At 58.6% G+C, this 67367-nt stretch overlaps 4 protein-coding genes across 6 annotated transcripts; 3 read left to right on the top strand and 1 right to left on the bottom strand.

The window, feature by feature from the left end:
- Positions 1-9710: 9710 nt before the first annotated feature.
- On the top strand, positions 9711-20634 carry GCK (glucokinase). The gene is made up of 10 exons (XM_028095407.2): positions 9711-9978; positions 12927-13089; positions 13663-13817; positions 14841-14960; positions 16156-16251; positions 16410-16509; positions 18221-18404; positions 19316-19471; positions 20009-20242; positions 20490-20634. The coding sequence occupies exons 1-10, from the start codon at positions 9931-9933 to the stop codon at positions 20632-20634; spliced, it is 1401 nt and encodes a 466-aa protein (XP_027951208.1). The 5' UTR covers positions 9711-9930.
- Positions 20635-23662: 3028 nt separating this feature from the next.
- MYL7 (myosin light chain 7) lies at positions 23663-25683 on the top strand. Of its 2 annotated transcripts, none has more exons than XM_028095402.2 (6): positions 23663-23770; positions 23964-24039; positions 24341-24445; positions 24809-24887; positions 25014-25062; positions 25582-25683. In XM_028095402.2, exons 1-6 carry the CDS (start codon positions 23735-23737, stop codon positions 25681-25683), a joined length of 447 nt encoding a protein of 148 aa, XP_027951203.2. In that variant the 5' UTR covers positions 23663-23734. The 2 variants fall into 2 exon arrangements, with proteins under 2 accessions (XP_027951203.2, XP_087874406.1); XM_088018280.1 differs by having other exon boundaries at positions 25014-25064; positions 25572-25683.
- Positions 25684-39912: 14229 nt separating this feature from the next.
- Positions 39913-47400, top strand: POLD2 (DNA polymerase delta 2, accessory subunit). Its single transcript, XM_028095420.2, has 11 exons — positions 39913-40208; positions 40967-41240; positions 43884-44005; positions 44185-44308; positions 44539-44653; positions 44827-45025; positions 45308-45388; positions 45533-45690; positions 45920-46047; positions 46478-46579; positions 46958-47400. The coding sequence occupies exons 2-11, from the start codon at positions 41021-41023 to the stop codon at positions 47116-47118; spliced, it is 1410 nt and encodes a 469-aa protein (XP_027951221.1). The 5' UTR covers positions 39913-40208; positions 40967-41020; the 3' UTR covers positions 47119-47400.
- Positions 47401-47710: 310 nt separating this feature from the next.
- Positions 47711-57850, bottom strand: AEBP1 (AE binding protein 1). Of its 2 annotated transcripts, none has more exons than XM_088018279.1 (21): positions 57574-57850; positions 55630-55959; positions 55043-55105; positions 54859-54930; positions 54114-54253; positions 53962-54037; positions 53178-53255; positions 52903-52983; positions 52740-52793; positions 51843-51952; positions 51623-51762; positions 51292-51376; positions 51051-51195; positions 50700-50785; positions 50253-50376; positions 49831-50027; positions 49540-49719; positions 48969-49320; positions 48750-48889; positions 48539-48638; positions 47711-48363 (listed from the first exon to the last, which is right to left on the bottom strand). In XM_088018279.1, exons 1-21 carry the CDS (start codon positions 57824-57826, stop codon positions 47711-47713), a joined length of 3459 nt encoding a protein of 1152 aa, XP_087874405.1. In that variant the 5' UTR covers positions 57827-57850. The 2 variants fall into 2 exon arrangements, with proteins under 2 accessions (XP_087874405.1, XP_027951220.2); XM_028095419.2 differs by having other exon boundaries at positions 53962-54039; positions 54119-54253.
- Between the last annotated feature and the right edge of the window lie 9517 nt (positions 57851-67367).

Below are 67367 nucleotides of genomic sequence, written 5' to 3'. Positions count from 1 at the left end.
CCATCAACCATCGAGATACAGAATCTTTCCATCTCCCAAAAAGTTCCCCTGGTCCTGCCTCCTTGCTGTCAATCAGCCCTCCCACTCCCCCTGCTCCCTGGAAACCATGGGTCTGTTTTCTGTCCCTTCGGTTTTCCCTCTTCTTTGTAAATGGAATAATTAAGAACTTCCTCATCTCACCTTAGAAGAAACTGCCAAGCTGCTTTCCACAATGAGCTGAGCCATTCCGTATTCCCACCAACAGTGTTTGAGGGTTCCGGTTGCTGCGTATCCTCTGCGACTCTTGGTTTTGTCCATCTTTTAAACTTCATTCATTCTGGCCAGTATGCGTGGGCATGACACTGTGGTTTGAATTTGCATCTCACTGACTGACTCATAACGTATATGTTTTTATATGCTTATTAAGTATTCTTCAGTGAGGCTTTTAAAATTGGGGTGTTGTCTTCTTGTTGAATTGTCAGAGATCTTTACATATTGTGGATACAAAGCATTTCATCAGACATGGTTTTGCCCCAAGGTGAGAGTAACTCTACCAGGGTCCTATTAGGAACGTGGAAGCACTCCCACTGCCTACACCCTGGCAAGAGCCCCTCGGCTGTCATGGCGGCATTCCTAAGCTGATGCCCCAGCTGGCCAGTCCTGCCCCCGCTCCTCCAGAGGCAGGGCAGCACAGTGAGTGGTAGGAGAGGCTCTGGTGATCAAACCTCGTGTTTGCAGGCTGTAGGAGGGGCAGCTGGCCTCTCTGGGGCCTAATGTCTGTGCTGCTCAGTGCATGCACAGCCGTGACTGTCGTGACTCCCCCCCGCCAGCCCTGTCCCTCCTGGGTGCCTTGTAACCTCCTTGCCTCTGGTCTTTGTGCTGTCACCAGCCGCACAGCCTGGCGAATACTCAGCTGTGTCCCAGCACCGGATCCCTCGCACACAGCCCCTGCCTGACAAGTTTTGTCTACTTGTCAGCTCACTAAATAGCATCTATTAAGACTTGTCATGGGGGCGCCTGGGTGGCTCAGTCATTAAGTGTCTGCCTTCAGCTCAGGTCATGATCCCAGGGTCCTGGGATTGAGCCTCACATCGGGCTCCCTGCTCCGCGGGAAGCCTGCTTCTCCCTCTCCTTCTGCTACTGGGAGCACTCTCTCTCTCTCAAAAAAAAAAAAAAAAGACTTGTCATGGGCCAGACCTTGCATCAGACATTTCCATGTCCATATATTTTTTTAAAACTAGCTGGTTCTAGTGTTCCTGTTAAGGGAAGGTTTTTGACATCTGTTAAGTTTCTTCTTCTAATCCATCTGGTCAGGCTTTTCTATGTCTTCCTGGTCAATTCTGGTAATTTATATCATTTTAAAAATCATCTCTTTTGTCCAGATTTTAAAGACGTATTGAAGCAAGTCTTATCTATAACCCATAAAACTTTTCAAGCTCCCTTTCTTATCACTAAAGTTGTTTGTTGGTGCCTTCTTTTATCCTTGATCAGATTACCACGTTTGCTATTTTACTGTGCTTTTCCAGGAAATTATGTTTGGGGTTTGTCAGTCAAGTTTGCCATTGGTTTTGTTGGTATGTATTCTGTATCACACGTTTCTGCTTTTACCATTATTGATTTTTTAAATTCTGATTTTCTTTAGGCTTACTTTGTTCTCTGAAAGTTAGGGTGTTTAGCATCCTGAGAAGCAAGCTTAGCTCGCTGATTTTGTCCTTATTTTCTCTGTATGTGCATGCAAGGGTATTAAATGTTCCTTTGAGCCCTGCTCTGGCTATTAGCCATACATTCAGTACTCGGCACACTCACTGTTACTCATTTATAAAGGGTCAGTAACCCAACCCAAACTTCCTGTTTCGCCCAAAGGCCATTTACAACAACCCCACTGCTGGGCGTGTGTTAGTTCAAGCCTCTGTAAATATCTGTGCTTCTCCAATTGCCTCTGACATTGTCCTGCTGGCCATTCTGTGGGGAATGTTCCTCTACCTGCCACCTCTCCCCCATGCACGGGGCTGTAGGAATGAGCCTTGAGAAGCCCTGTCCGGGCCCCCAGAGCCCCATCAGTGTCCTGAATGGCCCCAAAAGACACCCACCTCCACCAGCGTCAGCTTGTGCGGGTTACTCACTGGTCTCTCCTGCTAGATTGTAAGTCCTGGAGAACTAAACATGGGTCACCTCCATGATCTCGGACCGAGCACAAATCAGGTACTCAACAGTGTTAAAAACACAAGGGCTTCAAGTCCCTTTCCAATCTCTGTTTTTGGTCATTGACGCCATCATTCTGGGTGTTAATTAGGGCATGCTTAATTGCTGTAACCAATACACCCAAACAGGAAGTGGGTGTGCTCTGTAGATTTATAGTTCTTGCTCCCGTGATAGCCAAGTGCGGGTGTTGGCCAGCTGGTGGGGTCTCCCCTTCTCCTCCTTGTCTCCGTGTAGCTTATAGAAATGTGAGAAAGAACCCAGAAGAGCCATTCTCTTCTGAAAAGCCTGGACCCAGCAAGGGGATGCATCATCTCTGCTCACATTTCACAGATGCATCTCACTGCAAGAACCGCGGGCCAGCCACATGGCTGGCTTTGGGACCACGGGGATCTGGGCCCACAACTGGCCGTGTTGGCCACAGTCCAGTCCTCCAGCCACTACGTGTCCGTGCCCACCTTTCTGCCTTACACACAGAATGCACACTAATTCCTCCCCAAAGGCAATGACCCAAGATGCCTCGCCGTCCCCATGCCAGGGGCAGTTGCAGGCATCTCCACTAGGTCTGTCCCTCCTCACTCGTGGGTGAGGGCAGCGTGGGCAGCATCTAGAATGGTGCAGGGTGCCTGCTGGGGAGTGTTGCTGAATGAATGAACGCACGAGTGTGCTTCGGTGGTGATCCCATTTGGGGAAGTCAGAGACATGCTCTTACTGTACCAGTAGACCATTCAAATTCACCATTTTAACCACTTTTTAAGTGTGCAAGTCAGTGGCGTTAAATACATTCACACTATTGTGCAACTCTCACCACTTTTCCCAAAACCTTCTCATTGTCCCAGGCAGAAACTCAGTGACTCCCCATCCCTGGGATGGCCACTCCCCCTGGGAGCCACTGTTCTACTTACGGTCACCATGAATTTGTCTATCGTGATATTTTGTCTAAGCAGAATCCTATAACATCTGTCCTTTGCCTCTGGCTTAGGTCACTCTGCGTGATGCTATCATCCGTGTCTCCTGTGTCGGGATTTCATTGCTCTTCAGGACTGAATAATGTTTCACTGTAGGTGATACTGCGCTTTGTCTCCCCATTCACCTGTTAACAGAAAGTGAGGCTGCTTCCACCTGTGGTGGTCGTGGATGATGCGTTCTCGAATACTGGTGCACGGGCATCGTTCTGAGTCCCTGGTTTGGGTTCTGTGGGGAATGAACCTAGGAGTGCAGTCTCTGGGTAACATGGTCACGCCGCATCTAACGTTTTGATGATTTCCACAGCGGCCGAACCAGCTTGCATTCCCACCAGCAACGTGTGCGGGGTTCACTGTCCCCATGGTCTCACCAACACTTCTTTTTGTTTTTAACCTCGCCGCCCTCAAAGGGTTGAAGTGGTACCTGACTGTGGTTTGGTCTGCATTTCCTGAGTGACTAGTGCTGTTGAGCATTTTCTCATGTGCTTACTGTCCGCTTGTCTGTCTTCTTTGCAGAAATTCTGCTCAAGTCCTTTGCCCATTTTTAAATTGGGTTGTTTGTCGTTGAGTTGTGAGAGTTCTTATTAAACCCTGCACATCAGACCTTTATCTGATGCAAGATTTGCACCGGTTTTCTCCCACCGAGAAGGCCCCGCCAGGGTCTTCTCACCCATTTGATGGCGTGCTCTCTTGTACAAGATTTTAATTCTGCAGAAGTCTAGTTTACCTCTTTTTGGTTTGGGTGTCATGTTTAAGAAGAATCATTGCCAAACCCAAGGCCATGAATATTCACACTTACGTTTTCCTCTCAGATTTTTATAGTTTGAGCTTCTTGAATGTGTATATTCATGTACTTTGTCAAGTTTGGGAAGTTGTTTCCCCATTATTTTTTCAAATACTTTTTCTGCCCCTTTCCACCTCTCAGTGCCTGCTGGGACTCCCACAGTACTCACGGTGGTATGCTTGCTGGTATCCCTTTTTCCTTTCTGCCAGGCAGCCTGGATAGTGCAGTTGCCCTAACCTTCATGTTCATTGACTCTTCATTCCACCTGCTCAAATCTGCTGTTGACCCAGCCCCCAGCATTTTTTTTTTAAATTTCATTGCAGCTATTGTACTTTTTGGCTCCAGAATTTCTGTGTGGTACCTTTATATAATTTCTACTCTTCATTGTCTTTCTCTATCTGTTCATACATCATTCTCCCAACTCCTTTTAGATCTTTATCTGTGGTTTCCTTTAGCTCATCGAACATGTTGAATTTAATGTCTTTGACTAGTAATTCCAATGTTTGGGCTTCCTCAAGGATAATTTCTATTAAATTTTTTTCTCCTGTGAATGAGCCATATCTTCCTCCTTTTTTGTATGCTTTGTAATTTTGGGTTGTTGTTGAGAACTTGACATTTTGAGGCATATAATGTGGCAACTCCAGAAGTTAGATTCTCCCCCTCCATAAGGATTGGTTTTCTTGCTTGTTGAGGGCTGCAATTGTCCATTTGTATAGTGACTTTCCCAAACAATTTTCTACAGAGTCTGTATCTCTTTTTTTAATTTTTATTTATTTTTATTTTTTATTTTAGATATTTATTTATTTGACAGAGACCCAGAGAGAGAGGGAACACAAACGGGGAGTGGGAGAGGGAGAAGCAGGCTTCCCGCTGAGCAGGGAGCCCGATGTGGGACTCGATCCCAGGACCCTGGGACCATGACCTGAGCCGAAGGCAGACGCTTAACGACTGAGCCACCCAGGCACCCCTTTTTTTTAATTTTTAAAAATGTTCTTCAAAATGTGTATTTCTCACATGTGATCCCTGAAGAAGTTTCTGTTTTGATGTTTCTGCAGTCAGCCTGTGACCTGACAGAGATTTTCTTAAATATCTAGATTCCTCCCCCCCAAAAAGGAACATTTAACCGGCTTTGTATAGCTCAGGCTGAAACAAAGGTAAGCTCTGCACTGAGCCCCCAGGAAGCCCAGAACAACCAAAGTGCACAACCCAAGGCCCTGGCTGCCCACCCTCCCTCCAGCCAGGTGTTTTCGGGACACGGGTGCTGTCCCCACGGCCATGATAGGGATTAGCTGTGGGAGCTGGTTTGTGCATCCTGCTCACTCACAAGCCATCAGTAACCTCTTCTTTCCTCAAGCACTCCCCTAGTTGCTGTAACTGTCTGGTCAGGCTTGCCAGTTCCAAATTAATTAATTTTGATCCTTTTTTCTAAGTGACGGCTGTTTTGCTGGAGGAACTAACCCTGGAGTGTCCTCCTTCAGCGTTTTCTGTGATGTCACTCCGAATCATTCTCTTTTCAGACAATAAGCCACACTGCTTTAGGGCAAGCCTGGCATCAAAGAGACTCTGCCACCTGCCTGTGTCCTTAGGACACTCCAAAATAATCAGCAGGCACAGGGATGGGGATTTGGCTTTACACCTGCTGTAGATCTCAAGTATTGGACGGCCCGTGTTCTAAACTCTGACCGAGGGGCTAAAGCTTCCTCTGGCAGCAAAAATAGCTACAAGTTATTGAACAACTTGGATTGCCAAGAATCTTATCTGCATTAACCTGTTGGATCCTCTCAATAGCCCCGTGAGGGAGGTACATTGTTATCTCCACTTTACTGATAGGGAAACTGAACTGCAGAAAGTTAAGGGACTTGCCCAAGAAATACAGGCAGTTAATGGCAGTCAGTCTTCAGACTTTGGGCTGGTGACCTCATGCTCCTATCCCACCCCCGCAATATCATGGTCCTGGGTGATCCGTGCACTCTGCTGCCCCCTTCCCAGCCAGCGTGCAGGATGCTCCCTGTTCCCTCACTCTTCCTCTGCCCCGACACCTGGCCCCAGGCCTCCAGCGCCACCTGCTGTCAGAGGCAAACACCGGGCAATGCAGACCTTGGTGGCCATGACCACGGCCACCCCCGCCAGCCGAAGCTGAGGTCTCCGAACATTTCTAGCCCGGAGGCAGCTCCAGAGGCTCTTTCCTGACCCCTGTGCATGCTTGGCCCTGAAGGAGCCCTCCATCTAGTCAGGAAGACTAACCTGCCAGCCTACCTAAAGTCAGGCCGACCTGGGGATGAATCCCAGCCACGTCACTTACACCTGTGGGATCTCTGAAGTCCCTTCGCTGCTGTGGGCCTCGGTTTCCCCATATGAAATGACAGCCCTGAGCTCACAGGTCAGTTGCGATCCACATAAAGCGTCAGCCACAGCAGGCCATGTGTGGAGGCTGCTGGGGGCTCGTTATCATCACCCCAGTATGTTCTGCTGTCTCTAGGTTCATTTCCTCCTTGCCTCTGTGCCTGACATCATCCTACCCCCAGGCCCCTGGCCCCCCTCACACAAGGGCACAGCCAGTCTACCCTGCAGTAAGCAAACACTTGCGACACTGTGCTGACCTCTAGGCCCTGTTGCATCAGTACAGGGACGTGCCCGCACAGGTGCCCAGCTGGTGCCAAGGGCCACCAGGCCTGGGGGGGGTGGGGCTGCATGCTGGGCTCTCTGGCTCCCAGCCCCATTTTCTATCCCACTGGAATACGGGGTCTGGAAAGTTCCAATTTAACTGTGAACCTCCATCCTTCAGAGTCTGGGCCTCAGAGCTTCTGGGCAAAAATAGCAGATGAGGCCTAACTGACACTTTTGTTTTGCTAACTTTACTTAAAACTATTTCTCGGGGAGCTTGCACTCAAGCTCAGTCGGTTGAGCATCCAATCTTGGTTTTGGCTCAAGTCATGATCTCAGGGTTGTGGGATCGAGCCCCATGTCAGGCTCCATGCTCAGTGTGAAGTCTGCTTGGGAATCTTTTCTCCCTCTCCCTCTGCCCCTCCCCCTGCTCATGTGCTCCCCCCCAACAAGTTAAATAGGTTTAAAAAAATATATATTTCTCTATTACACATTCATTGCAGAAAAACATAGGAAATACAGATAAGCAAAAAGGAAAATAAAAGCGCTCCTATTTCCACCATCAAGATAATTACTCTGATCACTTTGTTCTATTTCTTCCCATGTGTGAATTATATGTAGCATACATCTATATGACAAAAATGGATCAGGCTATATTTTCCATCCATTTTCCCTCTGTATTAGTCATCTGTTGCCGTGTCAAATATTACCTCAGAACTTCGTGGCTTGAGACAAGACTTTATTATCTTACACAGTTTCTGTGGGTCAGGAGTCCAGGAGTGGTTCAGCTTGGGGGTTCTGGCTCAGGGTCTTGTGAGGTTGCAGCCAGGAAGCCAGCTGGGGCTCCATCATCTGAAGGCTCGACTGGGGCAGGTGGCTCTGTTCCCAAGATGGTTCGCTCACCTGCCTGGCAAGTGGTTGCTGAACCAGTGGCAGGAGGCCTCCGTTCTTCTCAGTAGACCTCCCCATAGGACCTGACTGTCCTCATGCTGGCTTCCCTCCACAGGAAGAATCCAAGAGAGAGCGAGGCAGAAACCACCCTGTCTTTGATGGCCCAGCTAGAAGTCACGCTCTGTCATTTCTGCAATATCTTATTCGTCACACAGGCTAGGCCTCCTCAGCATAGGTGGGGACCACATGGGGGCAAATAACAGAAGTGGGGCTCACTGGAGGCCCCAATGGAGGACAGCTGCCACGTTCTCTCTAACAGTATGTCAGGGACATCTTTCCATGCCAAGAGAGGCAGAGCGATCTTATTATTTTTAATGACTCATAAATGTAGCATAATTTATCGAACTCATTCCCTATAGCTGGATATGAGGCTTATGTGCCATTTTTTCATCCTGGAATCTCTACCACTTGAACTTGTCAGATTCTTCCCTAGAGGTAAATCAAGAAGAAAATGAAATCGTGCCTGTTGACCTAGCTTCACGCGCAGCCAAGGGATGAGAAGACTGGCTGCAACGCAGAGCAAGGTCCCTGGGATCCGCTCTCTCTCCCTGTTAAATGGGGAGCTCACTATCTACTGAAACATCCTAGCCCATTGTCAAGAAGTTCTGTGTTGTCATTGTTTTTAAGAAACCCTATGCACAAACTATGTTCCTCCATCCTCTTTAGGACTGCCCTTGAGATACCGAAGACTCTTAAGTATGTCTCTCATAAGCCATTTACTCTGAGGCCCAACCTTTCCTGGGCCCTCTTATCTGGACGGGTCAGACCCTCACCTAGAGCCCAGACTCACTGATGTCACCTCCCCATCTGAAGATGAGGCAGTGAGACAGGACAAGTGATAGGCACACAGGGCTGGTATGAGGACTGAGTCTGGCTCTGCAGGACTGCCTAGCATGGGGAAGTGGGGACCCCTTCCTGCGCTACTGTTGCCACAAAATGCATGGAGGGGGCCAGGGAAAGGGCTCTGGGGAAGGATGCTTGCTGGTCAAAGTGCAAGCCTTGCAAGGGGAAGTCCAACTAACGAGAAAGGGGGCCGTGTGCCCTAGCCCTTGTCCACCCCAGCCTCCCAGGGGAGAGGGCTGGAGGATTCTGAGCCTCTTCTCAGGGGCTGTGTGCTCACTCCAGGAGAAGGGCAGCTGCTTCTTAGGTTGGCTGGTCCAGAAGGACCCCCACCCCCACCCCCATCCAAACCCAGGATGAGCCCCATCACCGCACACACAGAAAAAAACGGCGGCTCAGAGCCAGGGGCTGGTGGGTCAGTGACCTGTTACAAGTGGGTCTGGTGAAGGTGCTTTTGCTCTGTATTAGGAAAGGGATCGATCGTGCCAAGGGCTTTCTTCGGGGTGACCCACTGGACATTGGCGGGAGAGTCTGGCATTCTGTCCGTTCACCATCCCCCCACCCCCAACAACTCGGGAGCTCCTGCTAATTTTAGCAGGGCTTGGCAGATGCCTATACTGGGTGCGACAAGTTCACTCCCCTTGGGGGCTGGGCCAGGGGGACGCTGCATGCCGTCCAGCATCCAGAGCGAGCTCCTGCCTGGACCTCTACTGCCCAAACCCAAGAATGACCCCCAACATTTAGAGGCAGGTTTTAATGATTTACAGTTTACAAGTCCTGACAAAAACAAGCATTTTTCACCTTGGAGCGGGGGGAAGGCCCTGGGCTGGGGGCAGCCATCGGGGTGGCATCGCACCCCCAACTCGAAGACCCTCCTCTTTCCTTCCCCACCCCCCCCCAGTCCCCTGGGCTCGGCTCTCATTGGCCCAAATGAGGTCTTGAGCAACCCCCCCCCCCATCAATCCTGCGGCCTCATTGGCCAAAGGGACACATGCACCACAGACAGGAGGGGCGGGGCAGAGCAGGGGAGGAGGAGTTCCCTTCACATCCTGCTGGGGGGTCGGGGCAGGGTCTCTTTCAGCCTCCCCGAAAACCCACCAGGGATTCCCAGGGCCACAGTCTGGCCTGCACGGGCCAGGCCCTCTCGGGCCCTCCCTGTGCACGGGGCTCTTCACTGCACTTTCCTGCCCCCGGCAGTGTGGCGACCCCCAGCCCTGGCACCTCCAAGGACCGGAAGGCAGATAGACTAGTTCTGCCCCCTCCCCACAGCACCTCCTGGCAGCTAATCCCCACACCGGGGTGCAGAGAGCAGGAGCACTGCCCCCTGGCCTTGTCCCCGCAGTCCTGGTCAGCCCTGACCCTGCGCGGGCCGCCTTTGCCCTCCGGCCCCGCCTGACCTGGTGGCAGTGAGCAGAGTATTTCAACACCTGCCGGCCAAGCACTCTCCGTGCAGAAGCCCTGGGCGGCCTGCCGAGGGCACCATTCCCACAAGGTGGCCCTCACCTGTACAGGTGGGCCTCAGTCTCCAGCCTGCAGCCCAGCCCTGCACCTCAGCAGGCGGGGTATCTCCACCTCCCCCCAAAACCTGCCTCTTGGCCCCTCGGAGAGATGACGATGGGTGCCACCAGGAGCCAGGCCCAGACAGCCTCGAATCTGGTAAGGACCATCCAAGAGCGAGGGACAGTGCTTCGCCCCACCGGACCGTGCATACGGGGCAGTCGGTTTGGCAGTCGACATCGATGTCGGGGTGATGCTGGCCTCCTGGAAGGAAGCATTCAGGCTGAAGGGCAGCTGTGCTGTCACTGACCCCCCCCCCCCAACGATCCCCTCTGGACACCCACGGTCCAGACTCTCCAGGAGGGGTCTGTAGGGCCCGCGTCTTCCAGGGCACTCACTCCTGGGGCCAACAAGGCCAGACTGTCCCCTGAGCTCAGGCCTCACATAGCCATCTGCCACTTGGTACCCATCTCCCCTTGGCTAACAGACATGCCAACATGCTGAGCCCAAGCCCCTGGTGTTCCCCACCCCCACCCCGTCTCAGTGAACGGAGCCTCTGCGGGTGCCCAGGCATCAGCGTGCAGACAGTCCTTAAGGCCCCAGCCTGGACAACGTCATCGGGTGTCGAGGTCGGAGAGGGAAAGTGGGAGGCGTCAAGCTGTCTGGGTGGGTTGGATGGGGGTGCATCTGGGGGGCTCAGGTGGCAGGACGTCTGCCCCCTTTATATGCTCTGGGACCTCATCCCCAGGACTCAGAGAAGAAAGCAAGATACCTGGGGGTGTCCCAGCCTGTCACATGAGGACCCTGAGGGGAAGGCCCAAAGGTGCAAACGCCGGGGGGGCCTGTGGGTTCCAGCGCCCGTCCCAGCACTCTGGAGGCCAGTGTGAGCCTGTCATGGGCCCAGCGGCAGCCTGGCTCCGGTGCTGTGAACACACAGTGGGTGACCCTGGGCCGGGTGCCCATAGGTTCCTGGGGTAAAGGATCCCCAGTCCAGGAGAACCAGGTGTCTGTAGGCCCCAGTGCACGTAAGGAGGGGGCTTGCACCCACCCCGGAGGTCACTCCTCACTGTGAGAGGCAAGGTGTGCTGGAGGCCAGTGTCAGCCCGTGGCCACCTAGAGGAATCGCCCAGCAGCACCCCTCCCCTACCCATACGCACAAGGAACAGGAAATGCACACAGTGTGGGGGCCTGGGGACATGGGTCCCCCATAGTCCTGTGGTGTGGACAGTGCTGGACCCTGCAGAGCCTCGCTTGGGCAGGGCCCAGCATGAGGGCAGGTGACTGGGTGTCTCCTGCACAGCCCCCCCTCACTGCCAGGGACAGGCTCCCCCACAACACACCCTGCCCAGGTGGGTGGCCTCCCCACGGCCCCAGCGAGAGTGCAGACCTGCTTTTGCAGAAATGCTGCCAAATCCAGATTTGTCTGTACAAGTGTCTCTATTTAAATGTTGGCAGCAAACTTAAGCTTTTGAGAATATTGTACAGGACAAAGTGAGACCCACAGCCAGAAGCAACTTGACTGACAGAATGGGATCATCTACTCCTACCGTGTGGTGTCCCAGCAGGGATGGGCCATCCCGGGGCGGATGTGGGGTCTTCCTGAGTCTGCCGTCCCAGCACCGCGTGCCCTTATGTGCTTCCGGGACCCTTTCTATAGAACGGATTCTTGGAGAGAAATGGCTAGGTTGAAATTAAATGTTGCCCGTTGACCCAGTGGTTTGACTTCCTGTGATTTCCGGGGTTCCACACAAGGGTCTCTGTAGCCTGGAAGCTGGCAGAGGGGGGTTTTTACCGTCAGTGGCAGAGACCCACAGTGGGCCTGGACACAGAGGGCGAAGCGAAGCCTTTGGCCTGATGCCCCTCATGAGTCTAGGGTCACGGCCACCGAGCGGGCAGCACAGCAATGGGGCGGGGTCTGAGGCTGGACCTTTGCAGCGTCTGCTTCACTCTTGCTAAGAGTCTGTGATATCTTACATTCGGTCCCTCTGGACAATCCTGTCTCCGGGGAGATGCCCGGCCGCCTCTCAGGGACTTCGGCTCTCGCACGTGCGGCCCTGGGTGCGGGCCACGAGGCACGCTGGCTGCACGCACCTCAAAAGAGGCTTCTGCGAGCCTGCGCTCTTCTCGAAGCCGCTGCGGGCGCCTCCTCCCAGCGAATCGCGACAGCCGGTATGCTGCGCTGGGCTCGGGGCGTGGCGTGTTGGCAGAATTCTGCAAGTGTTAATGTTTCTACTCCTTGCTGGCATATTTTACATTTGAAAGCGTGTGAGAGACAGACAGAGGGGGCCAGCCTGTGGCCGTGCGCCCCTGAGAACGGCCTGGATTGCTCCGCCAAGAAGGAGGGCGTCTCTGGGGCTGTGCTGGGCCCAGAGCTGCAGAACGGCTTGGCAAACATTGGTGTTTGGTTCTGTGTGTTTTGTCACGGACTCTGTCAGCCCCGTCCCTTTGTGACCTTCCCTGGGTTCAAACTTTAAGTGTAGGGATGTGGTCCCTAAGGAAGGACCTGTATGCCTTGGGAATGCTGTTGGCAGCCGGGAGCCAAAAACCTGGCTTAACTATAGCTTCCAGTGATTCGTGTTTGCTCCCACAAGCAGCACGTGGAGGTGGAAGGATCCAGAGCTGGCCGGCACATCGGGGCTGGGCTGCTCTGCCTCTCTTCCCACCACCCCTCCTCGCCAACAGCCTTGTCTCCCCATTGTCACAGGACAGCTGTTGCAGTGCCAGCCATCACACTCTTACACCGCTGTGTTCACAGCTATGCAGGCACTGACCTTCCCGGGAAGGGAAGGTCCTGCTAACATCAGACTTCTCTTTCCCTATCATTGGCCAGAACTGGGCCACATGCCCAGCACGAAACCAGATTACCGGCAAAACGTTTCAGGATAGCAGTGCTTGGCTTGGCCCGCTCATGGGCTGTACCCTGGGCTGGCGAGGGGCTGCTGTTCTAGCTTTTCAGCTGGTCTTAACAGGAAATTTGAACTGAGGGGTCATCTCGGACCCAGGGCCAGGGGGCCAGGGAGACCCCTGGTGTGTGCGGGATGTCCGTGAGTTGGGCCATCCAGGCCCCCACCCCACGCAGCTGCTCCCCACCCCCCACCCCTGCACAGGCAGAGCAGATCCTGGCCGACTTCCAGCTGCAGGAGGCTGACTTGAAGAAGGTGATGCGGCGGATGCAGAAGGAGATGGCGCGGGGCCTGCGGCTGGAGACCCACGAGGAGGCCAGCGTGAAGATGCTGCCCACCTACGTGCGCTCCACCCCAGAGGGCTCAGGTATGCTGTCCCGGGCGGGCAGGGAGGGGCCCCACACGGCAGCCAGAAGCTGCTCAGCTGGGGACAGCCAGCCCCAGGCCCCAGCAGGGAGAGACCCCCCAGGTCCTTGCTTACAGCTCGGACTATCCCCCGAGACCCCAGACATGCCCTCCCCATGTCGGCCCCCACACAGGCTGGTTCTCACCCCAAGCTCTGCCAGCCCAGCCCTGGGGTCTTCACCCCGGCCTCAAGAAAATGAGCCATTCGCATCTCACAATAAGAAACCTGTTCCCCAGGGTGGCAGGGGAACTCCCTCCCCCCAGCCCAAACCTGAGTCTGGGCCATTTTACTAGGTCTTCACTTGGCACCTTGGGCTCGGGATGGCTCCGGTCCAAGGCAGTGAATTCCCATGGAGTTCCCCAGCTCACCTCTGACCGTTTCCCCAGTGGACCTGGGGCCCCCCAGATGCCACCGTCAGCAGCCCCCTTGTCCAGCTTCTCTGATTTCCCCCACTCCCTCCTCTCCTTCTCTCCCCAGTCTGGGGTCCTGCCGGGCAGGGCCCCGAGGCTGATGCGCTTCTCCCTGTGTCTGCAGAAGTCGGGGACTTCCTCTCCCTGGACCTGGGCGGCACCAACTTCAGGGTGATGCTGGTGAAGGTGGGGGAGGGCGAGGAGGGGCAGTGGAGTGTGACAACCAAACACCAGATGTACTCCATCCCCGAGGATGCCATGACCGGCACTGCTGAGATGGTGAGCAGCTGGGCCGGGGGCCGGGGGCCGGGGGCTGTGGGGCCGGGATCAAGTCTGCCCAGGATCTCCGAGCTTGCTAGTCCTGGCGGGAGGGCCCACCTGTTTACCAGGGCCAGGGGCACCTGTGGGCGGGAGAGCCAGCCAGCCTCAGAGGGCCTAGGGAGGCCGGTGGGAGGCCTACCTGGATGGCCACCAGGCATGGCCCCAGCAGGTCACCTTCTGCCCAGTTTCCTAGAAGAATCACAGGTGTGACAGGGCAGCTGAGAGAACACACTGGTCCAAGCAGCACAGAGCCCATGCATTCTGTCTTCTCCCTGTGTGTCCCCCCCTCACCTGCCACCAGCAAAGACACCGAGTGGGGTCACTGTAGTCATAATGTCTGCCCAGGCGGGAATACTACCCTGCCCGTGGGGAGGGCTCAGGAGAGGGTACAGAAGTACAGGTGCCCTCAGAGGAGGCGGGTGGAGGCAGAGCCCATCCCCTGGGGGCCAGGGTTTCAAGGCAGGAGTCCTGTGGCAGCCTGGTCCTCGCCACACCCTGCATGCTGTCTGACTGGCCATGAATCAAGGCAGCAGGGATGCTGTGGATGCCTCATGCGGCCCCAGCACCCAGCAGGGAGCTTGGCTGATAAGCAGGGTATTCAGCAACAGCCAGTTCTGTGGCCAGGCCCACACGAGTAGGGTAGGGGCTAGTCCCCGGCAGGGCTGGGCGAGCAGCGGCCAGGACACCTGGAGGCAGCGAAGGACACTCTGGGTGGTAGAGGCAGAAATCCGAGTGCTGGCCATGGCTGTGCCTCTGTCCGAAGTGTGCAGCTGGACGCCACGGGGTCCAGTGGGAGGCATGGGCTGACAGCACCCAGCTGGGCAGGGGACCAGGCCCATCCTGGTGTCGCGCTGTCCCAGCGGCAGCAGCATTCGGGACAGGGAACACAGGGGAGCCAAGGGAAGGCTCAGAGGCCATGCTCTCCTGTGGCTCACGGCGGGGCGCTGCTGCCAACGGCCAGCTTGCCGTGTTGTCTTCCAGCTCTTTGACTACATCTCCGAGTGCATCTCTGACTTCCTGGAGAAGCATCAGATGAAGCACAAGAAACTGCCCTTGGGCTTCACCTTCTCCTTCCCCGTGAGGCATGAAGACATCGACAAGGTGGGGCCGGGGGGGTAGACGCATTCCCCAGAGAAAGACGCCCCGGGAACTCCCCGTGCCTTCAAACGCAGCCCCGTGTTGGGAAAGAGCCTTGGGTTCGACCCGCGGCTCTATCACTCGCTTTTTGTGAGACTTTGGGAAATGGAGATACGGCCGATTCTGTTTGCCTGAAGCCCTCAGAGCCCAGCGAGGCCGGCAGGATTATTGCCCCGTCGCAGATCAGGGGACAGGCTAGCGAGCGGGAGGAGACTGCTGGCTGGCAGCCAGATGCCAGCATAGACATGTGACGCTGGGCCACCAGCAGAGGCAGGACTGTGCGGGGGCCGAGGCTGCACCTGCCACAGTCACACACACACACACGCACAGCTTAGACACATACACACGTGCATTATCCGTGCATACAGACATACAGAAGTCAGCCATACATGCACCTATATGCACACCCAGGTCAGTCATATATGTTTCTACGCATGTCAAGTCTACACGTGTGTGTACAGGATACATGCATGCGTGTGCGCATTATACACACATGTGCACACGTCAGTTTTACACACATGTACAGGATATGTGCATATACGTGTGTGCATTATACACATGTACACACATCAATTCTATGTGTGTACAGGATGCATGCATGCGTGTGCGCATTATACACACATGTGCACATGTCAATTTTACACATGTGTACAGCACATGTGCATGTGTGTGTGCATTGTACACATGTACACACATCTATTCTACACATATACATGTGTATAAATTACACACACATCTGTACCCATCGGTTATAAATACATACAAAACACCTACAACCTCTCAGAGAAAGAGCCAGTGCAGTGCTGCTTGGTTCTCCAAGCCCGGGCCCCCGGCACACGAAGGGCAGGGACGGGCTGGCGGCTCCGGGGCCCAGGGAGACTGTCCAGGAAGCGTAAGGCCACCGTCGCTTCCAGCTGGGTGTACTGGAGGGGAGGAAGCCCAACGTGATACAGGTTGTTTTCCTCCAGACCTCATCCTTACTCTGGGTGGTGCCGCTGGGCTTTCCTTTAGAAACACTCTCACTTGGGCTGGAGGCCGGCCCTGCAGAATTAGAAGTATTCGTAGAGTCATCTCCAAGCCCTGGTCTGCGGAGTGGGGCGCCTTCACCCTGCCCCCAGTGTTCCTCAGCAGCCACAGGCCTGCCTTCCTCTTCCCTCAGGGCATCCTCCTCAATTGGACCAAGGGCTTCAAGGCCTCTGGAGCAGAAGGGAACAACATCGTGGGGCTCCTCCGTGACGCCATCAAACGGAGAGGGGTGAGGCACCCCCTGACCACCCTGGGAGCCCCCCCTCATCTCTGGCCACGAAGCCAGGGACGGCCTCCTGGGCATCCCTCCCCGGGGCTGCACGAAGCCCAGAGCGGCCCGAGCCGAGACCCCAGCCCCATCACTGTTGCCTCTATGCCTCTTGGCAGGACTTTGAAATGGACGTGGTAGCAATGGTGAACGACACAGTGGCCACAATGATCTCCTGCTACTATGAAGACCGCCGGTGTGAGGTTGGCATGATTGTGGGTAAGGATTCACGCCCTGCTCTATCCAGGGGCCTCGGCAGCACAGAGCCTCCGCCTGCCTTTGTCTCTGGCCCTGAGGCATGAGGGCCAAAAGTCCTGGGCCATGGGTGATGGCCAGAGCAGGGCCCCTGTGCCAGGCGTGGGCCCCACAGGCGACAGGGTGTGGGGCGGTCTTGGGAAGATGCAGGAGCGTCCTGAATGCAGCTAGCATATCCCAACACTCACAAAGTCCCTGCATCAGACGGCGCACCGGCTACAGGTCCGCCTGGCCCATCGGGATTTAATTACATCCCCTTATCTGGTAAATTGACCAAACCAGACAGACTTGTCCCCGTGCAAGAGGAGAAGCACAGGTGGCATCACTCTCCTGCACGGTCTTCCTGTCCCTGCACGAAGGCCAGGAAGGGAGCGGCACTGGCCCCAGCGGACCTCGGGCCTTTCTAGAAGCTCCTGAGGGTCAGGAGTATGTACTGAGCATGGCTCCTGTCTGGTCAGTCACCTCCTGGGCATGCAGGCATGCAGTGTCCGGGCTCTGGCTCCCCAGAAAGCCAGTGGCAAAGTTGTTTGCTTCACGGGGCCCCTCAGAGCCAGCCCTGAAGGGTTGTCTGCGCTCACAAACCCATCTCCAACAGCACATCCACATCCTCAGCTGCCGCCTGACCTTGCTCCATCCCTCCTCTCATTGCTCACATCTCCTCCTTCCGTGTTCAACTTTCAGATGGAAAGCCGGCTCTGAGTCCCCCGCCTAAACAGGAGGGGCAGGGTCCTGCTCTCCTGGCTGTCCCCTTCAGAGCTGCCTGGGGCAGCTAAGTCAGGGCATGGCTCCCCAAGATGCCCTGTCTTGGTGTCTGAGCTCTGCAGCCCCTGCCTCGGGCACACCCCTGATGGAGCAGAGATGGCCGAGGGTGGCCTGGTCCCACACCTGTCCTGCAAACACTCTCCTCAGTGCTTAAAAACATCTTTATGATAATGACCAAGATCCAGAAATTGAGAGGATGCGTGTCAAAGTCAGGATTTCTGGGTTTTTTTTTTCCACATACACACCAAAAAAATGGGAAGGCCCCATTCCTGCTGGGCAGGTCCACCGGCCAGCATTAGAGTTGCCGTACCCACTGGTGTTAGGAGCATGCTACCCATGCCATCACGCTCAGAAACCATTTTGAAACTTCATCATTTCTCAGCAAAGGACACCACGTTTTCACTTTGCAAGGGACTGCAAATTACAAATTCCATAGCAGTCCCAGGGATCCAGGCTGTGCCTCACTCACCTCTGGGTGCCCCCAGACCAGGGCCCAGGACAGAGACGCTCAAGCACATGTACGTAAAGCGCTAAAAGACAAGGATGGTGGATAACCAAGATAAAACCACACACATCTCTAGTTGGCAAAGCACTTCGACACGTTTCACTCCGTCCTCCCAAGTATCCGGGTAATAAGGTGTCACCAGCCCCTACTGGGGACGAGGAACAGCCCAGGGAGATGGGCTCATGGATGCGAGGTCACACAGCAAACCCAAGTCTTTTAGCCCCTGGGAAAGTCGCCTTGCCCACGTCGCCAGGCCAGGCAGTGGTGGCTGCGGCAGCAGGACGCTGGGAAGCTAGGGCCATGGGGGGCCTCCTGCAGGGAGAGGCGGGTTCCCAGGACTGCAGCCCCTGCTCCACCCCACCCCACCCCACCCCCGCCCCAGTGGGGCCTGACCCGTGGTCCCCACAGGCACAGGCTGTAATGCTTGCTACATGGAGGAGATGCAGAACGTGGAGCTCGTGGAAGGGGACGAGGGCCGCATGTGCGTCAACACTGAGTGGGGCGCCTTTGGGGACTCCGGTGAGCTGGACGAGTTCCTGCTGGAGTACGACCGCGTGGTGGACGAGAACTCCCTGAACCCCGGCCAGCAGCTGTAAGGACCTTGCCCGCTGCCGCCCCCCCGCCCCCGCCCTGCTCAGGCAGGCAGATAATGGGCTTGTTTTTAAACAACTCTGGGGAAAAGCCAACTGACAATCCTTTTGCAAGCTCCTCCCTTCTTGCGCTCACTCGCCCCCTGTGAACCCGGAACCGTGAGAGACATGAAGGTTTAGTCCCCAAAAAGAGGGTCTGTGGATACATGAGCCGGGATCACCCCCCCTCCCCGTCCCGGAAGGTGACCACTGCATAGGGAGGCTCTGAGACCCCCGAGCAACGTTCAGCGGGTTCAGCCCTGAGTTCCCCGGAGTAGACATCTGTCCACGGTCGCAGAATGAACAGTAGTGTTTCTCGCGGAACGCTGCGGTTTGGCTTGAACAGCTTGAGACCCAGCCCGCACAGAGCTCGTCCTGAGTCATGGCTATCCTAATCAACCGCCTAGCTGCCGGGCACGTGCATCAGCTCCGAAACCTCCGCTGGGTCGGTGGGAGTCAGTGCACTTCGAGATGAAAGTGCAGAGGCTCACATATGTGAAACACGCGAGTACTAGCTCGGCGGATCCCAGGAGCCCAGGGCCCCAGGCAGGGCCCCAGTCCGTCTGAGCCTGAGTTTCCCAACCATCCGGGGCAACGAGGACAGCTCCCATCACGCGGCTGCGGGAGGACGCAGGGGGCTCGGCACCGGGCCCTCGTGAGGAAGGTCGCGCAGCCCGCACCGACGGCCTGCAGTAGGGCAGGGTGCGGTCCTGAGGCCCCAGAGCGCTTCTAATCCTAAAATCCTGGTTGATAAATGAGGGGACGGGCGCGAACCCAAGTTTGGAAGCGGGGTGTCACAGCGCCCCACCTGGCCTCCTCGTGGCCGCGCGTGGAGACCTCCATGACAGGGATGACCCGGCCGCCCTCTGTGCAGGTACGAGAAGCTCATCGGCGGCAAGTACATGGGCGAGCTGGTGCGGCTCGTGCTGCTAAAACTCGTGGACGAAAACCTGCTTTTCCGCGGGGAGGCGTCGGAACAGCTGCGCACGCGCGGCGCCTTCGAGACGCGCTTCGTGTCGCAGGTGGAGAGGTGCGCTGGGCGCGCCGGGCGAGGGGCGGTGTCTAGGGGGTCGTGCGCGGGGGGGCGGGGGGCGTGCTCAGGGGAGGGGCCGTGTACACGGGGGAGGGTCTGCGGCGTGGACGCAGGGGGCGTGGCGGGGCGTGGGCGGGGCCCCGGCCCGGGGTCCGGAGCGAGGGTCCCGGGCGGCGCGTGGCCCGCAGGGGAGCCCGCAGCCAGGCAGTTGACGCAGCTCACGCGTCCCCCTCCGTGGCTCCCCACCGCCGTGGACATCGCCTCACTTCACGCGACAGCCCCGAGGCGCGCCGGTGTCGCCCACGTTAGAGCGGAGACCCTGGGCTTAGAGGCGCAAAGACCAGCTAACTGCTGGTCCCTGGCGGAATCGAACCCGCTCCCCTCCGGAGCCCGAGCCCCAAGCGCTTTGCCTGGGTGAGGTGGGCAGGGGGAGGGGAAGAGGCCGCCGCCGTCGGGGTCGGGGTCTGGCTGGCCCGGAGGCTGAGCGACCCTCCAGCGACGCCCTCCCTCCCCCCGGCCGCCCCCGCCCCACAGCGACTCAGGCGACCGCAAGCAGATCTACAACATCCTGAGCACGCTGGGGCTGAGGCCCTCGGCCACCGACTGCGACATCGTGCGCCGCGCCTGCGAGAGCGTGTCCACGCGCGCCGCGCACATGTGCGCCGCGGGGCTGGCGGGCGTCATTAACCGCATGCGCGAGAGCCGCAGCGAGGACGTGATGCGCATCACCGTGGGCGTGGACGGCTCCGTGTACAAGCTGCACCCCAGGTGAGACCACGTGGTCGTCCGCCCTCCCCATCGGGCCCAGCGGCCCTTCGTGGGTGTGCGTTCGGAGGACGGAAGGCAAGCGAAAATAAGCTCTCCGAGGTCCCAAGGGTTAGCCCCTCGTCCCCTTTGGGCCCCCAGACAAGCAGGAGGGAGGGCCCCCTGAGCTTCCTCCTCGCGCTGCGGGGCAGGAATGAGGCGCTCGGGGAGTGCAGGGAGGAGGGACGGCAGCCCCGCTTCCCCTGCGCAGCTTCAAGGAGAGGTTCCACGCCAGCGTGCGCAGGCTGACGCCCAGCTGCGAGATCACCTTCATCGAGTCGGAGGAGGGCAGTGGCCGGGGTGCGGCCCTGATCTCGGCGGTGGCCTGCAAGAAGGCCTGCATGCTGGGCCAGTGACAGCGGAGGCCCCCAGGCAAGGAGGCAGCAGTGGCTCGCTGGACCTGGGCCCCAAGGGACTTGCTCCCCACGGGTGCCCCCAGCCTCGCCCAGGAAAGAGGTCTCTCTTTGTAAGGACCCTGGATGTGTCCCATCCCCACTGCCACCCCGAAAGATGGGGAAAGGCCCGCGGGGGATTTGGGGGCCCCTCGGCAGACCTCTTCTCTCAGAGGTTGGTGGGACAGCCCAGGGTCCTGACTGGGTTGGGGGCTGAGGTGAGCAGGCATGGAGACCCCCAGAGCCCCTCACCTGTCTCACTGCAATCAAGGACCCAGAAGGGAGTTGCTCATTCAGGACTTGGCTGCATCTCTGTACTGCCTCCTCTTGGAGCCTTCAGCTTGACTCAGCCTCTACCGGCCCTGCTCTGGGAGGGGGCTGTGCTCTGGACCCTGCTCCTGCCTGGGAACTCAACCCACTGGGGAGGCAGCCTAGCTGACCTGGCCAGACCTACACCGGGGTTCCACGGGGGGCCAGAGGCTGCCGGTCACCCAGGCCTGGCTGTTTTCTTGCCTGGGACTGGGAAATGCCACAGCGGAGGCTGCTTGTACCCTGAGGCCTGGAGTTGGTAGCCCTTCTGCTCTCCTGCCGCCATCCATGAGTGGTTTGTGGTTCTGGGATGGACCCTCCCAGGTGGTGCGAGACACAGGGCCCCCAGAGGCCCTGCCTGCCCAGAGGGACCCAGGGTGAGGAGGACTTCCCCCTCCCACCCCCAGGCAGGCCTGGGGGCACCTCCGTGGTGGAGGCCTAAGCTCCCACAGGGCTGGCCTGGAAAAAGATGTCAGCACCCAGCGCCCAAGGGACCACCCGGGCCTCTCTCTTCTCACCAGACTTCTGTGTGCCACACCAGCCTCTCATGCCCAACCTGGGACTGTGTGGTTTTTTAAGTAAACGTTTTAAAAACTTAGAACATGGCGTTGACAAGTGTTCTTTGATCTTTGTGCATAAGGACTGTGGGACAACATGGAGACGTGGTCACAGGTGCACAGATGCTCTACAACCTGGGTGCCTCGGAATTCGCCACCCCCTCCAGCCAGCCGTGCCAGGGAGTGTGAAGGGACACACGGGCTGTAGGGATAGAGGTGGCATCGGCGGGCGGGTGGTCAGACGCACCGGCTTGCCCCGGCCCCCGGCTAACCGTCTGTGGGCTGTGCGTGTGGACCTGTGGGCTGTGATTGCCCCTGGGGGTGCCTGGGAAGGAGTTGGGGGCCGGGGTGCTGCTCCGAGAAGTGCGACAGGCGCCTGGAGCCACTTGGGTTGTGGCAGTGATGGGCGGGGGAGAGGGAAACACGAAGTCACGTGATTGCTGAGGCCCTTCCAGATACTTCTGGGTGACGAGTCTAGTCTGAGTTAGCCGAGGGCCCGGCGCCATCTCCCAGCTACGCCCTGTTACACGTCCACACGTTTGTAGGATTAGAATCTATGCTTGATCTTCGGTGAGAGGAACTACCCAACAAAGCCGGAATGACTGTTATTTCATTCAGAACTTAACCCAGAGCTGCGGGTCTGAGATGTTCCCTCGTTTTTCCGGGTGTCTCCTGTGGGATCGGGTCAGATCTTTTTAGTTCTCTTGAATCTAAAATACGCATTAGAACGTCGTGCGAGCCTCCGGTTACTTCATCCGCGGTACTCGTGTTTCGGCGCTCGTATCGGATCCCGTTTTGACCTAAACTAATTCCTAGTCATTCTTTTCCTTGCAGTTCAGGGGATTCTATTGATTTTTTAAGTTCTCTCTGTGGGTGGTTTATACGTTTCATGAATTTCATTTCAGGAGGGTAAAGGAGCTATTGTCCGACGCTTGTTACACAGGGGACATTGGGTGTTACTCACCATGCAAACTCCAGCTCTACCAGCTGGTCTCTGCATTTGTCCCCCCAGGGTCAAGGGGCAGCCATGCAGAGCCAGGTTCCGGGGGAGGGAGGGTGGGCAGCCAGTGGGTCCTCTCCTCTGCTCCGGGTTCCGAGAGGGCAGCCAATGGGCCCCCAACGTTAGTTCTAGAAGGTCCCCAACCCCCAGCCCTTCTCCGGGCCCTAAAGAAGCAGGCAAGCCTGCAGCCCGGGCAGAACAGAGGGTGTCTGACCCCTGGCTGCACAGCAGAGCCTCACATGAAGGGCTCATGACCACTTTCTTGGGGGTCCAGGGGGTTCCTTGGGGTCCAGGTCATGTACCGTGCTCCAGAAGCCTCACACACAGATTCTGTTTGGGGCCACGACTAGCTCAGGGCTGCCTTCTGCCCCCGTCAGACGCCAGGACCACCGTCCACCCAAACCTCTGGGAATCCCTAGGGGTCTCAGGCCAGAGACCATCCTCAGAACCACCCACCGCCCTTCCCAAGCCCAATAGAGGCCCCAGGCCAGCCCTCCGAACGCCGTCCTCTTGGACTGGGCGGGTTCTGGGCTGGACCTGCAGGAGGGACAGTCAGATGGGGGTCACAGGGGAGACTTCTTATGCAGGGGGCTACCTCATTCAGCACCCAGAGTGGCGAGAGCTGTGAGCCTGTGAGCTCTGCCCTTGGGAGCCTTTGCTGCTGGATGGGTGGATGCCGGGATGTTAGACATCAGGGGGCCTGAAGGTCACCAGGAACGTGGCTGGAATCTGCCTGGGGCCCTGTCCTCCCCCAGCCCAGGCAGGGCTGCCAAGTTTGGGCCTGTCCTCTCTTCCTGTCCTTATTTGGCGCTGCAGGTGATAAGGCTGAAACATAAAAGGGGCTGGGGGCCCCTTGCAGCAACCCAGCTGCCATAGAGAGAGGATGGTGAGTGCCCGGTGGGGTAGCCAGAGGCCAGCAGGCTCCCAGGGGCTGTCCCGTGGGCTGGGGGAAGAGAGCCAGGGAGTTCTGTGCTTGCACTGGGCCTGGAGAACTAGTCTCCAGAGGTAGGAAGAGGACCCTGACCTAGGCTCTCCTGGAAATGCTCAGGGGGTGTGCATGGGAAGGGGGGAGTCTTTGGGGAGCCGGGCAGAGGACCTCTCCCCACCGACAGTGTTGCAGGCCAGCAGGAAGGCAGGGACCCGGGGCAAGGCCGCGGCCACCAAGCAGGCCCAGCGAGGCTCTTCCAATGTGTTCTCCATGTTCGAGCAAGCCCAGATCCAGGAGTTCAAGGAAGTGAGTGCCCCACCCCCAATGGCCTGAGACCAGTCCTGGCCCCCCACCCTGCATACACCCCCTCTGCTCGGTAGTCAGTGGTCCTGGCCCCTGTCCTTGCTCCACCCTCCACGCTCCAGGACCCCTCCCCACCTCTGGCCTTCCCTGGGGTGGGGGCTGTTCCCACTTGGAGGCTGTGCCCCCCACCTCGCAGGCCTTCAGCTGCATCGACCAGAACCGGGATGGCATTATCTGCAAGTCAGACCTTCGGGAGACCTACTCCCAGCTCGGTGAGTGCTTCTGCCTTCCCCCTGCTCGTGGGGCCTGCTCACACCAGGGGAGCCGCTCTGGCTCAGCTAGCTCGTGGGAGAAAGCACAGCTCCCCCCCACCTCCGCCTGGCAGCGCCCGCCTTCCCCCTTCCCGACTCACACCTCCCTCCCCATCTGTCTCCGTGCACACACACCCCTACCCCACTGGTCGCAGCTCCCCATCCCTTCACACTTCTCCACCCCCTGAGGCCCAGAAGGAGGGAAGGCCGGCCTGGGCCCCCCCCAGGCCCCATGTCCATGGCGTGCCCCACCCCCAACCAGGGAAGGTGAGCGTCCCAGAAGAGGAGCTGGACGCCATGCTGCAGGAGGGAAAGGGTCCCATCAACTTCACCGTCTTCCTCACACTCTTCGGGGAGAAGCTGAATGGTCAGCCTGGGCCGGATTGGGTCCCCCCAGCTTGTTATCTGACTAAGCCCCACCCAGAACTCAACTGGACACTCCCTGGCACTGGCCCACCCAGGGCCTGTGGGGTTTTTCCCTCCCCTCCAGACCCATGGGCACCGGTCACCCTGACTCCCAATTCAGCCTCCCTCCCAAATCCCAAATCCCAAATCCCAGTCTCCTGGCCAGGCCTGCCCACAAGGACAGCGGGTCTTGGCCTCCCTGAGCCCCAAGGGACACTGTATCAGGAAACACCCTCCCACCTCTTCTGGGACGTGGCGGGCCCCCAGCACCCTGGGGTCCTCTTGGGTGGGCACGGCTGCTCACCTGGCTCCCCCGGGCTCCCAGGGACAGACCCTGAGGAAGCCATCCTGAGCGCCTTCCGCATGTTCGACCCCAGCGGCAAAGGTGTGGTGAACAAGGATGAGTAAGTGTGAGCAGGGGGAAGGGGCACCATGCAGAAACCGTGGGGAGGCCCTTGGTGAGGGTGGCCGCCTGGGCCAGGGGAGCCTTCACCGCCCCCTGCATTGGGCCACCCCTCGGCTCTCCCCAGGTTCAAGCAGCTTCTCCTGACCCAGGCAGACAAGTTCTCTCTGGCCGAGGTGAGGACTCGGGCTCCTTCAACACCCTCCCCACCCCTTCACAGGGCCCTTGCCCCGCAGGGCACTGGGCAGGCCTTGGTGACCCACCACCCTCGTGGGCTCGGAGCACGGCTGTGTGGGACCACCTCCATGAGCCCCAGAGGGTGAAGGGCATGGAGTCAGAAGGGAGGAGGGTGTGCCAGGCTGGGAGAGCTGTGTGTGCAAAGGCCCAGGGATGAGAGAGTGGCACCTCCAGCGTTTGGAAGATGCTCTGTACGTGCAGGGTCAGGGCAGTGCAGAGAGGATATGGAGGCACCCCATGGCTGAGGTGGGCCCTCCGACCCACAGCCCCCTTCAGACCCCCACCCTCCACCCCTGTTTCCCTCGCCTGCCCAGAGTCAGACAACAGAAACATGGTAACTCTGAGTTTGGGGTTTGGAGCTGAGAGGGGACAGGGTGAGGGGTCACAGGTCTCAGGTCATGGCCACTGGCCGCCCCAGGCCTCCCTGGCCGGGCTGCCTGTTACATGGCCTCCCCCAGGTGGAGCAGATGTTCGCCCTGACGCCCATGGACCTGGCAGGGGACATCGACTACAAGTCTCTGTGCTACATCATCACCCACGGGGACGAGAAGGAGGAGTGAGCTTGGTGCGGCTGCGACCCGGGGCCAGCCTGTGCCGACACAGCAATAAATGTTTCCAAATCACACCTGCGGTGGTGGCCTGTCTGTGACGGATGGGGTGGGGCTGGCAGGGGGGTCCGAGGGACCCCGCCCCTCGCCGGCTCAGCTCGGCCCACCCCAGACTGCTGCTCGATGATGGGCCGGCGTGTGCCCAGTTTACAGATGAGGACACATCTCTAGGAGAGGGACTGGTGGGCTCTGTATGGTCACATGGTGGGCCCTGTGCTCCGCATCCGCTCTGCCGAGGGCCCCACTGGTGGGCCTCCCTGCACGTGTGTGTGTGTGTGTGTGTGTGTGTGTGTGTGGGTGAACCCATCTGAAAACACACACTTAACTTCACTTTGGAAATGCAAACAAGGTGCCACCACACCGCCCCAGAGCGCACGCAGACTTCCAAAGGAGATAGGAACGGGCCTCCTGTGGGGGGGCGGGCAGTAAAAGGCTGGAGAGAGGGGGTGTTCTTTCTCCAGAAAAGACTGTTGGTGTCCCATCCCCCACTTCATCTGCAGAAACCAGGGGCTGGAGGGGAACACGGCTCATCTTGGGAACTGGAAGGTAGTAGGGGGATATCCTATCCAGAGGAGGAGGGCGAGGAGGGAGAGAGGCAACCCCTTGCACGAAGTCGGACCTCCCCTCCCACAAGCCTGGCTGCAGCCCCCCAGCTAGGAGGTTGGAAGAGATGAGGAGCTGAACAATTCCTTCCTCGAAGGCAAGCAAGACGAAAGGCATTTTCACCCGGAGAGGTGTTCGGTGTTCGTTTTTATCTGGGACTTGGCAATTTTAATTACGACGTTCAGCCTTGAGATTTAAAGTCCTAGCACTTTCTCCTATTTGTTCGTGATCACGACGGTCCTGGAGCTGCCTGAGCAGGGATGGGGGGCGGGGATCACAACCAGGCTGGCTTACGATCCTTGATTCGCGCATAGGAGTTCTGCTTCTTCAACAAACTGATTTCAAGAAGTAAGGGCTGGGGCGCCTGGGTGGCTCAGTCGGTTGGGTGTCTGCCTTCGGCTCGGGTCATGGTCTCGGGGTCCTGGGATCGAGCCCTGCGTTGCGCTCTCCGTTCGGCGGGGAGTCTGCTTCTCCCTCTGCCTCTGCCTCTATGCTCTCTCGCGCGCGTGCGCACTCACTCTCTCAAATAAATAAAATCTTAAAAAAAAAGTAAGGGGTAATATCGTAACTTAAGCCTCTGCAGAGAAGCATTGTAAAAGACGCAGCGGACCACAAAGATCGCGGGTGTCTTCCAAAAGGTACGCAGCAGAGCCCCTGGCTGGTTCTGCGGGGCCTCTAGGTGACCAACAGCAAGGCCACGGGCTCCCGTCCCTAGACGTGACCACCTGTGGTCCCCCCTCCTCTGCGGAGGAAGCCAGCTTTGCACCCGTTAGGAGAGCAAGTTCCTTCCAGCATTCCAGAACTGTTCCCTCAACCCCGAACACACGGGTTTGAACTACAGAGGGCCACTTACCTGCGGATTTCTTCCCAATAAATATAAGACAGCATTACATTTCCTCCTCTTTACGATGTTCCTGACGTTTTATTTTCTCGGGCTTACTTTACTGCAAGAACACTGCACACAATGCACACAACACACAAAATATGTGTTACCTGATCATTCATGTTATCGGCAAGGCTTCCAGTCACCAGCAGGCTGTTAGTACTAAGCTTTTTGGGGGGAGGGTCAAAAGTTTTAACTGGATTTTCAACTGTGGGAGGTGGGTTGGTACCCCTCACCCCTGCGTTGTTCAAGGGTGAGCTGTCTTTGCATCTGCTCTTTGAATCCTCCTCGGAACCAGCTGTGACATGTTATTGGTCCCCTCGTGAACTAATGAGTACATAAAATCTGTTTTTGTTTTTTTTTTAAGATTCTAGTATTTGGAAGAGATAGCAAGAGCAGAGAGAGAAGCAGACTCCCCGCCGAGCAGGCAGCCTGCTCAACCCAGCCCAAAGGAAGCCCATTTTGTTTGTGCAGGCTTGCATCTACGTGTTCTGCAGAAACGAAGGAAGGTTTTGTTTCCAGAGAGCAGAGACCACACAAACGTGCTCACAGAGGGCCAGGCCTCAAAGTGCTACCTTATTGGACACAACACCCGAGGTGTTGGACACACCCCTGAGCTGGGAGACTCAGGGTCTGTAGCCACCTGTGCTTCCCCAAGGGGAAGCCAAATCCCCGACTTCCTGTTTTCCTACGAGCCCTGGAAGCCTCGCTGCTGTGAGGACCACCCCCCACCCAGGCAGTGGGGCTCCTGGTCCTGTGGTGCTCTCACCTCACTTCACCCACAGCCTACTCAGAGGAGGTCTCCCAGCCTCTTGCCTTCACTGGGACCATGTCCAGGATCTCCCAGGGCTCTCTGGGAGAACTTCCGACAGCTCCAGCCCCTTCCTCCTCCTTTGCCAGGGGCTCACGTTCGAGGGGCTGCAAGAGAAACACCGTCCCATCTCCCCCAACACCCTGCAGGGCCTAGATGCAAAGGCTGACGTCCCCAGCAGCAGCCCAGACCTCACAGGGGGGCTGGTTGTGGAAATGCAGTCTCTTGAGAGACACCCCCCTCCCCAAACGCTTTTGTTCAGGAAGGCCCTTGAACCCCCTGGGCCTTGGGAGTCCCTCACCTGGGCTCTGAGTAGTGGCCGGCAGGGACGTCTGTACAGGAAAATGCACATTAGAAATAAGACAAGGTTAATACTCCCAGGTGCAGAAAAAGGAAACAGATTTTCTCCTCCCTTTTCTTAGCGCATTCTCTTTAGAGAACATGTAAGTTCTTTCCCTACCTCCTTTTGCGTCCATCTCTTTGACGGCTAAAGAAGCCTCTGGCCAGTTGTACAACCCAGTTAGATCCCCACGCAGCCGGGAGCTGCATCTTTGAGTTTTCCCAGTTTCCTGGGAGGGTAGGAGCCTCACGCACAGGGACTCCAGCAAGCCTACTTCTGGCTCTAAAGAGGGGACAAGTGTGGTTTTCCCCCGGAAAAAGGCAATCAGCAAAGCCAGGTCCCCGTGAGTGGTTGGTGCTCTCCCTGGAGAACCGTGCGGATGGGGCGGCTGCCGGTGATGGGGTGACGAGCACCAAGCTCAGTGACTTTTGTGGAGAGGTTTTCTGCATTGGCAGATTCTGTTTTGACTGCCTCCCCAGCTGGGCCTGCAGCTCCATCCCCCAGAGCCGCAGGCTTGCTGGAGGGGTGGCCAGGGGGTTCCTGATTTTCTCCTGGGACCCCTCAGCCCCCAGCCTGGGCCCTACCCCTATGCCCCCAGAGCTGACAAGCACACAATCTTGCTCCAGCGTTCACGCCATGGATAAAGTTCAGGACAGGGCGTGAGGAATCTCGTGTGCCCTCCTCCCCCTGCCCCCCTGGAACACGGCTGGCACGTGATCCCCATGGCCATGGGGACCCCCCCCGACCCGGGACAGCTGGGGGCACCGCGCCGCACCTGGATCTCCCATTCGTCTCTAACACAAAGAGAAACTAGCTTCTGTATGACCGAAGGCCCTGTGATTGGGGGTTTCTTGTGCTTACAGCAGAGCCTGGTCCTAACCAATGCAGTCTGACCACCCCCCCCCCACCACCTCACAGATAAACCGAGGCACCACATGGTCAAGTGACTTACCCACGGCCACACAGAGCCAGGCGGGTGTGGGTGTCCCTCTCAGGGAGCACCAACCAGCCCACCAACGCACTGGGTCCCCAGGGGTTGAAAACAAAGACATCCGAATGACTCAGCTCTTGACAGCACCCAGCACGCCCTCCCAGCCTCCTCGCAGCCCAGAGTAGGTCCCCGTGACACTAGTTCTAGTTCAGGACCACGGGGCATGGCCACGGGGCAGGGGCCACCGCGACCCTGGATTTCATGTTTCTGACCAGATGCACAGGTGGAGGGACGTGCGGATGTACCAGGGGATGGGCTGGTGGCCCAGGCTGTCTTGGGGTGCTGTCTGCTCAGCGGACCCGACCATTTCCTAGCACAAAGGGGCAGAGAGGCAAGGCCAGAGATAAAGGTGCCGGTCTCAAGAGCCTCTGGGTGGCAGGTCCCCTGGAAGCCACAGGCAGTGTCCACACACCACCCGAGAGAAGTCACACGGTAGTTACGGGGTCCGGCGAGTCAAGTTTCTGTGGATCTGCTCCGATCAGAAGGCCCAGCCTGTGTCTGCCCAGGAATCCAGGCTGGCTGGGGGCTTGCGGGCCTCGAGCAGCCTGGTGGTTCCACCCTCACATCTGGGAAGCCAGAGGCCACCACACTGAGACCAAGCCCAGGATAAAAGCTCACATGAGGGACAGGCATGGCCCTCAACCCTCCCAGCTGAGGCTGGACACTTGGGAGAGGGACCCCAGTCCTGTGGCCATGTGCACGCTCGGGCAAGAAGAGACGGGGGCTGCCTGCACACCGTGAGAAATGAGAAACTGTTGTAGTCAGGAAGACATGGGGCGGCTTGTTATACGCAAAAGCGACACACCAGTTTATGCTATATCCTGCTGAAGACAGACAGACATCACCCAACCTTATGAAGTAGTAACCCCAAACTGAGTTTCTTCTATTCATTTTGACCTTCCATTATAGGAACTGAGGCCAGCTCCAACCGGGTCACCACTCATGGACACCCCAGACCCGTGTGGGTTTTGATTAGAGACTTACTGGGACCAGGGCCTCTGATGGAGGGCCCAGGCTAGAGGGGGCTGAGCCAGAAGGTGCTAGAACAGTCCTGATGGCAGCCAGGGCTGAGGCGCTTGAGCCTCCATCCGGCCTCTGGCCTCCGTGGCTTCAGGCTCCAACACAGGCATCCCCTCCCCAGGAAGCCACCTCCTGAGTCAGGTCTGGGCCGCTCGGCACCCAGGGCGTGCCCGGCCCAGCCTGACGTAGGGCAGCCTGGCTTCCCAAAAGCGACATGGGGACAGGGACATGTCCACCTCTAGTACCACACCTGGCACGAGGCAGGTGCTCAGGGGGGATATGTAGTGAATGAATAGGGTGGCATTATGAATCTCTAGACTTCTGGAAGCTGAGACCAGGAGCCTTTGTAGACTCTGTGGGTCCACAGAGACTGCTGCCCGGAGCGGTCTGGGCCCTGTTTCCCTGGGCCCTGCGCCTTAGGGGGTGGCTGCAGGGAGGAGAGACACCTGCCAGTTCCTCTCCCCTCCGCCCCCATCCCACTGCACTGTTCCTGCCTGTCACCCCGCCCCAGGGGTCTGGAACAGCCCCTGACCTCCCACCTGCTGCTGGCCCTCATCATCTGGGGACCGGCCCCACAGGGCTGTGCTGCTGACGCACAGAGCCACACAGCACCAAAATAGAACTCTGTCAGCCCGGCCTGCCCTGCTTTGCATCAGCAACACCTCCACCAACCCTCTCCCCGGACCCCCTCCTCACTCCCTGCTTCCTCCTCCCCCCTTCCTGTGCCCCTCTCCCCGGTGCAGCCCAGCTGCTGCCCCGTCCCGCTGGCCCCTGCCAGGGCTGACTGGTCTGGACCACCTCGAGTTCCTCCATCCACAGCCCCCCTTGCTGGGGCCCGCTCAGAAGATGGGGACCCTGCGCTGGGCCACAGGTGACTGGATGGCGGTGGCCATTGCTCCCAGAGGGATACAGAGACCGCCTCCCAATCCTGTCTCTTAATTGGCTTGGAGAAACCACTCTCCAAATTGGGAGTGAATCTCTCTGTCCTTAGTGACACAGGACCTATACTCTCAGTGCCCAGCCCCACAGCTGCAGAGCAGCCCCTCGGAGCACCAAACCGGTTCAAGTGGTGGGGGTCTCCAACCAACCTCAACAGGTTCCCGCCTTTGAACCCATTCCCTTCGAGAGGTACTCACTGTTTTCTCCTCAATCCCTCTGCCCTTACTCCTTTACGGGGTTGAGATTCCCTAGAGAAGTATCATGCCAGAATTTCTTTCTCCCCGAAGGGGAAGATAATTCCAGAATCTGATAGCAGCGATCAAAATAGCCAACCAGCAGAATTAAATGACACTCTGATGTCTTTTGTTTGCTCTGTCTCTGGCGGGACCGTAGCTGAGTCTGGGGACACCGATCATGTAGTCCTGTTGGATCAGCTACCACCCTCTTTCTGGACAAAATCCTCAACTGCTATTGATAAAATGCACAGTGCACCTCCCAACAAGACTCAGATAGATCCCTTAAAACCTCTCCCTAGAATTAATCAATGCCCTATAAATAAAGAAGCCCTTCAGGGCATCCAGCCCAGGATAGAGAATTTCGAGGCTCAGGGCCTCACGATCCCCTGTACTAGTCACAGCCCTACTTTACCTGGAAAGGAAACCCAATGGCCAGGACCTCTGAGCAGTAAGTAACGTCGTTACCCCTCAGGACCCTGTTGCTCCTCGCTCCCACGTGTTACTGGCACCCGTTCCCACTGAAAGCAAGGTTTCTGCGTAATTGACCTATGGGGTGCATGGTTAGTACTCCACTCGATAAGGACCGCCAGTGTCTTTCTGCCTTCACTCGGGAAGAACAGCAGGATAGCTGGGCAGTCATGCCCCAGGGTGACACAGAGGGTCCTTCAAAGGCTGATTCGGATGACACACAGTTTCCTGCAGCCTCGACTTGGTTACAATGTGTAGATGACTTGCTCTTCTGCTCCCTGCTTGGACCTCTTCACAGGAAGGCAGCCTCCCCGTCAAAACTTTTGGCCTGAAAGGGACCTACAGTCTCCAAAGAAAAAGTGTAGTTTGCTCAAACTCAGTTTTGATGCCTAGAGCATCTGATCCTGAAACAAGGACATCTGGATCCAGATGAAACCCTTCACAGCTGCTTAATGTTGAATCCCTGTGACAACTGATAGAAAACTCCTCCCGCCAAGGCAGGTGCTTAAGGATTTGCTGATGGTTCTTCTTTAGAGGTTGAAAATGGTCAGTATGGTGCTGGGTGTGCTATTGCAGCTTCCTCCTGAAGTCACGGAGGAGGACCGCTGGCTACTCAGCCTGCCATGCCTACCTGACCTTGTGCCTTGGCCAAGGGCAAGGCTGCAGACATTTATATTGATGGCTGGCATGCCTTTGGGATGGCTCAGGACTTCGGAACATTATGGAAACACCAAGGCGTCCTTAGCTCCAATGGGATAAGATTAAAAATGGTTCCTGTGGGGCACCTGGGTGGCTCAGTCAGTTAAGGGTCTGACTCTTGATCTCAGCTCAGGTTTTGATCTCAGCGTTGTGAGTTCAAGCCCTGCGTTGCGGGGGCTGGGGGGGGGGGGGGGAAAGGCTCCTGTGTCCAAAGCTTATTAGCTACCACACTTCTGCTGCTCTGGCTGACATTAAGGTTCCCGGGCGTTCCAGACTCGACTCCCTGGGGGCTAGAGTAAACCACCCCACTGATATTTCTGCCGAAAACACTGCTCTCAAGCCAAACCTCTGTTGCAGTCCAAAGAGACATCCTCCCAAATGATAATTTGGAAAAACTGACAAGAGAGGCCCAACAACTGGTCCCAAGAAAGGAAAAACAATATTGGAAATCTAATAATTTTTGGATCCATAAAGAGAGAACTCTGGTTTAGGCCAAATAACAATCTGGCCCTACCAGAAACTCTACAGTTCCCACTACTTACCACTGTACATGCATTAAACCATTGGTCTACTGACAAAATGGTAGCATCCATGAACCGACATCGGTGGACAAATATGAATAAGGGCACAAGTGCCTTTCTCGTTTGTCCCAGCTGCCCAAAGTATAATCCAGAGAACCCGGTTCATATGAATGAGCCTCATACAGCTTTCCCATCTCATGGATATCAATATGTTTTAGTCACGTTTCCTTTGCTTTCTCGCTGGACCAAAGCTTCCTTTTGTAGATAGGCCAACACTTCTTCTGTGGTTAAAATTCTGTTAGAGGGACGCCTGGGTGGCTCAGTTGTTTAGCGTCTGCCTTCGGCTCAGGTCACGATCCCGGAGTGCCAGGATCGAGCCCTGCATCGGGCTCCCTGCTCAGCCAGGAGCCTGCTTTTCCCTCTCCCGCTCCCCCTGCTTGTGTTCCCTCTGTAGCTGTCTCTCTCTGTCAAGTAAGTAAAATCTTTAAAAAATAATAAAATAAATAAAATTCCATTAGAAAAGATTACCCCCTACCTAGGGAGCCCCTCTCACACTTTATGGTTATCTGGGAACCCACAGGCAAGCCGGTGCAGTCTGACTGGCTCTACAGTACTTTCACTGAGCATATCAGGCTCAGTCCTCAGGGTTAATCAAATGCGCTAACAGCACTGTTAGGTCTCAAGTGGCAAAATTCATAAAGACCTTCCAAATACCTTGGCATGGCTGTTGGCCTCTACATCTCGGATCCACCCCCTTGGGAGCTCACAGATTCTCATACTTTGAGGCAGTCACAGGGCGTCCAGTACACACTTAGACACCTCCTCTGGCCCACAGTTGATAAAAAAGGAGATATGTTTAATATGGTAAAGGCCTAACTACTCCGATTAAAATAGTCCTGCTTTGGGGGAGCACCGTTCACAGTGCGTTCCCGGGACACAGTGACCTGGAGCATCACACCTTGCAACCCGGAGATTTCGTTTGTTGGAAGAGACACTTCGACAAAGACTCTTCAACCTCCCTGGAAAGACTCTTAACAGGATCTGCTACCCAACCTTGTGTGGACACACTCCAGGGGACAGACCCCTGGATTCACAGGATGCATCGAAAGAAAGCGCCCTCCACGCCATCTGGTGCAGAAACCTTGGAGGCCAGAAGGTGGTGGGCTGATAGATTCATGTGCTAAAAGAAAAAAAAAACCTGCCAGTTGAGAATCTTACCTCTGGAAAACTGTCCTTCAAAAATGAGGGGAAAATGGAGACATTCCCAGATAAACAAAAGCTGAGAGTTCATCACTAGGTCTTCCCTGCAAGAGATGCTCAAGGAAGTCCTTTGGGTAGAAAATGAAAGGACACTGGACAGTAACTCAAAGCCAGAGGAAGAAATAAATTTCCAGTAAAGGTAAAAATACATGGACAATTATAAAAGCTAGCGTGAAATAACAGAGAATATATATATTGGCTTCTGCCCCTGACTGCTGACACAGAGCTCCTAAAACCCTTGTAATTTCCTGAGTAACGAGAGCACCGGGAACATATTTTGTCCCACTATTTGGCCTCTGATGCCAGTTCCTGACACAGAGTTCCGAAATCTCTTGGAATTTCTGGGTGAAAGGAATGTCTTTTGTTCTAATAAGGGGATTCTGAGTGGGCTCCTAGGTGGCTTTAGGGGGAGGGCTGGTCACCAGAAAGATCAAGCCATGATTAGGAGTGTGGAGTGTTCAGCCCTGCCCACCCCCAACCTCTGAGAAGGGGAGAGGGGCTAGAGAGCGAGCTAATGATTGATCATGACTATGTGATAAAGTCACCATAAAAATCCCTAACATATGGGGTTGGGAGAGCTTTGAGGTCAATGAATACATCCACATCCCAGGAGGGTGACACGGGCCAACTTCATAACTTCAAGCTCCTGAGGCTCATGATCTTTCCTGACTTCACTCTACATATCTCTTCATTTGGCTGTTCATCTGTCTCCTTTGCCATATTCTTTTAGATGATAAAATGGTAAACTTAAGTGTTTCCCTGAGTTCTATGAGCCATTCTAGCAAATTATGAAACCCAAGGTTCAGGATTGTGGGAACTCTGATGTATAGTTCTTTGGTCAGAAGTATAGGTTACAGCTGGAACTTGAGATTGGCAGCTGAGGTGGGGGTGGTCTTGTGGGTCTGAGCCCTTCCTTGTGAGATCTGACAGTAACCCCAGGTAGATGATGTCAGAATTGAAGTGCCTGATGGGACACTCAGCTGGTGTCACAGAGAATTGCTTAATGTGTGGAAAACCCACACATCTTATGTCAGAAGTATTGTGAATGTGGGATAAAGGAGAAACACAGAGGAATGTGTCCTTCCAACTCAGCTAGTCTTACTGTAACCTTGGTTTGTAATTCCACCGAATGGTTCATAAATCCATCAAGTGGGATTTATTTCTGAAATGCAAGAATAGTTGGATATATGAAAATCAATCACTGTAATACACCACATTAACAGAAAAAAAAGACCACATAATCATCTCAATTGATGCAGAAAAAGTATTTGACAAAATTCAACATCCTTTCATGTGAAGAAAAAAAAAAAACCACAGTCAACAAACTAAGAGTAGAAGGAAAGTACCTCGGATACTAAAATATAGATATGGAAAACCCACAGCCAACATCAAACTCAATGGTAAAAGACTTAAAGCTTTTCTTCTAAAACCAAGAAGATGAAGATGCCCGCTTTCACCAACATAGTACTGGAAATTCTAGCCAGAGCAAGTAGGCAAGGAAAGGAAATAAAAGGCTTCCAAATTGGAAAGGAAGAAGTAAAATGCTTTTCTTGCATATTACATGATCTTATATGTAGAAAACCCTAATAATTCCACTAAACACACACACACACACACACACACACACACACACACACACGAGAATTAATAAATGAATTCAGCATAGTAGGTTGCAGGATACACACAAAATCAACATACAAAAATCAGGTGCATTTCTATACACTAACAATAAACAACCTGAAAATGAAAATTTAAAAATCCATTTACATAGCATCAAAAAGAATAAAATACTTAGGAATTAGCATAACCAAGGATGCAAAACACTTGTATGCTGAAAACGAAAGTACATTGCTGAAAACAATAGATAGGCTCTCTCAGCCTCAGCACCATCTTCTTGAAAACCTCCACGCCATGCCAGCCAGGTGGAGGGAGAGGCAAACGCTCAGTATGAGAAGAAAAAGAAGAAAGAGGAGGCCGAGGTTCAAGTAAACTGCTAGCTTGTGCATCCATGGAAGCCACAGGAGGGCAACAAGGAAAAGCCAGAGGCCAGGGACGCTGGTACCAATCAGTGGACTGCATGCCTACTTTCTAGAGCTTGAGTCAATGAATCTAGACTATCCATCACCATCTGACTGCAATGACCACCTTTCAGAGGGCCACCTTGTTCATACCAAAACAGTCCCTTTTGGTCTTTGCCCTGGACCTCTGACTTTCAGGACTAAATCTGTTTTCACTTTACTTCACAATGTAACATGTGTACAATAAATCATCTCTTCTGTCTCAGCTGAAGGAAAAAAGCAACAACTAAAGATATAACTGGGAAGACATTCCACGTTCATGGATTGGAAGATTTAATGTTGTTAAGGTGTCAGTACTACTCAAAGTGATCTACAGATTAAATGCAATCCCTATCAAAACCCTAATGACATTTTTTTTGCAGAAATGGAAAAAAATCCTTCCTAAGATTCACATGGAATCTCAAGGGACCCCGAATCCTTAAAAAGAACAAAGTGGGAAGACTGGACTCACACTTTCTGATTTCAAAATCTACAACAAAGCTGCAATAATCAAAACAGTGTGGTACTGGCATAAAGACAGACATACAGGCCAGTGTAACAGACGGCCCATAAATAAACTTTTGCATGTGTGGTCAAATGATTTTTTGACAAGGATGTCAAGACTATTCAATTAGAAAAGGACAGTCTTTCCAACACATGGCATTGGGAAAACTGGATATCTACATGCAAAAAAAAAATGAGGTTAAATCCTTACCTAAAGCCATACACAAAAATTAATTCTACAGGGATCAAAGACGTACACCTAAGAGCTACAACTATAAAACTCTGAGAAGAAGAAACCACAGGGGGCAAACTTTACGACATTGGATTTGGCAGTGACTTTTTGGATATGACACTAAAGGCACAGGAGACCAAAAAAGAACAGAGTATGATTGGATTTCATCAACATGAAAACTGTGCGCGTCACAGGACAGTGTCAACAGAGTAAAAGGCAACCCATGGAATGGAAGAAAACATCTGCAAATTACATATCTGACAAGGGATTGATACCTGGAATATATAAAGCACTCCTAGAATTAAAAAACAAAAACATAACCCAGTTAAAACATGGGCACAGAACTTGGAATGAGAATTTCTTCAAAGATACACAGATGGCCAACAAGCACATGAAAAGATGTCCAACATCACTAAGTACCAGGGAAATGCAAATAAAAACCAACTGAGGCGGCACCTCACACCCATTAGGGTGGCTACTATCAAAAACCCAGAGAAGACCAAGTGTTGCCAAGGGTGTGGAGAAACTGAAAGCCTTCCGCACTGTTGGTGGGAAGGTTAAATGGTGCAGCTGCTGTGGGCAAGTGTGGCCGCTCCTCGGAAAATTAACCATGGACTTACCATTTGCCCCACAATTCCACTTCTAGGTATATACCCAAAAGATCTGAAACCGAGGGCGCCTGGGTGGCTCAGTCGGTTAAGTGTCTGCCTTTGGCTCAGGTCATGATCCCAGGGTCCTGGGATGGAGTCCCACATTGGGCTCCCTGCTCAGCGGGGAGTCTGCTTCTCCCTCTGCCTCTGCCGCTCCACTCCCCATTTGTCTTCTCTCGCTCTCTTAAAAAAAAAAAAAGATCTGAAACCCAGGCCTCGACAGATACATGCACACCCACATTCAAAGCAGCCTTATTCATGATAGCCTCAAGATGGAAACAAGCTAAACTTCCATTGATGGACTGAATATACAAATGCGGTACTATGAACAATGAGGCATTGGCTCCTAAAAAATAAGTAAGTTCTGACACATGGTACAATATGGATGTACCTTGAAGATACTAAGTGAAATAAACTAGATACAAAGAGACAAATACTGTATGATTCCACTTCTGCAAGGTACCTGGAACAGGCAAATGCATAGAGACAGAAGGAAGACTGGAATTGACAGGGGATGGGAGGGGAGTGGGGGGAGACAGTGTAACAGGTGCAGAGCTTCAGCGTGGGAAGATGAAAAAGAGACGGACGAGGGGGATGGCTGCACAACACTGTGAATGCACTTAGTGCCACCGAGCTGTACACTTCATGATGGTTCAAATGGTACGTCTTATGTCATATAGATTTTACCACGATAAAGAAAAACACATTAGGGAGCATCACGGAAGGCCCTCTCCCTGCGACTCGGGTCCACCCAGCCCTGGCTTTCCGTGGAAACGCACTTATTCTAAGGAGCCCAACCCCGTAAAGCCTGCCGGGAGCCCTGAGCCCTTTTGTCATCTACTCATTTAAGAACATCTTTGGTTTCACGTGGAGAGAACAAATCGGGGTTCGTCTCCTGCCGTGACATGCGGAGTTAGCACTTGCAGGTGGCGGGGTAGCCGCCACGCGGCAGCGGTGGGGCCGCAGGACTGGAGGGAGGGGAAGGGCTGCAGGCCGGCCCTGCATGGTCCCAACAGCACGATCCCCGGAAGGCTGCACGGACGCCCCCCACACGCCTGTCCTCCGTCCAGGGCGCAGCGGCAGGGACGGCGGGTGGCGAGCGAGGGACCCCGGCACACACACACACACACACACACCCCCGGACCCCGGACCGACGGCGGGGTCCCTGCGACTCTGCCGCCTGCCCCGTCCTCATGGGGAGCCTGAGACGCACTAGCCCTCCTGAGGCTCCTCCGGCCGCCGCGCTCTCGGCTGCCACCGACGTCAAGACCCCCGTCGTCGCAGAGACGAGGCCCGGCACCGCAAGCGGCGCGCGGGGAATGACGCGCCGCGCGTGCAACAGACCCCGCGGCTGCGAGGGCGAGCGAGCTCCACGGCTAGGGCGCCCGGGCTCGCCTCGGGGCTCGGGGCCTCACTGCCCGTGCGGGAGAGGACCTCGCAGCGGGGGCGGCGCGGGATGGAGATGAGGGAAGCCCCGGTGGAGGCTGGGCCACACCCCGTCCGCTTCCCTAACACTAACCCTACTCCTAAGCGCTGCTCCGCCGTCCGGCCCGGGCCCTGCCCTCCGCGGGCTGACCTCAGGCACGCGCCTCGATACATGCAAGCGCGCGAGTCCCACGGCCCCCGCGGGCCCCGCGTAGTCCGGGAAACCCGGGGCGCGTCCAGAGGCGGGGCGCTCGCGGATTGGCTGGAGGCGGAGGTGGGCGGGGTGTGCCGCGTGGGAGGCAGGGCGCGGAGGTGGGCGGGGCGGCGCGCGCAGATTCGCGGGATTCAGTGCGAGGAGGTGGGCGGGGTGACGCGCGCGAATTGGCGGGAGGAGGGGCGCGTCGGCGGGCGGGCCCCGCGGTGATGGACGGAACGGGCAACTCGTCGATTGGTAGAAGGCGGTGATGGGCGGGCACGGGCGAGAGGCGGAGCGCGGAGGTGGGCGGGGCGGCGCGCGCTGATTGGCGGGAGGCGGAGGGAGACCGGCGGCGCGCAGCTCCGGGACGGAGGTCCTGCGTCCCGGGACCCGCGTGGCGGCGGCGGCGGCAGGGCTGGGGCTCCGGTGTCCGGGCGTGGCGGCGGGCTGGGCGGCGCTTTTGCAGGGTCCCCGCTGCACGCGCCGAGCCGAAGCCAGAGCGCGGGCCGGGGCCGGCGGGGCACCTTCCGGGGCCGCGGCCCGGCTCCGCACGTTCGGGCCGGAAGTTAGTTCAGGTTCCGCCGCGGCCCAGAGCCGCGCGGCCGAACCAGGGTACGAGCGCCTGGCAGCCGTGCTGAAAAGGTACACGGAAGAGGAGAGACTGAGCCGTGCACTGTGGACCGTCTGGTGGCGGCCTGGGCCGCTGCAGTCCGGGAGCTCGTGTCCCAGTCACCGGGGGCGGACCGTAAACTCACAATAGGTTCTTAGTCAATGCCACGAAAATCAGAATGGGAGACGTAGAAGCGCCAGGGGAGGGTTGACAGTGAGGTGTGAGCAAAGACAGAGCGGGGAATGGGGAGCCAGCGAGTCTGCAGTGTGCGGGCAGGAGCCCGGGAGAAGAGCTGGGGCAGATCTCAGGCCGTTGTAGGGACTTGGGGTTTCAGTCACGGAAAGGGGGAGCCTTTTCTGCAGAGGAATGACTGGTGTAGATTTTGTTTCATTTTTATTTAAAATAGGCGTATTATTTTCTGGTAGCTTATGTAAGGTTGGCCTCGTACTTGAGATGGGGCAGGTGCTGGGGGCAGATGCCATGTGGGATTTGAGAGCCAGGTAGTTGTCCAGGTAGAGGTGTGAGGCAGGCAGTGGATGCATGGTTTGGAGAGGGTTTAGGAGAGCCTCAGGTGGGAGAAGCGTTTCCCACCTTTCCTTGTCTCCGTGTTTGGAGGAGCATGACAAGGTGACATGTTGGGATCCAGCAGCGGTGATCTGCTGTTCTGAACCACGTCTGGGGTGGGCTGCAGCTGTGCCGTCCTCTTCCCACGCCTGTAGGTTCAGGGGAGACACGGCGGGAAAGCCGTGGGCTGGGCAGGGGCTGCAGGGCTACCTCTGTGTTTTCACAGTGACCACCTCCTCCGGGGCCCAAGCACAGGGGTCTGCACACGTCTAGCACAGCCATGTTTTCGGAGCAAGCTGCCCAGAGGGCCCACACTCTCCTCTCCCCACCATCAGCCAGCAATGCCACCTTTGCCCGTGTGCCCGTGTCCACGTACACCAACTCCTCCCAGCCCTTCAGGCTCGGGGAGCGCAGCTTCAGCCGGCAGTACGCCCACATTTATGCCACCCGTCTCCTCCAAATGAGGCCTTTCCTGGTGAGCCGGGCCAAGCAGCACTGGGGTAAGTGATGCGTTCCGGAAAGTGCTTCCTCCCCACCAGCCCAGAAGGGACTGGGGTTGGGGGGGGGGGGGGGCGTTAGAAATGTCATATGAGCAACCAGGTACAGCTGGAAACTTCTTTAGTTTACCCCACTTCCTAGTTATCTTGAGAAAGTCAACCTCTGTGCCTCAGCTGTTTCTTTAGATAGTTACAAGGATTAAATTGAGGAAGAGGTGGCTTTAAGGGGAGGTTTAGTTCAGAGGCTGGGTTGGGGTGGGGCTTCGTTCTGGTGGGAGCAGGGATCTCTCTGGTGTAGGAATGTTCCCCGTCTGGAGTGCAGGTTACGTGCTTGTTTGCCCACGTGTGGCCATCCTGTGTCTCAGTGTGGCAGGCCAGGTACCTGGCACTGGGAGCCCAGGTCTGTGAAGACGCGCCTCCCCCCTCAGGGGGTCTCCCTGTGTGTTTGCTGTCCCTCTGGGCCCTCCGTGCTGGTTGGGTGTGAATCTCCCATCCCGTGGGCTCTTCGGTCTTTCCTAATCCAGGGGCGAGGGCAGGGCGCATCTTCTTTCTTCCCCACTTGGTCCTTGACCTGTCCTGCAGTTACATTATTCATAGTGGCAAACAGCTTCAGCTTTCGGGCGATGCTGCATTCCTCAGTCTTACCATGGATCACAGTGGCTTTCTGGGCCACTTTCAGTTCATCTGAAACGTTTACAGGTGGGACCGTGTCCTCGCTAGCCATCCATGTGTACTGGCCCCAGCCCTGGCCTTCGTGGTCCCGGCTCCGGTCTCGGCTGCGGGGAGCAGTGGCGATCGGGCCCATCCCACCGAGCCGACGGGACCGACTCTGGTTTCATTACAAGCAACAAGGAGAACTAAACCATCAGATCTGTTAGGGATGTCTCGGGTCCCTAGTGCTGTTCGCGTGTCCTCCGCCGTGGAACGGGATCTCCTTCCTGTGGCTCCCAGTGGCCTTTCCTCACTTTCCTTGAAGCCCTTGGGGATCCCCTCCTCAGGCCCTGTGTCACTGCCACCATTTAGGTCCTTTACGATAGACCCGCTCTGGTGCGGGTTTCTCCTGCAGTCACCACCGCTGCTGACTGACATCTGCCCGGTGACAGAAACACAGCCTGCGGTCTGCTCGCAGACGGGTCAGAAGGTCAGACAGCGGCCCCTGATGAATGCAGCCTCGGCTGGGGGGTGGGCGGCGGCACCGCTGTCTGCTCGCCAGCCTGGCAGTGGATGCTGTCCTCTCCTGGAACACCTGCGCGTGGCTTCCCCGCGTGGCCAGGCTTTCCGACCAGAGTTCAGCCGTGGGACTCGTGTGTCTCTCTCTTGAGCTTTCTGAACACGCAAAGCCCCTTCTTGCTGGCATTCCCTTCGCCTGGCACGCTCTTTCCCTGTCTTCCCTCATGACCTCAGCTTAAATGTCATGCGCCTCGAGAGGCCACGTCAGCCACTGGGGTTTCTCCTACCTTCTGCCTCGGCTCCCCTGTGTCCGTGGCACTTGTCACAGTGGCTGACCCCTTGTTGACTGCTGTCGTCTCTCTCTCTCTCTGGGTCGTAAGCTTGGTGAGGGAGAGGATGGGCCATGCTGTTCACTCCATGCTGGTGCCTGGCCCGATGTCCTCTCACCGTCCAGCTGGACAGATGTCCTGCTCTCGACACAGGGATGTGTGGTTCTGCCTGGTGCTTGGGTGTGCACGGTAGATCCCGGCTGTGCAACCTTGGACGTGCCACTTAACCTCTCTGTGCCTCTGCTGCCTCAAGCATGTGGTGGGGCAGTAGTGTCTACCCTGCGTGTTGGCAGGCACGGATGAGTTTCACAGACAGTGCTCGCACGACCCCCAGGGGTTGAGAGGGGGCTCAACAGACAGGCTCTGGAGACTGCTGTTTCCCTGGGTATCTGGCATTTCTCCCTGCTGCTGGCGCCCTCCTTATCTCATTTTGAACTGCTAGCCTCCACTCCCCAGGGTGTAGATCTGTGGAATGTTCTCGGTTATTCCGGGGCAGAAGGAGCAGCTGGGCTCCGGAAGGGGCTGGTCCTGCGGCCCCATTATCCCATCGGGTCCTGGCAGCATTTTTCCCAGGCTCCGGGTCTTTATACACAAACCCACAGGCCTTCTGGGACTTGTGCTCCTTCCTCTAGCCTGCCTGGGTGAGCCCTGCACACCGCGCCACTCTCCGGTTTCTAGGGCAGGGTGCTTCTTTCTAAGAGTGAGTTACAATTTAGGTGTAAGTGACATAATATGCTGTATCGGTTTCCCCGTTGTTCCTTGCTGTCACAGACAATAGTCACAAATCGAGCAGCTTAATACGCCGGAACCGTATTCTCTGTCCGTTCTGGAGACCAGAGGTCTGAATGCAGGTGTCGGCCAGCCAGGAGCACGTTTTCCTGCTCTCCCAGGTTCTGGCAGCTGCCCGCGCCCCTGTCTCTGCGTGTCTGCCTTTCTTATGAGGACATGGGATGCAAGGGCCCAGCCACATCCCTCTATCCTCCTGGGGCCGAGTCTGCTCGAGTTGGTGGGGGGCTCCCTGTACTTGATGTTCTCCTTCCCCCTGGAGGCCCGGCCCGTGGGCTGCGGTGCGCAGGGAGGCCTGTGCCCTGCCCCGGGGTGGGAGGGGAGGCTGCTGGGTCCCTGAGCTCATGCTTGTCATGCCTAGGTGATGGAGTCCAGGTGAAGAAGCTGTGTGAGCTGCAGCCTGGGGAGAAGTGCTGTGTGGTGGGGACCCTCTTCAAGGCCATGCCGCTCCAGCCCTCCATCCTCCGAGAGATCAGCGAAGAGGTGAGGCCTGCATGCTGCCTTGGGGGCACCGATGGGACCACCAGCCGTATACCCAGGGAATCAGAGCTGGGCCTCTGTCCCTGGGGGCCGGGGACTGCGGTACCATCTCGCTGATGGGGCCTGGGAGCCTTAGGACCCAGCCTCTGGCCCCAAGACTCCCCCCAATCTCCGTCTTCCAGCACAACCTGCTCCCCCAGCCTCCTCGGAGCAAGTACATCCACCCCGACGATGAGCTGGTCTTGGAAGATGAATTGCAGCGCATCAAACTAGAAGGCAGCATTGACGCATCAAAGCTGGTCACAGGTGGGGGGGGGGCAGCCCGTGCCTGGAGATGCTGGTGCTTCCCTACATCCCCAGAGCAGTGGATGCAGGGTCGGGCAGTGTTTGAGGCCCAGGGAGGCAGGAAGCAGACACTCGGCCCCAAGTCCTAAGTGAGGCAGAAGAGAACTGGCTGGTTTTGCCTCGGGGGTGCCTGAAAGGAGGTGGCAGCCTCTCGGGCCTCCCTCCTGGAGCCTGACACTGCTGCTCCCCAGGGACAGTGCTGGCCGTGCTCGGCTCTGCAAGAGACAGCGGGAAGTTCCTGGTGGAGGACCACTGCTTTGCAGAGCTGGCTCCTCAAAAGCCCGCACCCCCCCTTGACACAGACAGGTGAGGAGCAGGCACTCGGGGGCCTGGCCAGTGGCCCAGGGGAGTCACGGTTGCTGGGCTCCATGTCCCCTGCTCACCTGTGACTGGGGCAGAGCTCCGCCAGTGGCTGGGTGGGGGTGGCGGGGGGACTCCTGCTTTCTCGGCGCCCAGGAGGACCCTGACTTCTCCTGCAGGTTTGTGCTGCTGGTGTCTGGTCTGGGCCTGGGTGGAGGCGGGGGCGAGAGCCTGCTGGGCACCCAGCTGCTGGTGGACGTAGTGACGGGGCAGCTGGGGGACGAGGGGGAGCAGTGCAGCGCCGCCCACGTGTCCCGGGTCATCCTCGCTGGGAACCTCCTGAGCTACAACACCCAGAGCAGAGATTCCATCAACAAGGTACGTCCCCCGCCTGCCCGCTTTCAAGCCCCTCCTTCCCCAGGGAGAGGCGGGGCGTGGGGTCTTGCGTGTCTGGTGGCCAGTGCCCTGCAGTGCTGCTGGGGTCTCTGCTCTGGCCCTGCTTTCAGAGGGCGGCAGGGGGAGGGGGGGGCCTGTGGCACAGAACTCCTCCCATCCCCGAGCAGTGGGGCTCTGCTCTCTGCCGTCTGGCTGGGGCTCAGAGTGTCCCTTTGCTCTGAGTCTGTCTTGGGGCCTGACAGCCTACGGCACTTCTATCCCCAGGCCAAGTACTTAACCAAGAAAACCCAGGCAGCCAGTGTGGAGGCAGTCAAAATGCTGGATGAGATCCTCCTGCAGCTGAGCGTGAGTGAGCTGGGGGCTGGCCGGTGATGAGATTGGAGTCTGCCAAGCAGCAGCGGGCACCAGAAGGCAGGCCGGGGAATGGGAAGAAGGAGGGATCTGGAGGGCACTGGGCCCTGCAAGCTCCCCTGCCCCTGTGCCCTCCAGGCGTCAGTACCTGTGGACGTGATGCCAGGCGAATTTGACCCAACCAACTACACGCTCCCCCAGCAACCCCTGCACCCCTGCATGTTCCCACTGGCCACTGCCTACGCCACCCTCCAGCTGGTCACCAATCCCTACCAAGCCACCATCGATGGAGTCAGGTAGCCAACTGCAGCCACACCCCCATCTGACCCCTGGCCTTGTGCTCAGTGGCACCGAGAGGGGAGGGTTGGGTCCAGGGCTGCAGAGGGCCCACCGGATCTGGGCTCTTTCTCAGAGTCGGCTTGGGACACCCTCCGTGAGAGTGCCGGGCGAGCTCTGGGCTGGCTCCTGTGGGAGCACCAGCAGCGGCCCCCCCAGGGTGGGGATCAGCTGAGCCTTGCCTTGCAGATTCCTAGGGACATCAGGACAAAATGTGAGTGACATTTTCCGGTACAGTAGCATGGAGGATCACTTGGAGATCCTGGAGTGGACCCTGCGCGTCCGTCACATCAGCCCCACAGCCCCTGACACGCTAGGTAACGGGACTCAGCCACGTGGGGTGGCGCCAGAGGGCCAAGGGAGTCCTAATCAGGGGCCTTGATGCCCAGTGGGTTTGCAGCCTGGATTGGCACTCACCAGTCCTGCCGTGACCTCAGGGGAAACCCAAAAGCTTGACACTAGTTCTGGAACCTCTGGAATCTTAGCTCTGTAGCCCAGCCCCTGTGTAGGGGCAAAGGCCACGGGGAGCACACTGGGAGCTCTGGCTGGGCAGAGGCCGGCACCCTGCCACAGTGCCCACCCAGCAGGGCACGCTGACCTGACCCCAGGGCCGTGGGGCCGTGTCATAGCGGGCAGGGCTGCTACCAGCATAGCCAGAGCATGTGTGAGGGACAGGGGTAGGGCGCCGCACCCCGACCACGCGCCGTGCGGAACTGAGAAGCCCCAGCCGCTGTGGGCTTTCTCCAGGTTGCTACCCTTTCTACAAGACCGACCCATTCATCTTCCCGGAGTGCCCTCACGTCTACTTTTGCGGGAACACCCCCAAGTTTGGCTCTAAAATCTTCCGAGGTGAGTCTTGTGTTCTGGGGGCCCTGGGCCTGGGCTGTCACAAGGGACTCTGTCCTGGGGACAGGGCTCACAGAGAAGACCTCACTGGAGTCCCCAAGCCCCGTGGGGTAGGTGGCCAGCCTAGTGGCCAGCTGACTGAGCCTGTCTGGGCAGGGGCTGATCGGTCCACACCTGTGCAGCAGGCTCAGCACCCACCTCTGGTCAGCAGGGCTTTAGCCTTTGACCTTTATGCTGCCCTCGGCCCTTCCAGAGCTTCTGTAGCCACCACTCCCACGGAGCTGATGGGGAAATCCTGTTTGCTTCTGGTGACTTCCCTTGAAGCCCGGGTCCACCCAGAACCTAAGTGGGGGGGGGGGTGCCTGTGTGGCTTCTTTACAGGCCCAGAGGACCAGAGGGTGCTGTTGGTGGCCGTCCCCGACTTCAGCACCACACAGACTGCCTGCCTTGTGAATCTGCGTAGCCTGGCCTGCCAGCCCATCAGCTTCTCGGGCTTTGGGGCAGAGGACGAGGACTTGGGGGGCTTGGGTCTGGGCCCCTGATTGACAGAAACCCCAGCTGTCCGTTCTGTGCAACATTGACCCCGCAGCGGCATTTGCTTTATAATAGAAGCCTGATCGGGGCACCTGGGTGGCTCAGTCCATTGAGCATCCGACTCTTGATTTCGGCTCAGGTCGTGAGATTGAGCCCCATGTTGGGCTCTGTGCTGGGCGTGGAGTCTGCTTGAGATTCTCTCCCTCTGCCCCTCCCCCTGCTCTCTCGCGCGCTCTCTCTCTCTCTCTCTCTCTAAAGTAAGTATAAATAAAATCTTTTTTAAAAAAGCCTGACTGGTTGTGCTGGTACTGAGCTCCCAGGCAGAGCTGACGCTGGCCGGGGCCACTCGCGTGGCATGCCACTTCCCTCCTCCCCGTCCCTGAGTGCTCAGCCACACGTCTGCCATGAGCTTGCTTTATTGGTGCGGCCGACGGGGCAGATGGCTGAGGAGTCCGTGCGCTCCGGGCCGTCCGAGGCGGGCAGGAGCTTGCCTGCACAGCGTGGCTCCTCGGTGTCGGTCCCGTGTGGGGCCCCTCCGGCCAGGCTACACTGAGGGCAGGGTGCTCCTGTGTGCTGATGGCCGCTGAGCTGGCTCGGGGCTCAGAAGTCCCCAAAGTTCACTGTGTAGGTCTCGGCTGTGGTGAAAGAGAAATCTGGGGCCATGACCACCACCACCTCCTCCTCCTGGTCCTCCTCCGGCTCCTCGTCCTCCTCGGGCCCCAGCTCTGTCCCAAACTCCGTCCCAAACTCCGTCACCACCTCCGTGTAGGTCTCCGTCTCCGTCTCCTCCCAGCCCGCCGCGGTGGCCTCGGGTGCCAAGTGCCAGGGCCCCTGGCTGGCGCTGGGGGTGGGGGTGGGGGTGGGGGGGAGGGCGGGGGCGGTGGGCAGCGTGTTGGTGGGGGATGCCGTTGTCGCGGGGGTGCCGGGGCCCGGGGTGGCCGTGGCGTTGAGGCGCCGCAGCCGCATCTGCTCGCGCATGCGCAGCCTATACTGCAGGCGGCGCCGCTGCATGCGCCGTTGCTGGGGTGTCATGGGGCGGGAGGGGTCGATGTGCGGGATGGGCCGGTTCCCGTTCATGGCCATGATCTCGCGGATGCGCTTCCAGTTGGAGCGGGCCAGGATGAAGTTGCACTGGGTGGCCCCGATGTCATAATCCACGTTGCAGGTCTTGGCACTCGGGGTGTAGCCCTCTGCATGGGCCGTCACGCGGTACTCACCCGGATTCAGGATGCGCCAGTAGTCACCCCCGCTCGCTGCAGAGGGAGGCCGGGTGCTGCTGCCCAAGACGCCCCCTCCCAGCCCCCAGCCCTCCCTCTGCCTCAGTTGTACCCTCTGCGGGGGTGGGGGGGCGGTGCGTCTGGCCAAGACCTCGCACAGATCTGGCTCCCCACCTCAGGAAGGAGGGGCGGCCGGGTGCACACAAGGTACCTGTCTTCACACCGTGGTTAATGCCGCTCACGGAAATGGTGGCATTGGCGATAGGGATGCCCTGCTCGTCCGTCACAACCCCCTTGATGCCACGGTGAACCTGCAGAGGGAGGCAAGGCCGGGTGTCTCCAGGCAGGCCCCACCGTGAGGCGCAGCTCCGCCGAGCTCCCCCGAGCTCCCCGGGGGCTCCAGCCCTGCGCCCCACCCCCACCTGCTCCATGAAGGTGAGCAGAGCCTCCTTGTTGTTCTCCCACTCTCGGGGCAGCTCGCTCTCGTGGGGGAACTTGTCGCAGCCCAGGTAAATGGAGAGCTCCAGGCAATTGGTGTGCAGGTAACTGAAGTCATTGATGGCTGTGCAGGGGCGGACAGAGCCACAGTCACCCGCGGGCCCCCCAGACAGCCCACCCCGGCCCCTCCCAAGCTGACTTACTCCCAGACCGGGGCTTCCACTTGGCCCCGTTGACGATGCCCATGCCGCTGGTGTGGTCCTGTGCTTGGCACCCTCCCCGATACGGCTCCGTCATGGTGAGGTGGGCAGAGGCAAAGGAGATGGCCAGCCAGCGGAAGATGGCGTGGTCCGGGGTCTCCTGGGCCTCAGACACCTCGTCCTCGTCTTCCCCCCGGGCAGCTGCCATGGCCGCGGCCAGCAGCTGCTCCTGGGTGGGCGTTCGGGCCATGTCGTAGGGGTAGGACACGAGCCGCTCACCACCGTTCAGGTTGGCCCCCAGCACGAAGGGGTTCTTCTCCATCCAGGCAATGATGGCCCGGACCTCCGTGGACACCTGGGGACGGCCGCTGCGTGAGCTCTGAGCCACAGCCTCCTCCACCACCCTCCTTGCAGACCGCCCCCCCCCCCGTACTCATGCCCCCTCTGTGCCCCCAAGCCTCGCCAGGCTCAGCGCTTAGCCTCAGTCACCCGCCCACCCACCCCCAAGTCTGGAGCTCAGGACCCCAGGGCCCGGGCCGCTCCCCCAGGCCTGCGAGCCAGGCTGCCGCCTCACCGTGGCGTCGGGGGAGAGGTAGCGTTCAGGAATCGGCAGGTTATTGTTGGGGACCCGGTAGGGGACCCATTTCCTCTCCTCTGCTCCCCAGAGCACAGAGTTGAGATCTGGGAAGTCTTCGTAGATGTCAAAACCCTCCTCAGTCCACAGCCCCATCGCCCAGTTCCCAAACTCGGAGCCCTGGAGGAACCAGTGGGGTTGGCGTCAACCTGCCCCCCACCCCTGGCCCGGCCCGGCCCCGCTCCCCCTCTCCCACCTCCACCCGCCCACCCCTCCACTCCCCCCACCCACCATCTGCGCTGCCACCTCGTAGCCGTCAGGGTTCAGTGAAGGCACCAGGTGGATGCGTGTGTCCTGCACCAGGCTGCGCACGCGCGGGTTACCGTCCCGGTACTCCCGGCACAGGTACTGCATGAGAAGCAGTAGCAGCTCTCTGCCCAGCACCTCGTTGCCGTGGATCCCAGCTGTGTATCGGAACTCAGGTTCCCCTGCAAGGGCAGGAGCCTCAGCAACCACCCGGGCCCCGGAGGAAGGACCCACGCTGGCTCACAGCCAGGGGAATGGGGGCCACTGAGGCTTGTGGGGCCCAACAAGGCAGACCGGGACCCCCACAGAGGCTCCCGAGACAGGCACAGGGACCAGCTGCAACGCCAGGGCCTTGCTCAAATCCATGCCACGGAGGGCAGGTCTCCAGGGTGCTATGGGGCCCTCACCCAGCTCATGATCCCCAGGGTTGTCCGAGATCTCCATGGCATAGATCTTGAGCCCGCGTGAGCTCTTTCCCAAGCTGTACGTGCGGGTGATAGTGGGGCACTCCTCGTTCACCATCTTCATCAGCTGGGCGCAGGAGAGGATACCGAATTACACAACCCGCCACCCACGGAGGCAGCCCTCCATGCAGGGAGTGCCAGGCCTCTCCCAGCACCCTGGTCTGTTCCGTGGGGAAGGCGTCTGTGGTAGGAGAGGCCCCTGCAGGCGACCCCAGCCCCTCTCGGGTACCAGCACCAGAGAGAGAGGTTTCCCTTCCCTGAGGCGAGGGCCGGCCAACCTCCCTCTCAGGCAGGCCGGGTCTGGGGTGGGAGCCCTGAACACAAGCTCCCCCATGAGCCCTGAACCCAGCCTCCGGACAGGCCCCCACGGCCCAGGGACAAGCGCCCTACCTGGCGCATGTCCTTGTAGCTGTGGTGCCGGAAGTCCAGGTTGTCGGTGGTCACCACCTCGTTCTGTGCGTAGTAGCTGTGGACAGCTGCCAAAGGCGGGCGGGGCCCTGAGCTGTCCACCTGCCAGCCATGCCCCGACCCCGGCCAGCCCCTCCCCCCGGCCAGCCCCTCCCCTTCCCGGCCAGCCCCCCTCCCTGGCCAGCCTCCCCTTCCAGGCCAGCCACCCCTCCAGCCAGCCTCACCCCCTGGCCAGCTCCCCCTCTTCCCGGCCAGCCACCCCTCCGGCCAGCCCCCTCCCCCCCCAGCCAGCCCCTCCCACCCGCTGGCTGCCTGGCAGCCCCCTGCACTCACGAGACACGGGACACCCCAGCACCTCCAGGCGCATGCATAGGCTGCCGTTCCAGGTGAGTGGGTAGACGCGGATGAAGCGGGCCACCACTGGCTCCGGGAGCTCGCTCAGCACGGGCGTGTCCTTGTCCACGTTCCCATGGAAGGTCTGGGGAGAGGCCGGTCTCAGAGCAGCCCCCCACCCCTGCCAAGAGCCCACCCCCTGCCCCGACGCCGGGGCAGAGCCACGAGCTCAGGGGCCCACCATTTCCTCGTAGCCGTTGGTGTACATCGTCCACATCTGGCTGTCGTTGCTGAAGCCCACGAAGAAGGAGGTCACGAAGTCATCACTGGGGAGCAAACGGTGGTCAGGGCAAGGCTGCTCTCCCTGCCCCAGGTCCCGGGCACTCAGGAGTTGGCAGGGGTGTGTGGGGCTCAGCCCGGGCAGCAGGAGCGGCTCCCACGCCTGCTACGTGCCATGGATGGGTGATCTGCTCATCCACGAGGATTGGGGGTGGCATGTCCTGCATGGGACGCAGTCCTGTGCCCAGAGCCATCCACCCCTCGCTAAGTGCCTGTGAGTCTGGCCGACGTACTGGATGCTGGAGTCACGGCCCTGGGTGATGATGCCTGTGAACTTGGTGGTCCTTCTGGTGTCTACCTCGATCCACTGTCTCTGAGCGTCATCCTCAGCGCACCATGCCCCATCATAGTAGTCATCCTCGGTGGCCCCGGCCTGGTGGGGGGCGGTGTGGAGGATGAGCAGGTGGCAGAGCCCCCTGCCCAGTTGCAAGATGGGCGCATCCCAACACCCACCTGCATGTTGAGCCTGCCTCGCTGTGCCCCCAGGCCGTGCCGCAGCATGGACGAGGCCCGGATCTGGTTGTCCTCGATACGGTGGGACTCCATCCCGATGGGGGGACACTCTAGGGACATGGCACCCAAGGCTGGTGGCCCACTGGCTCTGGCATTCCCTCCACGAAATCCAGAACAAGGAGCCCAGACCAGAGCCCACTCGAGCCCACATCAGGGGGTGCGAGTCAGAGCACCTGCGCCCCTAGCCGGTCTTCTCCGCCCTGGGACTCAGCTTCCTCATCTGGAGAATGGGCGGATGACACCAGCTCCAAAGGGCCACGGGGCTCACGTGAAACTACAGGGCACAGCCGCCCCAGAGCTCAGCCCCTTACGGGCACCATCTGCATCAGGGCCATCTGCACACCCGCCTTGTGCTGTGAGTTCTGTCCCCTGGGGTTAATCCCAGGGCAGAGATACTCCAGGACCTGCCCCTTCTGGGTCCCAAGAATTTAAGGGCAGGAAAGGGTTCTGGAGGCCTGGAGCATCACCAGGATTTCCAGGTTTGGGACCCACATGTGGCTCTGGATTATTTGCCTGGCACCCTTACCTTGCTGCCACTGCATGGACCCCAGCCCCCACATACACGCCAGCCCCCCACACACCCCAGCTCCCACATATACCCCAGCCCCCCACACACCCCAGCCCCCCCACATCCCAGACCCCCACACACCCCAGCCCCCCACATACACCAGCCCCCCACATACCCTAGCCCCCCACATACACCAGCCCCCACACCCACTCCCCAGCCCCCCGCATACACAAGCCCCCCACATCCCAGCCCCCCACACACCCCAGCCCCCCAGATACCCCAGCCCCCCGCATACACAAGCCCCCGCAACCCCCAGGCCCCTCACTCACTGAGTCTCTCCGTCGGAGCCCACTCCTCCTCCAGCTCCTCACCCTTCCGGGGCCCTGGAGGCAACAACGGGAGGAAGTGGTGCAGAGGGTCCTGGAGTCTCAGGAATGCACGTGCTCTCACACAGGGCCCCCGGCTGTGTGGGTCCAGCCCCCAGACACACACCTTTGTGGTCCTTGCCCTTCTCCACAGTCCACTTGTCATCTGTCTCCTCCTCCTTGGGGCTGCCCTCCTTTTTGGGTTTCTCTGAACAGTGGAAGGTAGAAGAAGCCTGTCATCTTAGCCCTGGGCTTCAGGGAGCAGGGAGGTCAGGGGTCAGGCCTGCGCTGGGGGCCGGGGGGCGGGGTGTTGAGGGTTAGGCTGAGTGGGAGCAGGGGGGTCAGGGGTCACGCCTGCACTGGGGGTCAGGCCGGGGGTGGGGACAGCTTGGTTCCACTCACTCAGCTCCTCCTTCTCTTCATCTGTCTCCAGCTCAGTGTGGGGTTTCCTGGGTCTGGGAGGTCCGAAGTAATAGTCCACTGTGGGGGGGCAGAGCCCTGCTGAGGTGGCCCAGATGCTGCCCCCAGGGCCCCCTCGGTGAGCCAGAGCTCCTGGATCCACAGGAGCCCAGCCAGCAGGACTGGGCAGGAGGGAGTGCGGGAGCAGGGGGTGGGGTCAGGGCAGGCCTTAAGAATCTAGGTAGGCAGGGCTGAGGAGGGAGGGGCTCCTGGAGGGGAGGCCACCTAGGCACCGGCAGGATGAGCCCGAGCCGAGGAAGTCACCAGCCTGACCCAGGAAGCCGTGGCCTGGGGAAAGGTGGGCCATGGAGTCTGGGCAGGGAATGGGGCACACACAGGACACACCTTGAGTGACACCTGATGCCTGTGGCCGGAAGGGGGTGGTCTTGAGTGAGGGCCGAGCTGGGGCCAAGGGTCAGTGGGAGGGATTGGTGGGGACCTGGGGGCAGGGAAAGGGCAGGAACCTGCTCGGCCCGCGTGGACACAGGCACAAGAGGGAGAGGACAGTGACTGCCCAGAAGGAGCTGGGGTCCTGCGCGGGTGAGGGCAGATAGAATGGGAGCAGGGGACAGAGACTGAAGCCCACTAGGGTTCAGGAGGGACCAGCCCGAGGGAGGAGGGCAGACCAGGGCTGCAAGCCCATGTGGGCACAGAGGGGCGCTGGCAAGGCAACTCCCACCAAAGCAGCGGAAGCAGGGGTGTGGCAGGCTGGGCCCTGGGCACTCACTGTCGTCATAGTGGGGGATCACGTAGCCATCTCCATAGTCGGGAGGCAGGGGGGGCGGCAGCGGCTTCAGAGGAGGCTCTGTGGAGGTGGGAGGCAGGGGTGGGCCCAGAGCCCCCATGCCTGGCACCCCTCCCTCCCCCAGCGGTCCCCACCCTACCAATCCTCTCCTCGGGGGCCTCCGGCCCAGGCCCGGACGGCTCAGCCTTCTCCTCTGGGGGCTTCGACCAGGGCCGCTCGGGCCTCCTCCTGCTGGGGGGTGGCCGGCGCTGCTTCTGACGTCGGATGTACTCAACTGAGGGGGAGGGCGGGCTCTGAGCCAGTCCAAGACCCTCCTCAAGGGCAGTGGGGCCGGGAGGGCAGGGCCTCCGGGTGGGCCAACCATCGGTGGGCCCTGGGGCCAGGGGTCCGGGTCCAGACAGAGGGCGGGGGCCCTGGGGCCAGGGGTCCAGGTCCAGACAGAGGGCGGGGGGGGCCTGGGGCCAGGGGTCCGGGTCCAGACAGAGGGCGGGGGGGGCCTGGGGCCAGGGGTCCGGGTCCAGACAGAGGGCGGGGGGGGCCTGGGGCCAGGGGTCCGGGTCCAGACAGAGGGCGGGGGGGGCCTGGGGCCAGGGGTCCGGGTCCAGACAGAGGGCGGGGGGGGGCCTGGGGCCAGGGGTCCGGGTCCAGACAGAGGGCGGGGGGGGCCTGGGGCCAGGGGTCCGGGTCCAGACAGAGGGCGGGGGGGGCCTGGGGCCAGGGGTCCGGGTCCAGACAGAGGGCAGCGGGGGCCTGGGGCCAGGGGTCCGGGTCCAGACAGAGGGCAGGGGGGGCCTGGGGCCAGGGGTCCGGGTCCAGACAGAGGGCGGGGGGCCTGGGGCCAGGGGCCCGGGTCCAGACAGAGGGCGGGGGGCTACTCACAATCTCCATAGTCCTCCCTCTCTATCTGGTCGTTGTAGTCCAGGGTGGGTGGTTCGGTCTCCTCTTCCGGCTCTGGGGGAAATGCTCGTGGCTGGCTTGTTGAAGACACTCACTGATGCCCCTACCCAGCTCAGCCAGCCAAGGCAGCGGGTCCCCCAATGCCAGGTGGATATTGCCCACTCACCAGACTGGCGCTCTGACTCAGTTTCTCCTCCTGGACCTAGCCAAGGACTTGGGAGGGCCCCGCCTGCAACGCAAAACCCACCAGCCGGTGGATGGGAAGCCCGCCCTGACCACTGGTTGTACAGGGAGCCCCCACAAGACCTAGGCCCTGCCGACAGCTCCCAAGGCCTGAGCTCACTCCCAGGAGGCGTGGATTGCTCTGGCCTTCAGCACCCTGCTGGTATCTCCTGGGGCCAGAGAGCTGGAGGGCTTTCTGGGGAGCCCAGGCCCCAGCAGGAGGGCACCCCAAGGCTCAGGTACCAACAACACACAGGAGAAGGGATCTGGGTGGGGGCCAGGGGACAGATCCAGGACACTGGAGAGCAAACCCCATCTACGAGGCTGCCAAGCACCCCCTGCCCAGGGAAGGCAGCCGCCCCGAGGGAGCTCCAACCAAATGGCTACGTTCCTGACAACGAGGCTCCAGAGCCCACCCTGTCTGAGTGACCCTCAGGATCTATCTGCAGGAAGCAGAGTCCTAGGGACCCCCTCTCCCTCCCAGTCCCTAGCAGGTCAGAGCCCCACAACCCCAGGAGAGCCTGCACACACCTCCCTCCTGAGGCAGCTCCTTGGGGCTGGGGCTGGGAGGCAGGGGCCGTGGCCACCACGGGGTTTCGGTGGGGGGCCTCTTCCCAGCCGAGGGCCTCTTGGTGGCCTTGGGTGGCTTCTCCTTGGGCTTCTTGGTGGCCTTGGGTGGCTTCTCCTTGGGCTTCTTGGTGGCCTTGGGTGGCTTCTCCTTGGGCTTCTTGGTGGCCTTGGGTGGCTTCTCCTTGGGCTTCTTGGGTGGCCTGAGGGACCCCTCCGGGGGCTGCTTGGTCGCCTTGGGACCTTTGTCCTTCTTTCCTCTCTTCCCTTTGTCCTTGACCTTTTCCGGAGGTGCTGTCACAAATGCAGATTTAAGTCAAGTCAATGAGGATGTCACTCTATATCTCACGTGGCCACCCCAAGGTGCCCACAACCCGGGCATAGCGGCTCTCGCTGGTTCTTGGTGGCCCTGTGTTTCTCGGATTGGGAAACCAAGAGGTGAAGTCACTTGCCCTCTTGGAGGAGCTGGGATTGGAACCCAGGCTTTCTGTCGGCAGTTCTCTGCTGCCAACACCACAGCTCGGCCCAGGGAGCAGGCCCTCTCCCTCCCACCCGCCAAAACTCAACAGAGGCCCCTCCTCACCCTCTTCCCCACGTGTCCGCTCAGCCGATCAGGAAGCATTGTACTGTGCAGGGCACGGAAGGGGCAGAGAGGTGACTGAGCCATCCAGGCCTGGGGGAGTGCCCGGTCTAAAGGGGAAGGAGGTCTCATCCCCGCCAACTGCCACCCAAAGTCAAGGGCCTGGGCCTGGGGCCTCCCTGAAGCTCCCTGCAGAGCAAGAAAAAGGTCACTCATGTCCGTTTCCAGAAGTAAGGGGTCTGGAGTGGATTGGCAGCTCTAACCAAGAGGGGGTCCTGGGGCACACGGGGGGTGGGGGGACAGACAGGCACCACAGCTGCTCAGCCCTCTCGGAGTCTGGGGGAGGAAGTGGGAGCAGGGCACGGGGCAGTCTGTGGGAGTCCTCCAGGCCCCTGAGCAAGTGCGAGGGAGAATGTGACGGGGGTGGTGGCCGGAGGCCTAAACACAGAAAAATTCACAGAATGCACACAGCCAGGAGGAACAGGGCTGCCACAGAGGCATCCAGGAGGCCAGGACAGTAAGCCTGGAATGGGGAGTAGAGGTTGGCGTGGGAGGCCATGTTGGGTCCTAGGATCCGCCCCCCAAGGGGTGGGGAAGGAGCCAGGAAAGATCTAGAATCTAGAAGAGGACGCAGGGGAGGGGCTGCTGACCTCAGGAATGATGGATGGTGCTCTGGAGTCTCCTGGGAGAGCGATCAACAGGACCCTTGCCCCCCTCCAGAAAATCACCATAAATAGCTGAGGTTTATTGACAACTGATTATGTAAGAAGCCCTGGGCCGTGTGCCCCGTGATGCACCACCACAGTGAATCCACGACCACGGAAAGGGCACTCCTCCCTGCTCCCGGCGGCAGCCCCCACCCCTGCCTCTGTGCTCTTGGAACAGGAGGCTGGGCACGAGGGTGCTGGGGAGCCCTCCCAAGGAAGGGCTGAGGCTGGGACTCTGGGGGTGGCGTGGGCACAGCCATGGTGTGTGCCACACACAGGCCCCATGAGGACATGAGGGCAGCTCACAGGACAGACCTGGGGAGAGGGCAGCCCAGTCCCCAGGTGGCTCAACGCTCGTCCTTCTGGGGGGCGGGGGTGAGGGACCCGGAGGGCCCAAACCGCGGATGTGCCTGGGTGCGCAGAGGGCCACAAGCCAGCACCGACCTCTGCCTGGCGCAGGGTCCTGCCAGACATCTGGGCTCTCCTGTGCCTCACAGAGTAGGCTGGACAGCAGCCAAACCCTTGCCAGGGCCTGCCATTGTCACCTGAGAGGCAGGGCGCCCCGAGGTCCCCCAACGCACGGTGGGCCACCCCCCCCAGGCACGCCCCTGGGGATCTTACCCTCTTTGGCCACCCCCGGGCGCGCCCCTGGCTTGCCCCCCGTCTGGGCTTTGCGGGCGCGCAGGGTGGGCTCGGGGGGCGGCGGCGCCTCCAGGTCGTCCTCCCGGGTCTCGGGCTCCAACTCCGACAGGAAACCCTCGAGGAACTCCTCGATCTCGTCGTCGGTCAGCACCGTCTGCGGGCGCCCCCCGGGGCACAGCGCCAGCAGCACCAGGAGGCAGCCGAGCAGGGGCGCCCAGCGCAAGGCCGCCATCGCCGGGGCTCGCGCGGAGGGCAGGGGCGCGAGGGGGCCCCCCGGGGTGGCGAGGGGCGGGGACTCTGGGGGGGGCGGCAGAGGGGTCCCGCGTGGTTGGGGGCCCCGGGGTTGGCGGTGGGCTCCGGGTGGGAGCGGGAGGGAGGATCCGGGGTGGGGCGAGAGGGCTCCGGGCCGGGCAGTGTCTCAGGGGAGAGTAGGGGCTCAGGGGTGGCCGGGGGGCTCTGCGACGCTGGTGGCGGCTGGGAGCTCCGGCCCCGCGTGGCGCGCTCCCGCGCGCACCGCCTCTCCAAAGCTCCAGTGGCGGCCGGGGCGGGGGCGCCGGGGCTTCCGGAGCCGGCTGCCCCCACCCCTGGGGAAGGAGGAGGAGGAGGAGGAGCCGGGCGTGGACGGAGGGGCTGCGGGGGCGGGGGTGGGGGGGGGCGGCGGCGATTTGTGCCGGCGCCGCGCGCTTGGCACTTTCCGGAGCCGTAACTGGGGCCGGCCGGCGTCCAGGGCCTGAGGCCTGCGTCTAGGACAGAGGACCTGCGTGGGGGGGAGAGGGGGTCTTGAGGGCGCAGGTCCGAGGGGTCCAGTGCCGCCCACCCTCCCCCCCAAAATGGGTCTGCAGCACCGCGCTCGAGTCGGCTGGGACTGGGAGGCGAGATGCCACCCAGACCAATGGAGGGGGTCGGGAGCCCTGACGGCAGAGCCCCGCTGCGGCCTCTGGTCTCCGAGACCTTCCCCATCGCAGGGCTCCAGGCCGGGCGGTGAGGGCCCCTGGCCAACCCATCCTTGCCTCTCTCTGGAGGCTTGGGCTGGCAACTCTGTGAACTGTCACTAGCTTTCCTAGAGACGTCCAACTGATTTCCCGGTCTGTGGGCCCTGTGCTGGTTCCCGGTGAGGGACAGCTCTTCGGGTACTCACTCTCTAGCGGCAGGGAGGGGCAAACCTGCCCTCAGGGCAGGCCAGTTGCTCTGCTGGGGCTGGGAGTCCCTATGTAACCCCCCCCCCCAGGTCCTGGCAGACAAGGGCAAGTTTGGAAGGGGGCAGAGACGGAGCAGGGAGGGAGGAGATTCCTTTCCCACTGTATTAAATCTGTGTATAATTCACAGGAATGGGACTTAGCACTCACACAATGATTTTCGTACAAGTTGAAGAGTTTCTTGCCTGCCCCTACACCTGGATCCGCGCAGTCCACTTCTCTGGCCTCTCTGGCAAATGGTACAGCCTCAGGTCAAGCCAGGTCCTCTCAAGGGAAGATTTGCGGGCAGTGCCTGTGAGCCCAGCTCCATGTGGAAGATATGGGGGCTACAAAGGCAAAGTAGACCAGCCACTGCCCCCGAGGACCCAGCTGGGGAGAGACTTTGTGTGCCTTTAACCCAAAAGAGCTGTGTGCTGGGATGTGCCCTGGGAACAGTCACTGGACACTGAGGCAGGAGGTGCTACTGTCTGGGGCTCATCCCCTCCCCTAGAGTTTCTTCTGTTTCCTGCAGTGGACACTGCCTCACCTCTGAAGACCCCACGGCTTTCCCACCAGCTCAGATCCAAACACGGACAGCCACTTCTGTTGTTCCTCTTACCAGAACCTGGTTTTTTAAAGACTGTTTACAGTAGCTCCAGCCACTGCATGCACCTGGGGGCACATATATTGGGTAGTCAGAGAATCTCAGGATCAATCAGTAATATCTGTATGGGTGCCAGCATAGATCAGAGAATCCAGAATAGATTAGTAATGTCTGCCATGGGTGCTGGCATAGGGAGTTAGGACGTGTGTGTTTCCATAGGCTCCTTGAAGGGTAAATGTCAGCTGGTCCCAAATGGGCCTCACACCTGAGGCTGGAGCTCCCAGAGCAGAAGGAATGAGGAAGCGAGAAAAAGCACAGCTGGATTCCATGGGTCAAGTTCAGCAGCAGTCAGCCCTGAGCAGAGGCTGTCTGTGAGGATTTGGCCCCGCGAAGTAGCTGGGAAAACCCAGGAGTCCCTGGGCTGATCCACAGGCAGTTTGGACCTTGGACTAAAGGGAAAGAGAAGGAGCAGGTGAGGAAGCCCCATGGCCTCTGCGCGAAGCCTCGGCCAGCCCGAGGGACACTGTGGGGGCTGCTGGCTCAGCCCCCGGACCGGGAGCAGGACCCAGGGAGGCTCTGTACCCCTTCTGTTCAAGGCCCTTCCTTTGTTTCCCACCAGCTCACCCTTGTCCGTGCTTAAAAAGGCAGTGGGACTCTGTCGGGAGCTGGTCGCAAGGGTCCCACCCCAGCTCTGGCCTCCCGGCCATCTGAGGGCGGCAAGTGACCCCCCTGCTCCCCAGCCTCAGGTGCAGATAGAGCACGTGCTGTGCCTGGCATGACGTCAGCAGTGAGAACATGCCAGCACCCAGCCCTCACCACCTCCCCCGCCCAGAGACCGCGGCCGCCCACCTGAGCTCTCAGAGCACCACCCACCCCCTGCCCCCAGCCAGGCCTCCCGGTCCCTGCACTGTATTCACCCTGCCATGTGTCCCCAGGCTGGTTCTGGCCATAGAGATGAAGCAAGCTCTTACCCGTAAATGTCCTCTGTGAGCCTCTGAATCATCATTCTTGAAACTCTGTCTTGGAATTTGCTCTGTGGCCCCCAGTTGAGTGTGTCAAGCAGGGAGGCTCAAGGCTGGGGGGGCGGGGGGGCGCTGCTGTGGAACGTCACTTCCCTGGGAACGCTCCTGAGTTCAGCTGGCTCACACATGGATCAGATTTGGGCCCAACATCCTTTGCCAGGGAAAATAGAAACTGTAAAAAAAAATTAGAAAGGAATAGAAAGAAACTTTTCCTCAGCCACAGTGAGTCACCAATGGGAACATGAGCAAAAGCCTCGTGGGGAGCTGGGCAGGGGGTGGGGCGGGGAGTTGGGGGCCCTCTGCCCCCAAGTGTCCGGGCAGGTGGAGAGCAGGGTGACCGCTCGCTGTCCAGGCCGGGCCAGGACCCCCTGCTCCATGGGTGGTGTTGGGACCCCACTTCACTTTCAGACATGCACCTTGGAAAGCCCTAGAGCGGGGCCCAGGTTCTGCCTGGGGGCAGGGAGGCAGCCACAGGGCCTGTTAGGGGATCCCTGTCTGCTGAGGAGCATGGCAACTAACCAGACTCCCCAGGGGCAGCCCAAGGCAGGTCCAGGGGAGCGGGAGGCTTGCAGCCTCCTGTGGCTGCCATTCACCCTTTCAGGGCCCAGTGCCTCCTGCTGGGGAGGAGGGGGGCGTCGGTGTGCGTGTCCAAGGGCTCTTGGGAGCTAGTGGGGGTCTGCTGGACCCCCTGGCCTCCACAGCCCCACCTCCATCTTCCTGAGAGAAGCTGGGGCCTTCCCCTCGCTCCCCGTAAGGATCTGCCCGAAGGGCCACGGCAGGACCGGGCTTGCCAGGGAGAAGGAGACTGATCTCTCAGCCTGGTAGGCCCACTCTAGGTGCCTCCAGAGAGAGGAAAGAGAGTGCCCAGGAGAACCTGTAGGTCGATGGTCAGTCCTCGGGAGAGAGAGCTGGAGGGGCTCTCCCCACCCACGGTCAGGAGCGGGGGCCCTCAGAGGTTAGCAGCAGCCCCATCTTGGAGGATGGGGCAGTGCAGAGGCCCCGCAGGCCGCCGTGGAGGGCCAGGGGACATGTAGGCAAAGCTGCCGGGTGGGGGGCACCAAGGCCATGTTGCCCATTTCAGTAATGCCCCCCTGCCCCCAGCAGGGGGCGGTGGGGGAGCCAGGAGCCCCCACATTGGAAGGGGCGAGGAGGTGGAGCAGAATGGGAAGGAATGGAACCCACCTTCTTCCCAGTCCCCTGGGGCCCGTCCCACAGGGACCGGGAGGGAGGATGCTGTGGGCAGGGCGAGGAACCGAGGCTTTGTTTCAGCTCGGGCTGGCCTTTGGAGGAGGCAGCTCTACCCCTCCCGGTGAGGAGACCCCCGATGGGCCTGGGGTAAGGGAGAGGAGATCTCCCCCCCTCCTCCCACCATCCCAGAAGTCAGTCTTAGAACTGTGGCCTCGAATAATTCCGTCGACTTAGTCTGAAAGAGGAGGGTGGCTCGGGACCCCCGGGGCCCCTGCCCCAAGGGAAACAGCCTGAGGAGCAGGTTAGTATCTGCAGCCTGGCCTGGGCCTTGGGAAGTGTGAGGGTCACGCCCCCCCCCCCCCGCCCCGCCCCGCCCTGACCTTGGCCCTGTTCCCTCCACCCACCAGACCTCAGGGTTCCTGCTTTCCAAATGTGGTCACCGGAAGCAGTAGGGAAAGCTGGTGGGGGGCCATGGGGTGGGGGTTGGGAGGCCTGTGGGGGAGGCAGGGAGGAGGCCCTCTACTGGCCCTTCTGGGGAAGAGCTGAGCTCTGGGCCAAGAGATGTCCCCAGGCCAGCCAGCCAGCCACCCCAGCAGGAGACTGCATCCCCCCATGTGGTTGCGGCTGCAACGTCCACGGTCTCATTGCCCTCCACATCCTGGTCTCCAGCCCACAGCACCCTCACCCTGGTGCCCGGCCCCCCGCACCTTTGGGCCCCCGGGCAATTTGTGCATGCCTCTGTGGCTCCCGGACTGGCTCACTGGCTCCCAGAGCTCTCAACAAGCTGCCAGCCCAAGCGTGGCCCAGAGAGCAAGCAGTCCTGGAGGCCGCCTTCCTCCGGAGACCGTCAGGCTGGAGGGCACCGGAAGTCAGTGGCCGGACCGTCCACGGACAGAGGGCGAGGGGAGGGCAACGACCCGTGGGGAGACAGAGTCTTGGCCTGTGGGAGAAAAGGCAGGGGGATCTCAGTGGGGGAGACTCGGCCCCCTCCCGCCAGGCTGGGTCAGGCACCCAAGTCTCCGGACCCGGCTCGTGGATGGCAGACGGGGAAGTGATTCATGCTTGTCCAGCAGGCCACCATCTCTCCCCATTCTTAAGCGAGAAAGCAGCCGCTCCGGGAGAAGTGATGTGTTCAGGTCACAATGTGTCACCGACGGGGAAGGGCCAGGCAGGGACTCTGGAGCCAGACAGAATGCTCTTTCCATCTGGGCTCCACAGCCTCCGGTCCCAGGCCAGGGGGCCGCGGTGGCCCTAGCCCCTCCTGCTGAGGCCCAAGTGTCACCACAGGACACCCTGCTCTCGGCCTGGGCAGAGGTGGGACATTGACCCACCAACATGCACCAACAGCACCGCATGCCCACGGTCTGGCTGGGGTAGCCACCGGGCACGGGAACAGGGACAGGCAGGAATGGCAGAGCCTGGGAGGCCCTGAGGACACCCTCCTAGGCTCCTGGGGCCTCAGGGGAGGCAGCTCACATACCAAGGCTGGGCTGTGAGGGGAGCGAAGCCTCAGTACTGAGATGGCCCCGTGGGGGCCTTTGGAAGGGCCTTCCTCCACGGCCTGGCCAGCCAGCCCACGTGTGGGGGTGCTCTCACTGGAAGGCCTCCACGGCCTGGCCAGCCAGCCCACGTGTGGGGGTGCTCTCACTGGAAGGCCTGGAAAGCCCGGGCTCTGGACGGCAGGCCCGGGATCACATCCCAGCTCCTCTCCGTCTCCTGGAGTCCTGGGTCTGTCCCCAGGGAGCAAGGGAGAGAAGACCCCGGGCCCATCCCACCCTTCTGCTCCTCCCTCTTGGGATCGGCCCCTAGAAATGCCCCCTTGCCCGTAGTCTGGATGTTAGCAGGGGGGTCAGGCCGCTCGGGGGCCATGGGACCTGGGGTCTCCCAGACAGTGTCTAGTCGTCCACACAACTGGCAGAACAATTTCCTTGGGTTTCTGACATGTGATTTTCCACAGTCCAGGGTCCCCGCCCAGCTCACCAGGCCTGCTCTGCTGAGTGAGCAGAGTTCCCCCAGATTCCTTCCACTCACCGCAGGACCCAGCCCCTCGGGGAGACGGGGGTCACCGCAGCCGCGGGGCTGCTGCCGGCTGGCGGGGGGCAGGCTTCTGGTGCCCTGGGAGAGTCTGCGTCGGTGGACGGGACAACGGCCAGCCAGTGGCGCATCCCAGGGGAAGGGTTCCAGACAGCGTCTGCTGGGAAACAGAATGTGGATCCTGGTGCCCATCCTTGCCCAGATGAACTCCCAAAGGGTTGAAAATACAGATGTTAAAAGAAAAGCCATCACAGTCTTCAAGGGAAACAGGGGTCTGAGTTTGGGTTCCTCTTGGGAGAAGGTTCTTGGCAGAAACGGCAGAAGAAGTATCAAGAACTTTGGCTGGATAAAAGTTTTAGCTTTCTTTTCAAAACATACTGAAGTTTAAATGAAAGGGCAAACGAAATGCTGGGGAGGAACCTACACCCCCAGACAGAGAGAGCATTTTAGGGGTGCACCGTGACCCCAGAGCGGCTCTCTGAGCCTCTGTTTCTCCCCTCCAACAAGGGGTCCCAAGGCACGAGGACTCCCTCTGATAAATCTAGAAAGCTGTGCCTAAAAAACAGTGTCTTTGATAAAAGGAAGCCGTTCGATAAAATCCTTTACATTTTTAAACCAGTCTTTGTTTCCGTTTTTTAAAGCGAGTGATGACACAGAATCCAGCAAGTCACAAAAGTACAAGCCTAAGTGTCCAGTAAATACTTGCAAACTGTTGGCCTCATTAAAAATCAGGAAAATGCCAATTAAAATATGCTCGGGACTACTTTTCCTATGGAAGGTGCTCCAGGACTGAACGTCTCCTGGTATAGGCGGTGCTGGGGAGCGACTGCGCACCGTCACTCAGGGTCACTTCGCTGCAAAGAAGAGGACCTTGCTGTGCTTGCTCACTATGTGTGCGACTGGGCTGGGGACGCCCCAGTGCTGGTAAAACGTTACTTCTGGGTGTGTGCGTGTGGCGTTTCCAGAACAGGTTTGCTGAACCACACCCATGCGCTGGGAAGAGCCGACGGTCCTCCCCAACGAGCCAAACTTCCACGAGAGAGAGATCGGTCTCTGTTTTCCTCCCCCTCCCCCACTCTCTACATCTATGTGTCTACATATATGTTATACACAGACTCACTTGTTTATAGTGACACACATACGTATACCCTGTGGGTTCCGTTTCTCTGGAGAACCCTCGCCGGTACCTCCTCCACAGCAGCCGAGCCTGGACGGGCCATCCCACGGACACCTGGGGGGACAGGGCCCCTGCTCTCCTCTGCAGCCCAGCCTTCCCTGTCCGCCCCCCAGGCCCCACCACACCCCAGAACTTCAGCTCACTACGTGTCCCAGGGAAGGCTAAGACCGGATGACTGAACGCCAGCCCACCCCTCGTTCCCGTCTGCCTCAGCCAGAGGGCTGGCTGCGTGCACACCACACGGGGCTGCACCTGGCCACCTCCCCGGGGGCCACGAGAGGACCTGAGGGCTGAGCAGGCCCCAGCTCGTCTTCTCGGGAAACTGGACGCCAGCCTTACAAAGAGCGTGTGCCCCGGCACCCCCGCCGGCAACACTATCCCACCCTGAGGAGGTGCCCCGTGGCCCTGGGGGTGACAAGCCTGCTTGTACAGCCCATCCACAGGGAATCTGGGGAGCAAGATATTGCGTCAGTCGCTGAGAAATGCCCCCCGGGCCCACCCACACTAATATGTGTCCCGTCTCGGGGACGCATTTGCTGTTCCTTCTGCTGACATCACTACTTTCCGTCCTTTACCCAAAGACCCCCTCTCACTGAGGCTCCCCACACTGCCCTGCATAGAACTTCCGCCCTCCCCCGTGTGCCCCGATACAGCCCACCCACGCCCCCAGTTGACAGCTGACATAGTGACCCACGGGGCCATCCTGAGGGCACTAAGTGCTGCCTGTGCTGACGCCCCTCGCCTCACCCTGTGACTTTGTAGGCCCCTCCCCCCTTGACTATAGGCTTGGCCACGTGGCTGCTCTGGCAGTGAGACAGGAAGAGACCTGGCTCAAGGAGAGGCTTGAAGAAGCCCTTGCAGCGTCCCTCTCCCTGTCCCCCCAACCTTCCAGAACTGTGAGGGCAAACGTGGGCCAGCCTGCTGGGGAACAGACCACTGGGGCAGGCTGAGGCCCTCGGGGGGGCTGGCACCCTGCCAGGGGGACCATGAGGGTGACCAGGGAAGCCAGCCACGCTGGGCTCAGACAGGCAAAATAGCCTGGGGAGTTGGCAGGCACGTGAGCTAATAAATGCGATTGCTTCCATCTGCTGAGCTAGGTGGTTGACCACTCAGCAGGGACTGACACTTACTCGTGCATTTACTACCTTTCTCCCACCGCCGTGACGTTTACTACTGCATCCTGCCTGTTTAGAGGACAGCCCGGCACACAAGGCTCTGAGTAAACATCTGTTAAGTGATTGAATGCGGGACAGATACCTTCATAGGGTCCTGTGAGCCAGAGAGCAGCGTCAGCTGGAACCGTGTGACGATAGGAGTGTGGTCGGCACTGGAGCTCACGAGGAGCGTGGTGGACCGCGACACCCAGGCCTCTAGATAATTGATGCAGGTCGCCTGTGAGCTTCACAATAAAGATTAGCCAAGAGTCCCCTTCCTCTTCTGGAAGTTAATACCTTTGCCTTGTAACAAACCCTGACAAAGCCTGATAAGTAACACCCACAGGAAAATGCTGATAGCTTACACCCACATCATTGAGAGGACAGTGCGTCAGGCCCTGCTGTCCCTGCAAGACTTAAAGACTACATCATCTCTGGAAAAGACACAGAGTCTCCAAAATGTAAAATCTACCCAAAAGATACAATTTAAGAGCTCCATAACATAGCAAGAAAAACTTTAATAAAAAAAATTCAGTCTAATACTTAGCTTTGAATGGTTTCAGATAGCACAGAGGGTCCTGTGTCCCAGCTGACTGAGAACTCATATAACCTGCCACTTCTGCTTGCCCGAAATGGCTTTTCAGTTAAGATAGGGTCAGCTGTGAGTGATGGAAAGCCCAGTGTAACAATGGTTTACATAAGGTAGAAATTTATTCCTTCACATAAACAAAAGTCAGAGGCAAGCAGTCCGGAGCTGGCCTGGCAGCCTAACAACCACCATCTTGTTGCTCCCTGCATCCTCAACTTATGGCTGCCATTTCTTGGTGCAAAATAGCTGCTTGAGCTCCAGCCATCACGCCAGCATCCCAGCCAGCAGAAAGGAGGAAAGGAATAGCAGAGCACAATTTCTTCCTTTAAGAACACTTTCTAGGGCGCCTGGGTGGCTCAGATGGTTAAGCGTTTGCCTTCGGCTCAGGTCATGATCCCGGAGTCCTGGGATCGAGTCCCGCATCGGGCTCCCTGCTCTTTGGGAGCCTGCTTCTCCCTCTGCCTTTCTCTCTCTCTGCCTCTCTCTCTCTCTGTCTCTCATGAATAAATAAATAAAATCTAAAAAAAAAAAAAAAAGAACACTTTCTAGAAGTTCACATAGAGCTCCAAGTTGATTCCAGTGGCCTTGGCCAGAGTTCAGTCACCGGTCATCCCCAGCTACAAAGGAAACTGAGAAGTGCAGCCTTTTTCCGGTGGCCGCGTGCCGGCTAAATCTCAGGAGTTCCGTTACTGAACAAGGAGTCGATAATAGATGCTGAGGAATAACTAGTCTGTGGCAGACAATATTCTCTCCCGAGTCTGGCGAGATTACTAAACTCTTAGGAAGGTATAAAAAATACCCAGTATGTGGTGGAGGAAGGTGTCAAAGCT

The sequence above is a fragment of the Eumetopias jubatus genome, unplaced genomic scaffold (assembly GCF_037043125.1).
Source record: "Eumetopias jubatus isolate StellerSeaLion01/CBP00866 unplaced genomic scaffold, mEumJub1_p1.0 scaffold_14, whole genome shotgun sequence".
Lineage (NCBI taxonomy): Eukaryota > Metazoa > Chordata > Mammalia > Carnivora > Otariidae > Eumetopias > Eumetopias jubatus.
The sequence above is the reverse complement of the archived record's forward strand: the minus strand, read 5'-3'. Positions and strand labels throughout refer to the sequence as shown.

Excerpts from the sequence above, each read along its gene's own strand:
- GCK (XM_028095407.2), top strand. The coding sequence starts at position 9,931 with ATGACGATGGGTGCCACCAGGAGCCAGGCCCAGACAGCCTCGAATCTG. Across the intron at positions 13,090-13,662 it reads CTCCACCCCAGAGGGCTCAG|AAGTCGGGGACTTCCTCTCC; the intron begins GTATGCTGTCCC and ends CTGTGTCTGCAG. Across the intron at positions 16,252-16,409 it reads ACGCCATCAAACGGAGAGGG|GACTTTGAAATGGACGTGGT; the intron begins GTGAGGCACCCC and ends GCCTCTTGGCAG.
- MYL7 (XM_088018280.1), top strand. The coding sequence starts at position 23,735 with ATGTTCGAGCAAGCCCAGATCCAGGAGTTCAAGGAA. Across the intron at positions 23,771-23,963 it reads AGATCCAGGAGTTCAAGGAA|GCCTTCAGCTGCATCGACCA; the intron begins GTGAGTGCCCCA and ends CCCACCTCGCAG. Across the intron at positions 24,446-24,808 it reads CTTCGGGGAGAAGCTGAATG|GGACAGACCCTGAGGAAGCC; the intron begins GTCAGCCTGGGC and ends CCGGGCTCCCAG.
- POLD2 (XM_028095420.2), top strand. The coding sequence starts at position 41,021 with ATGTTTTCGGAGCAAGCTGCCCAGAGGGCCCACACTCTCCTCTCCCCA. Across the intron at positions 45,389-45,532 it reads AGATCCTCCTGCAGCTGAGC|GCGTCAGTACCTGTGGACGT; the intron begins GTGAGTGAGCTG and ends TGTGCCCTCCAG. Across the intron at positions 45,691-45,919 it reads GCCACCATCGATGGAGTCAG|ATTCCTAGGGACATCAGGAC; the intron begins GTAGCCAACTGC and ends CTTGCCTTGCAG.
- AEBP1 (XM_088018279.1), bottom strand. The coding sequence starts at position 57,826 with ATGGCGGCCTTGCGCTGGGCGCCCCTGCTCGGCTGCCTCCTGGTGCTG. Across the intron at positions 55,106-55,629 it reads GGAGCTGCCTCAGGAGGGAG|GCGGGGCCCTCCCAAGTCCT; the intron begins GTGTGTGCAGGC and ends TTTGCGTTGCAG. Across the intron at positions 54,931-55,042 it reads TGAGTCAGAGCGCCAGTCTG|AGCCGGAAGAGGAGACCGAA; the intron begins GTGAGTGGGCAA and ends CATTTCCCCCAG.